The sequence below is a fragment of the Ascaphus truei genome, chromosome 12 (assembly GCF_040206685.1).
Source record: "Ascaphus truei isolate aAscTru1 chromosome 12, aAscTru1.hap1, whole genome shotgun sequence".
Classification (NCBI taxonomy): domain Eukaryota; kingdom Metazoa; phylum Chordata; class Amphibia; order Anura; family Ascaphidae; genus Ascaphus; species Ascaphus truei.
This window is the reverse complement of record NC_134494.1, coordinates 7,651,225-7,723,313: the sequence shown is the minus strand read 5'-3', so window position 1 is coordinate 7,723,313 and position 72,089 is coordinate 7,651,225. Positions and strand designations below refer to the sequence as shown.

At 44.0% G+C, this 72,089-nt stretch overlaps 1 protein-coding gene across 5 annotated transcripts; it reads right to left on the bottom strand.

Moving 5' to 3' along the window:
* Positions 1-11,809: 11,809 nt before the first annotated feature.
* On the bottom strand, positions 11,810-63,095 carry LOC142464326 (uncharacterized). Of its 5 annotated transcripts, XM_075567820.1 has the most exons (5): positions 63,000-63,093; positions 58,860-58,925; positions 50,431-50,575; positions 33,815-33,854; positions 11,810-13,058 (listed from the first exon to the last, which is right to left on the bottom strand). In XM_075567820.1, the coding sequence occupies exon 5, from the start codon at positions 12,812-12,814 to the stop codon at positions 11,918-11,920; it is 897 nt and encodes a 298-aa protein (XP_075423935.1). In that variant the 5' UTR covers positions 12,815-13,058; positions 33,815-33,854; positions 50,431-50,575; positions 58,860-58,925; positions 63,000-63,093; the 3' UTR covers positions 11,810-11,917. The 5 variants fall into 5 exon arrangements, with proteins under 5 accessions (XP_075423935.1, XP_075423934.1, XP_075423936.1 ...); XM_075567819.1 differs by lacking the exon at positions 50,431-50,575; XM_075567821.1 differs by lacking the exons at positions 58,860-58,925; positions 63,000-63,093 and adding an exon at positions 14,728-14,917 and having other exon boundaries at positions 50,431-50,840.
* Between the last annotated feature and the right edge of the window lie 8,994 nt (positions 63,096-72,089).

Genomic DNA, 72,089 nt, shown 5'->3' with positions numbered 1-72,089 from the left:
GTATTGTAATCACCGTTTTGTATGCGCCAGGTATTGTAATTCCACATTTGTATCAATATATTGTTTTTAGGGTTCACATGAGATTGTACCCTTAGTAGAATCACCAGGCAGCTTTAGCACACGCTTTAATGCACTGCACATATACACATTTGGTCTAGCGCTAGTTTAGTAATTTTTGTTAACACAATATCAGCAGACGCGACACTCTGTGCGGCTTCAATGTAACTTGTATTAGGCAAAAATATGCTATTTAACAGAAGATATGTTCCATGTTCCATGGTAACTTTAAATGATGCAACCTGCCAGCAGCCGTATCGTTCAGCTTTACGATGAGGGACACGCTCAAAACATTCATTTGCGGCTAAAGTGAAACGTAAAATTTCTTTGATTGGCTGATTCTTGGTAGTATAGATATTTGTTTTGGATCAAGTCATATATTTCCCCCACTGTTGCCTTTTTTTCTGCCGTTGACTCGATTGCTTCAGAAATCAAAAATTTGTATGATTTACGTGGATGGCTGTGCAATGTGGAAGCTCCTGCCATTTCTTCTCTCTTCAAGTGTACAGTGTCTAAGTTGAACGCATACGGATGTCTGCTGAATGTGTGAATAGTTACATGTTATCTTCGCGGTTTGTTCCAAGGTTATAATACAACCTAATAGTTATACGCCTAGGTTTTCTCCCACAAGAAATTGGTTACAATAATTGGCTGAAATTCTTTGTCTAAGATACCCTCTTCACAGGAATCGAAACTTTAATTTCGGCTTATGCAATTAAAATGTGCAAAACAAGTTTACTCTTTTAATTACTATAACAATGTGTGTGAAATCATCAACAGTGCTATGATAAAGAGATTTCTACTTACACTTAGCTAAAATTAAGCATACACACACATCTCTCTATTTGTCTCTCTCTCTGTTTTTCTCTCTCTCTGTTTGTCTCTCTCTATGTTTGTCTCTCGCTCTCTGTTTGTCTCTCTCTCTGTTTGTCTCTCTCTCTGTTTGTCTCTCCTGATATATAGAATTATATATAAATAAATATATATATATAATTATTTATATATATATTTACTGAGTTAAGTTATGGTGAGTAAAAAAAGTGACAAACACCCTCCACAGCGGTTCTTGAAGCAAAAAGTGGCACTGTGTGCTCATTTGCATGTCATTTCCCAGAATCCCTTGCTGCAGTGGAAGTGCTGTGTGCTGGGTGATAATGGTGAAAGGCGGGGCTGCAGACCTGCCTAAGACATGCAGATGAGCATACCGTTGTATTTACATTTATATATATTTATATATCTATATATCTTAAACTATATATTGTGTCTGTATATATATGTGTGTGTGTGTATACAGTATATAAGACATGCAAATGAACATACAGTAATATTTACACTTGCTATATATATATATATATATATATATATATATATATATATAGATAGATAGATAGATATTATGACATAGTCCAAAGATGTTAGGCAGCTTTCTGCCCCGTTTTAGGGCAGAAAGTACAGGAATAGTTAAAAATGATCCATTCCACAGCTTCACATTAACTCAGGCTGGTGGATGGAAAATCCAAACCACAGATTACAATGGGTCTAGTTCTCCCTCACCTGCTCTCCTAATCACTAGCACAGGTATTTAGAGCAGAGAGGTTTGCATTTCACTCTCTCTCCTTAGAGCCTGGGGGTGGGGGCGTCGCTGCTCCCGTGCATCCAGTTCAGGGTGGATGGCCCCTTCAAGTATCACAGTACCAGAGGATTTGCCTGGACACTTGGGACCGAGTTCCCACCACAAACAGATAAGACAAACAAATATGTATTGCCGTTTCTAAAAGACTATGCTTTATCTGGTGACCCTAAATAAGAGGGCATTGTTTTAAACTGGGGAACCAGGTTAGTTGGCCCAGCAGCAGTTAGAGGCTGATTCTGTTGTGTAGTTAGATCCCTGAAAGGGATAGGATTTTGTTTATATAATTTGGTTTCTTGTTACTTGAAATAAGTGTGGGAAATACTATAACACTGATATGAGTAAACCGCTGAATGTAAATATCTGAGTGCCTCTTGCCTATGTTAAAGCTGCAGTCCCTTACTTGGATGAAAATAAAGCAGGCAGAAGCCTGAGTTAAGCAACGTAATACTTTGCAAGATCCTGTTTTTGTATAAATAACCCTAGAAGACTGTCGGGAAGAACCCAAACAGACGTCAGCGCTACAAAAGAGGGGCGTTTGTCACAATATTTATATATAGATATATATATAGATATTGCTACATTGAAGGCCTTGTTGTGTGCAAACAGGCCTTGTTGTAAGTATATTAACAGTTCATTAAAGTTTATAACATTACTGGTTCAGTATGTTTGAGGGCCTAATTGAGTTAGCTGTGTAGAAGTTGTATTTAACAGCAAACAAGGCCTCTTTGCAGCCATGAAGGCCTGTACTGTTCATTCTGATTAGATATATATTATATATAGACTGCAAAACTAAAGACATTGATGTGTGTACGCAGGCCTTGTTGTAATCATATTCAAAGTTAAATACAGCTGAGTGAATTAGGGGCTCACTCATACTGATACCATAATTGTAACAAGTGACCTAACATTTATATCTCATTAACACAAGGCCTATTTGCTGACAACACTGGCATATATATATACACACACACACACACACACACACACACACACACACACACACACACACACACACACACACACACACACACACACACACACACACACACACACACACACACACACATATAGAGAGAGAGATACAGAGAGACTACAGATATATTCATACACACTAACAGATCTGTTATTGTAACCAGAAATCATACATGATCACATGCCAACATTATGAAGTATGAAAGAAGATTAAGGTAAGTAATGTCTTACAGAGTTAAGACACAAGAAAACATAACATTAAAATGTATGCTGTTATATGGGTACTTACTTAAATCTGTATGTCAATAATATTAGCATGAAATGACTATCTACCTTTAAAAAAAAGCCACATACATCTCATCTTGAACAAGAGGTAAGTGAATGTCATCTTCCATAAACATGCCAAGTGTGTAATAATGTTATACCATGAATCAAGTGATGATTAGTAGATATTCATATGTTATAAAATATGCATTCATTCAGTCAGTGAGCATTTATAAACATTCATGTGTACAAGGACATAATTGAATGTTATCAAGCATATGTACATGATCATACATACACTATGCATGAAATAGTCTGCAGTAAACAACACCAGTACAACAAAAAATTTAGTGAATGTGATTATTTATTTTTGTTTAGACTTTTGAGAGCGAGTCACAGGCCTGCTTGTTGGCTGTTGTGTTTGCCTTTTCCCTCTGCCAAGTACGCTGGCCTTAAGTGTACCACTTGTACTGGCCTATGGCAGTTCTGTGGCACTGGGTGTGGCCTGTGGCACTTCAGTGGCAGTAAGTGTGGGCTGTGGCACTTCAGGGGCACTGGGTGTGGGCTCTAGCAGTTCACTGGCAGTAATTGTGGGCTGTCGCACTTCAGGGGCACTGGGTGTGGGCTGTGGCAGTTGTGAAATACTTGAGAAACATTGCAAGAGTGATGGTGGAGCACTTTCTTGTTTTTGTGTTTTAATCTTCTTCCAAAAGCTGGTTATTAGCATTTGTTACTATAACTTTCTTTTGCGTGTCTCATTTGTAGGTGTTTGTTCCATATTTTGGACACATGTAAGCAGTTGGATGTTGACAGGGACCTGCACAGAACTTGCACATACTGTACTGGTATCATCCAGAACTGGGGAATGAAGAACTGATGACTCTGGAGAAAAAATAGCACCATGTAAAGATCCATCCTCTGATGGGGTAAAGTGGAATTGTTGTTCCCTTGCTGTACTGCGCAGCTGATTTGCTTGGCTTACATTCAGAACTAGTGCTTGTAACAGTACCGACACACTTTATTCTCGCTCGGCTAGTCCCGCGAATTCGGGTATACCCGGGTGTATTCAGGTTTCTGATTATTTTCTGCCGGAGTGTATTGCATTATTTTCCAGGCAGGGATTTAAGCATTTTATTCCGGCTGGTTGCAATACTGCAATGCCGTGTAAATACACATGGGGGCGCTTGCGAGCTGTTCTCTTTGAAGCCGTCCCCTATAATGAATTGTAATGCAGTATATATACTGTATATATATATATACTGTATAACAACCCCTATAAGCCCTAACATACAGTACTGTACACATACAGTACTGTACACATACAGTACTGTACACATACAGTACTGTATATGCACATACATAAATGATACTACTGTATGGGCGGCGGGGGCGAGATGTGTTTGCAGCAGAGAGATCCGCTGCTCTCTCTCTGCGCAAACATCGGCACATTAAAAATTATTTTAAATACATTTTTATTGATAGTGTAGATGTGCAGGGGGTCTCCTTAGGTGAACCGCGTTGGTTTCAGGTCTGGGGACCCCCTGCTCCCCGAGATACAGCCCCTTTATGAGGTGCCGGTATCCCTCTGCTTGGTTTAAAGGTCCCGATCACGTGATCGCGGCCTGTAAACCAAGCAGAGCAGAGGGATACATACATACATTTCAATACTTGTCTATTGGGTTCGGTGAGTTCATTACAATGTATAGCCATTGAGCATATTCCTTTACCTCCTCGTGGAGGAGATCGGAAGAAAATCTTGTATCAACGAGAGGCTCATTGGATTTTTGTCTTGAACACACTGCAACCCAATGGACTTAATCTTGAATGGGATTTACGGTGTTTTTTATAACCAAAAAATATACGCATCTTACTGTCTCAAAAGGTTATTATGATATACCATGTGTCTTCCTTTTTTTCTATATATTTTAATAGTATATAAGAAATTCATAATTTGCTCCATCAGCTTTTCTCCGCATCTGTCTTTTTTCCCCACTTCCTCATTCCCTTCTCCTCCCCCCCCCCCTCTCCAGCTTTTTCTTCCCCTTTCATTTCCATTCCCTATATCTATAATATGACACTAATAGCAATCTAGCCTTATTGTTAAATTCTTGAATTTTTAGGATTAATGCATCTAAATATGCTTTACCTATATTAACAAAATATAGATTGCATGGTTAACAATAGAGTCATAAGAACAGGGTTGGTAATCTCTCTAAATGTTGCAAGCAGGTTTTTAAGCTTTTTTAAGTCTCTTTCAATCTTTTTTTTTTTTTCCCCTCCATGTGCAATTAGTAGTTACAACTATAGCTAATAATAGTGAACCAGGGTTATTGTATCTTTAACCATATGTATACTGATTACTATGTGAAGAAGATTATTATGTTTATCTGAATTACAACATTAGCTAATTATAGTGATTTAGGGTTACACTACTTTTAACCTTATGTGTTTAGATTACTATAAAAGGAACATTAGTATACTTACCTACATCGAAATTGCATTCTTGCATGAAGGGGTTAATGATTGTAACCCGTTTTTCGCTGGCTTTTTTACTTTAAATGTTCAGGCAGCACCACGTCTCCCCACTCCATGACGAAGCCCTATTCAAGAGGGTGAAACGCGTAGAGGGGGAGATCGTGGTGTAGCCCTAGTGTGATTCTGTGCCAATAAAGTTTTTTTGTATCATCCGGGACCTTGTGGAGTTCTGTCATGCGCAGTGGCGCCTTTACTACACACTATCCATCGGTCCCAGATCGTTGCCCAAAAGAACATCGGCATCCAAACCGGGTAAAACCCCCACCTCTCGCACACCCTTGCCCTCCCCCCAATCTAAAAAGATTCTGGCCACTTGCAGGAAACGTGGCTCTCCGTCGGCCACAGTGATCTACATCCCAGGGCCTGGGAGCAATTCCTCTGGCCGGACCATATCAGGTCGGACCAGGGTCACTGCAGCTCCTGAATCCAGCAAACCGACTGTTTGCCGGTCACCGACTGTGACCGGGGTGAGATGTCTGCTCCGGCCGTCCGCCTGCTGCAGGTCCGCGCTGAGATGTCCTCCGCTCCTGGCTGTAGGCACCGATGAAACCGGGATAGGGGTGACATGGGACGTCTCACTGGGATTTGTTTCCATGACCGGTCCTGGTTCTTTGGTGGAAGCCACCCGCACGCGGGCTACCGGCTTCGCAGCTGGGGTGCGTTGCCCCCGATGGGGTCCGCTGGAACGCAGGGGTTCCGTGCAGTCAGTGCTGTTACAGTTGTAGCACCGGCACTCGTGCCGGAGCTCCCCCGCCTTCTGTGAAATGCTGTCCGCAGGCGGCCTCTGTGTCCATTGGGGGGTATTAGCAGATTTCTTGGCCGGCGCCGGTGCTGCTGCCGCCGCTTTGGCTAGTGCCTTTGTGGGCATCAGGGACCGGCTGGCCACATAATCATCTGCCAGCCTCGCCGCCTCCGTGTAAGTCTTGGGCTTTTTGTCATACACCCAAGCCCTCACCACCGGCGGGCACTGCTGTATGAGCTGCTCCTGAAAGATGAGGTCCAGCAGGCATTGGTAAGTCCTGGCCTCATAGCCCTCCACCCAGCGGATCCCGTATAAAGCCATGCGGGTCACATAGGTGACGTAGGACTCCTGAGGCTGCCTCTCCTCCAGCCCGGTAAGCTTCAGGGGTAAAACCGTGCTGAAATAGCAATAGTTCTTTCAGGTGGTCATAATCATCAGCATACTCCTCTGGAAGCGCCATCATCGTCTGCTTAGCCAAGCCGGAGAGTAACGGATCCAAGCGTGCAACACTATGCTGGGGAAGCACCTGGTAGCGCTGGCACTGCGTTTAAAAGTTCTTTAAAAAACTGTCGATCTGATCAGTGCCTTCCACGTACTTAGTGAGACTGTGTTTGTCCAGTTGGAGTTCATCTTTGCGGGGTTGGACCGGGGGGCAATAAGCGGGTCTGTTCACTGCCAGAGATAAACTGTAGCCGCTCCTCCGGTGTCCCTCGGTCTCCCCATGCTGTAATCAGCGCCAACATTTCAGGGGTAAACGGACTGGTAGCTGCAGCCACCAGTGCCCTTCCTGTTGCACTGGTCCCGGGAGGGCCACCCCAGGACTGGGTTGGTTCCCTGATCTCCGGCCGGCTGTACAAGGGCAAGCTGAGCCGTATCCTGAGGCTCTGCAAGCTGGGCTTCATGGTCCATGATTGCTGCTATCATGTCTGCAACCGCCTGGTTCTCATATTCCAGTCCATATGCACGGCACTTGTCCTTCAGCTGAGTTCTAGTCCACAGGAGGTATGAGCCTTCCTCTTCACTCATGGTTCTGGGTTGCAGCAGGGAGGTGGTGTCACAACTTGTGTTACTTGTTGCACTACCGTGTGTTCAATATCTTTAGTCCCAGGAACTCGCAATTACCATCGTGTCCCCACTATATTACAGTATCCCTTAGTACACTGTAATACAGGTCCAGTTCAATCCCGCCGCTGCCACCAGTTAATTACAAGCCTGTCACGATAGCTTATGATAGGTTGTTAGTTACACCAAATAACTGGGTTTGAACTGAACGAGGCTTAGATATAATAAAGTATATTTATTCCTTTGGATAGGTGAACACACAATATAGTACAGTAACAGGCAAGAAGTACACTTACTTTGGGGATGGGGGATGAGAAGTATGTTGCATAGCAATTCTCCAGCAATCAGGTACAATCAAGATGGTATCAGAAGACAATGGGTATAGGGATTACCAGTTTATATATCTTTTGTAACCCTATCCTTAACATTAAGTACAGGTGATTGGATCACAATTACCTGTGGCCAATCTTTAATGTGGGAATACATTTTAATCCATGCCCCCTGCTAGTTAGGACATGCGCACTAGGACCCTGGGGGTCTCATTTCTGTAGCCCCACATTTACATCAGGAATGCCAGCCAGTCTACCAAATGGGATTTCAGGCAGGATACTCTTTGTTGTAAGGTGTTAAATGGGACACTTACAGACTGCTCTGGTTTGAGTCGTCTCCGCCCTCAGGTAAACAGGGAGGGTGACCAAATCCTTTGAACAATACTTAAGTCCTAGACATTGGGTCGCCTCTCTGACCATATGCTACCCTGGTATGCAAAGGAATTTCCTCTGGGTTTTATCCCTGCCTTGGGATACAGTGTTACAAGTTAAACACAAACATATTAAAAGGTCCGGTTCTGTTGGGCTCAGCGGGTCCAAACTTCCCAGTTCTCAATGCCGGAACTGGGACACCATATGGTCCAATTTGCGACCCGCTAAGACCTATGCTCGTGAGAAAGAAATGCCCAACACTTAATAATTATCGATATATATGTATTATTCATCCACATCACAATTAGTATAATTTAGTTGATCACTCCCTATCCCTCCCCCCCTTTCTTTGCTAAGTGACTACAGGTACCCCAAACCCTGGCCCTCTGGACCCTCCGGAACCGAAGATATGGATTCATGGTTTTCAGCTTTTCACACTTAGTCATTTTCCTGAGCGCTTCCTGCAGCCGCCATTGGAACCTATGGCGCGACCCGCTCTCTCGGCACGACCCTTCTCAGGGGTCCAGGATTCGGGGACCCGGTGGTGGTCGAGTGGGGGGAGGTCTAGGATCTAGGGGCAAAAGAATTTTATTCCTTGGTGCCCTAGAACTGTAGATTCCCACGCCACTTAACGTTGAACTTGACTAACAGTGATCAAAGCTCTCTTTTAGAAAAAGTATCCGCTTTGCGGTTTGGACGGCAGCCAACTCGTTCCTGGAAAGCGCCGTCGAGGAATCTCCATTGAAGTCAATGAGCCCATTGACTTACAATGGGAAACCACCGCTCCTCCTCTCGGTCGCCATCTACTGGTCTTCACGGGAAACAGGACCAAAACAGCAAGATTCGCCATTGAAACGCATGGAGCTCCAATGGCGGCCTATGGGACCCTGCAAAATGGTGCCTGAAAAGGCGGGAAAATTACACAAAGGGCTATAATCACTAATGAATTATTAACCCTTGCACTCCCGGATGGATCCCAGTGTGTGTGTGATGCAGACACTGATTAAACCAGATATTACAATAAAGCATGGGAACAGGGGGATATACATTTACATGTTATAACAAGGGTTAAATCACATTTCTGGGCCTCAGCCCAGTTAACCCCTTGTCTCCCTGGTGAGGTCAGGGGATGGCCAAATGGGGTGCAATCCCTTTAATACCGGGCCACCCCCTTTCTCCCTCTACAATCATCACCATACTTTCACATCATCTGGTGTGTGTGAGTGAGTGTGAGTGAGGTAATTGAAGAGTTGTACTATTTTATTAAATTATGTTGCTTTTACACTAGGATTGTGCGCTCTCTCTTTTTTTCTCTTTTAGGTGCATCATAGGAAGTGGTTTATCCTTGGAGGAAGCAGCCTGGTTCTCCGGAGGACACGCTTTGTGGTTTTTATACCCGTTGAAATTTGTTATATATCGATGGACATTATTTTATTTTACATTTTTATAACTATTATCCACCGCAATATCACCTAATTCCCATCTTAGTTTATGGGTATTTAGGTCACTTATACTATAGTGTTCACCACACATAAGCACATTGACACATTTATCCCACCTTGATTGTTAGTTTTATATTGACATTTGTTATACTTTAGGGATCACTACAGAAGTCTCAATAGTGTGTATCAGGCGCTGTCTTTTCTCTCTTGCTTTATATATAAATATATATCACAGAGGAAAATAACATTGTACGGTATAATAAAATTTGAATTGTGCACCCAATCACACCATCTCTCTTCAATCACTATTTATTATTATCATTTTAAAAGGCATACAGAAAATAAACAGAATTAAGGCAGTGAGAATACAGATGGGTTTCCACACACTTAATAAAAATGACCTATAACCAAGAAACATTAAATATTACAGCTGTAAAAAGATTAAAAACAAGAAAAAGGAATGATCTATTTTTTTTTTATCATAAACGTCCTGAATCAGCGGATTCCAAAACAATGTTTGAAAAGGAATAACTACCAGGAGTGAATACAGAAGGAGGAAGAAGTTATTAATCAGTCTTCAGGCTGTGAAACAAGTCCAAACCTGCCTTACAATTCTGATACAGCTAAAGAAAAATGTAACATTGCACTCAACTGGTGGTCTATTTTGCTAATTTTAGTGCTAGTTTTGAATCTGGTAAAGTTGAAAAAATAATCTTCCACATAATCTTCCAACCAATGAAAAACATATACCTATTTTTCCTGTAATAATTAGAATGTATGTATTTAAAACTTTAAATGACCAGTAATTTTACATGCAAATGTAATATACTGTATGTTGCTAATGTATGTTCACTTCAAAGCAATATCTTCATTAAAAGTATAAAGTTAACAGAACCATATGGGTGTAAAATGTAGTTGATTTTTGCTAATATATATATATATATATATATATATACATGTAGAGGTATCAGTACCGTGTTAGCTGAGCTTCAATAATCAAAAAAATAAATAGATGATACCGTTCTGTGGCTAACGAAATGCTTTTATTTGTGCGAGCTTTCGAGATACACTGATCTCTTCTTCCAGCGATGTTACAATCAACAACAATTGTAACAATCAATTGTAACATCGACGGAAGACGAGATCAGTGTATCTCGAAAGCTCGCACAAATAAAAGCATTTCGTTAGCCACAGAACGGTATCATTTATTTTTTTGATTTTATATATATATATATATATATATATATATATATATATATATATATATATATATATATATATATATAATATATATATATATATATATATATAAAACACATAGATGTTCCGGGCACTCTAATTGGGTAAAGGTAATATCTATATTAGGAGCTGAGGGCTGTTTCTGAGATGTGTTCCCCTCTTGTTGTTCTTTAGGTGATGCTCATATCGGTGGCTATGGTTAGGGGACTCCACAGAGATCTGTGATTAGGAGTGTTCTTCTCATGTGTTTACCTTCAACTGAGTCTTTTGCTCGTTATTACTACTTTTTCTGTACCACTGTTTTTCCCCCCTCCCTTCCCCCCCCTGTGTTCCCCCTCTCATCCCTCCTGATCTGTTGTCTTATGGTTGGAGGGGCAGTGAGGGCTACGGGTGGAAGAGTTATGAAGAAAACATGTTATCGGGCTGTGTGTGGTTTCCCAGGTAACGAGAGATTATGAACTCATGCACATTTTGATATAAACAAACATATACAAAATGCGCAGCACACAATCGTAGATAAGAGGTAGGGGGAACCAAGGGGTAGAAAGTTATGGGCTCTGTCCTCTATCTGCAAGGACATAAGATTTGCAGTAGCATGCCATGATCTACGGTTTCCCTCTGCACCTAATATCAATCAGCAGGATAGGAATTTGCATTTTTAGACAGAGAGGATACTTATTCTCCCTCTGGAGCCATCGTAGGAGGGTCAGCAGTGTTTTGGCGCCGAATTGAAATGTTTGATGCACTATATATAGACCCAGTGTGATGCACACTGATGTAGGGGCTTGATAAAGGACCAGGAGGTCCGAAACTTTTGTTCCACTTTTCCTGTACTTCACCCCTGATGCTTGATTGATTAAATATACCTTTTTTTAATTTGAAATCTACCAGAGAGTGATGCAGATCTTTTTTTCTATGTATATATATATATATATATATATATATATATATATATATATATATATATATATATATATAAAAAACATACATACACACACACACACACACACACACACCTTGTTCTCTTGATTGGCAATATCACAGTAAATAACCCCATTAAAGTACAACGCATGCCTCTATATACCAGTTTGAAATCTATGCAGTCAGTGTTGCTGCAAAAAAACTGCATATCAGTGCGAGCTTTTGGCAATTGTCATTTCCCTAAAATATTTTTTTTCTATTTATTTTGTGTTTTTTTTTTTTAGTGGTATTATGTATATTTTACCATTAACCGTTAGAGAGAGATGTCACTAAGTTATTTATCTTGTGTTTAAAAAGATTTGTTTTTGACTAAAGCTTTTCTCATATTCAGAGCAGTTATAGGGTTCACCCCGGTGTGGATTCTGTGGTGTCTAACAAGACTAGATTTATTCCTGAAGCTTTTCTCACATTCAGAGCACTTATAAGGTGTCTCCCCTGTGTGGATTCTTTGATGTTTAACAAGATTAGATTTGGAAATGAAGCTTTTCTCACATTCAGAGCAGATATAGGGTCTCACCCCTGTGTGGATTCTTTGGTGTCTAACAAGATCTGTTTTCTCATTGAAGCCTTTCCCACATTCAGAGCAGTTATAGGGTTTCACCCCTGTGTGGATTCTTTGGTGTCTAACAAGATCTGATTTCTGAATGAAGCTTTTCTCACATTCAGAGCAGTTATAGGGTCTCAACCCTGTGTGGAATCTTTGGTGCTTAACAAGATCTGCTTTGTCCCTGAAGCTTTTCTCACATTCAGAGCAGTTATAGGGTCTCACCCTGGTGTGGATTTGTGTGTGGATTTGTGTGTGGATCCTTTGGTGCCTAACAAGAGCTGATTTCTCATTAAACATTTTCCCACATTCAGAGCAGTTATAGGGTCTAATCCCTGTGTGGATTCTTTGGTGTTTAACAAGATCTCCTTTCTCATTGAAGCTTTTCTCACATTCAGAGCAGTTATAGGGTCTAATCCCTGTGTGGATTCTTTGGTGTACAACAAGACTTGATTTAGCATTGAAGCTTTTCTCACATTCAGAGCAGTTATAGGGTCTAATCCCAGTGTGGATTCTTGTGTGTGTAACAAGATGCGATTTCTGATTGAAGTTTTTCCCACATTCAGAGCAGTTATAGGATTTCTTCCCTGTATGGATTATTGGCTGTATACCATTACCATATTTCCCACTGTAGGTTTTCATATCTCTGCTCTTTAAACCCTCTCTTTGTCTTGTCTGGTATTGTGGTGTCTGTAAATTTAGTAAAATGTTGATGTATGGGAATGCTCTGCCGAGTTTCTTGTAATCTTCTTCCAGTTCTCATACAGACTTATGCAATGTTGAAGTCCTTAAAACATATTTTCATTAACACCTCTGTAATTTATGATGTTTGGGACATTTCTTATATTGCTTCTTGTTCACAGATCAGTCATGTGCTGCAGATAATCTGTGGTGAGAAAATGTATTAATGTAACATTGCAATGCAACAAAGAATATTTGGATGAGAAAGACAAATATTCACTGAGTTTGACCCTTATAAAATTCTACTTGTGCCAGATACTGAATCATATAATTAAAGTTACATTGTTATATTAGAGTTACATTTACAATCACCCAGAGGAAGGCAAAGAAACACCCAAACGAATCATTTTACATTTATGTCTCATAAGTGGAAATAAATATTTCCTCTAGTGTTGCATCGAGTCCCAAAAATGACCGGGTAACCGTAAAAAAAAAAATATCCGGCCTAGTAGTTGTGACTTACCTGCAGACAGCGGCGGAGGGTGTGGGGACTGCGTCGGAGGGTAGGGAAGACCTTGCAAAATCCTGGTGGCAGTGGGAGCAGCGGAAGATATCAGGTGATGGCAGCAGAGGATGATACTGCTCCCGCAGCTGAAGACATCCTTCGCAGCCGGTGCTAGCAAGTGACCGGAGCATGAGCGTTACTATTGGACAGCCGGGGAGGAGCGCTTCGACTTCCCTGTGCTGCTCCTCACCAATTGTCCTATAGTAACGCTCCTGCTCTGGTCACATATTCCTCTGTTCCCACCGGCACATGCTGTGAATGATGTCTTCAGCTGCTCCCACCAGCTGAAGAGTGACGGCCTCTGCTGCCATCGCCTGACGGATGTTGTCTGCTGCTCCCACTGCCACCAGGATGTCACTGTGGTCTTCCTCACCCTCCGTCGCAGTCCACCTCACACTCAGTCGTCGGCTGCAGGTAAGTCTTCTGCTGCTCTACTCCTGTCGTTCTCCAAGAGGAGGACCGAGGGAGCAGAGCAGAACGGAAATTACCCAGAACTGGGTTCCAGCCCCATGGCGCGGGGTCTGGCTAATTTCCAGGTACTGAAAATATGACCAGGTATGCCAGGTACCGGGTAATATCATAATTTATAAGTAAAGTGCCAACATATTCTGCAGCGCGGTACATTGGGGTACATGGTGTTACAGTTAGGTGGGGAAATAATTGGACACAACAGTGGTGGATGATCGTAGGATCCTTTCCATGGTAAAGAAAAACCCCTTCACAACATCCAGCCAGGTGAAGAACTCTCTCCAGGAGGTAGGCATATCATTATCCAAGTCTACCATAAAGAGAAGACTTCACGAGAGCAAATACAGAGGGTTCACCACAACGTGCAAACCATTCATAAGCCTCAAGAATAGAAAGGTCAGATTAGACTTTGCCAAACAATATTTTAAAAAGCCAGCCCAGTTCTGGAACAGCATTCTTTGGACAGATGAAACTAAGATCAACCTGTACCAGAATGATGGGAAGAAAAAAGTATGGAAAAGGCTTGGAACGGCTCATGATCCGAAGCATACCACATCATCTGTAAAACACGGTGGAGGCAGTGTGATGGCATGGGCATGCATAGCTTACAATGGCACTGGGTCACTAGTGTATATTGATGATGTGACAGAAGACAAAAGCAGCTGGTTGAATTCTGAAGTGTATAGGGATATATTGTCTGCTCAAATTCAGCAAAATTCAGCAAAGTTGATTGGATGGCGCTTCACTTTACAGATGGACAATGACCCAAAACATACTGCGAAAGCAACCCAGGAGTTTAAGGCAAAGAAGTGGAATATTCTGTAATGGCCGAGTCAATTACCTGATCTCAACCCGATCGAGCATGCAATTCACTTGCTGAAGACAAAACTTAAGGCAGAAAGACCCACGAACAAACAACAACTGAAGACAGCTGCAGTAAAGGCCTGGCAAAGCATCACAAAGGAGGAAACCCAGCGTTTGGTGATGTCCATGCGTTCCAGACTTCAAGCAGTCATTGCCTGCAAAGGATTCTTGACAAAGTATTAAAAATGAACATTTTATTTATGATTGTGTTAATTTGTCAAAATACATTTGAGCCCCTGAAATAAGGGGACTGTGTATGAAAATGGTTGCAATTCCTAAACGTTTCATACAATATTTTTGTTCAACCCCTTGAATTAAAGCTGAAAGTCTGCACTTCTATTGCATCTCGATTGTTTCATTTCAAATCCATTGTGGTGGCGTACAGAGCCAAAATGATGAAAATTGTGTTAGTGTCCAATTATTTCCGGACCTAACTGTATGTATATTACATAATCAGATACATACAAGATAGGACAAACATGCACAAACAAATACAAAGAAGTAATGAGGGCCCTGCTCATGAGAGCTTACAATCTAGAGGGAATGAGGGACAATGTTCAAACAAGAGGTATCTGGCTGAAACTGAAACCTGAGGTCTGAGTCTACGCCCCAACTGACTTAGGTCTCTGTGGCATCCATGCTCTCATTAGTTGGCAGTCCTCCTCCATAGCTTCCGGTGGAGACCGAGATCTATGTAAAGAGCTTACTATTTCCTGATCCTGACGTGGAGGTGAACTAAGCAGTGTGCTCCAAGGTTGTACCGGAGACACCTGAAAACGAGACTGGGAGCCTAACCAACCGGGAGATTTGAAAGTGCTCTCTCGCGAATTGCACCAGAGAGGTCTGGGCAGTCTCAATCCCCACAGCAGTGGAAGCAAAACCCGGGTAAACATTGAAATTGGCGCCTGGCACCTAGGTAGCTAGGATTCCCCCCTGTATTCCCTGATTTTGTGAGTAAAAGATCTGTTTGTGATTTTGTGCAGTGCTTGCTGAATCCGACTGGAATAAATACTCTTTATTTAAATGCTTTGTCCTGTCTGGTGCCTTGATCCGGGTGTTAAGTTCTGGTCTCCTGTCACAACTAGGGTTTTACATTTAATTCTAGAAGCTATGGAAAGCAAGGAGGAGATGGAGGAGGAGGAGGAGGAGAAGGGGCGACTTCCATTTTAGTAGTGTCACCAGTTGTATATATCTCCTCAAATCTTTCTCCAATTAAATTCGGGAGAAATGCCTGTGCTGCAAATGGAGCACACCTAAGGTTGCTTGGTAGACATGCTAATAGATGTGTAAAGTATGTTTAAATAAGTCCCACCCCACAATTCCTAAAATGATTTCCATGCAAACTATATAAAATTGATGAGCCTAAAGCACCATAATGACTGGAATGGTGTCAGACCCAAAAGGACTAGAATCCACAACCACTGCTTTTCTTGGCAGCTCGGGTTCGGCACATTGCTGATCGGGTAGACAGATTGTTGGGGGGGGGGGGGGCTGGGATTGACCCGACGGTCTTGGTACACATTGGCACCAATGACAAAGTTAGAGAAAGCTGGAGGGTCCTAAAAAATGATTACAGGGATCTAGGCCAAAAGCTTAAGGCAAGGACCTCCAAGGTAGTATTTTCTGAAATACTACCAGTGCATTGCGCTACCGCAGGGAGACAGTCAGAGATCAGGGAGGTTAATGCATGGTTAAGAAAGTGGTGCAGGAAGGAGGGGTTTGGGTTTTTAGAGCACTGGGACTCCTTTTCTGAAAGGTGCCATCTATATTCTAGGGACGGATTGCACCTCAATGTAGAGGGATCTTCTGTGCTAGGGGGGAGAATGCTAAAAAGGTTGGAGGAGATTTTAAACTAGGATGGAGGGGGGAGGGGAATGAAACAGATAATGAACTAAATGGAATAGATGAGGATACAAGGTGGTATGGAGGTAGAATGGGGGCAAGTGCAAGTTTGACAAGCAGTGAGACACCCATAGTAAATACAGATAATACTAGAAAACTTCTAAAGACTAAACCAAGTGGGAGCAGAAAGGAAGGAGCAGATAAGATTATAGTACAGGCTAAAAAAAAGTTAAATGCATGCTTGCTAATGCAAGAAGCCTGACAGATAAAATGGGGGAGCTTGAATTAATAGCTGCAAGGGAGCAGTATGATATCATAGGCATTACTGAAACATGGTGGGATGAAACTCATGACTAGACAGTTAATTTAGAGGGTTATTCTCTTTTTCGGAAGAATCGAACAAATAGAAGGGGAGGTGGAGTATGTTTATATGTTGAACCGGATCTAAAACCTATTATAAGGGATGATGTCTATGAAGGGAATGATAAAAATGTAGAGACTTTGTGGATAGAAATTAGCACTGGAGGTAAAAGTATAAAGAAAATGTTTGTGGGAATATGCTATAAACCACCAAATATCTGTGAGATTGAGGAAGCTAAAATACTTTTGCAAATGGAGAAAGCATCAAAACTAGGTCATGTTTGCATAATGGGTGATTTTAATTATCCAGACAGACTGGGGCAATGAGATTAGCGTTACAACAAAAGGAAACAGGTTTTTGGGGTTGCTTAAAGACAATTATATGACCCAAATTATTGAGGAACCAACCAGGAGAGGGGCAGTTCTGGATTTGGTCATATCAAACAATGTAGAAGTAATAACAAATATTCAAGTCCTGGAATATTTGGGTGACAGTGATCATAACATGGTCTCATTTGAAATAAATTATCAAAAAACAGATAACTTGGGTTCAACAAAGACTTTAAACTTCAGAAAGGCAGATTTTTAATAAACTGAGGTTTAATCTAGTAGTAATACAATGGGATGATGTTTTTGCGGGGAAAAATGTAGAAGATAAATGGGCGGTCTTTAAAACATTGTTAGAAAAGCACACTTATCATTGTATACCCTTGGGTAATAAGTATAAAAGAAATAAGTCAAAACCAATGTGGCTAAATAAACAGGTAGGGGAGGAAATGGACAAGAAGAGGAAGGCGTTTAGATTCTTTAAGTCAGAAGGGACGGAGACATCGTATCAGAATTATAAGGAATGTAACAAAAATTGCAAAAGGGCAATCAAATTAGCAAAAATGGATAATGAAAAAAGGATTGCAATAGAAAGTAAGGTCAACCCCAAAAAGTTCTTTAAGTACCTTAATAACAAAAAAATGAGAAAAGAAAATATAGGACCCTTTCAGTGTGAGATGGGTAGGCAGATTATTGGAGATAAGGAAAAAGCTGAGGTATTAAACAAATTCTTTGCCTCTGTGTTTACCAGGGAAGAATCAAGTTCAATAGTAGTGTCGCAGGAGGAAGCCACAACCTCCATATTAATGAACAATTGGTTAACTGAGGAAGAAGTTCATAAGCGACTTGAAAAAATTAAAGTAAATAAGGCACCTGGCCCCGATGGCATACATCCAAGAGTTCTCAAGGAGTTAAGCTCAGTAATAGCAAAACCATTATATTTAATATTCAAGGACTCCATTTCCACAGGCTCAGTACCACAAGATTGGCGTAAAGCAGATGTGGTGCCTATATTTAAAAAGGGAGCTAGATCACAACCGGGAAATTACAGACCTTTAAGCCTGACTTCAATAGTAGGGAAACTACTTGAAGGTTTAATACGGGATAATATTCAGGAATACCTAATGGAAAACAAAATTATTAGTAATAGTCAGCATGGATTTATGAAGGATAGATCTTGCCAAACTAACCTTATTTGTTTCTTTGAGGAGGTAAGTAGGAATTTAGGTGGGTATTCTGCTGGAGGCAGTGTGTCAGAGCACAGCCATAAATGATCAGGAAAGCAGCTTGTGGTTAAAAGATATTCTTTATTCGGACATCATGGTGCAGTCAGGAAAATGGAGGGAGCTCTTACGCGTTTCACGCCTCGTTGGCGCTTCGTCAGAGAGTGAAAAAGTAATGCTGGGACCCCCTTGATATAGTGCCTCTCATTGCGTTTCAAATTGCTCACAGCCGCGGCTCGATTGGCCGGAAGTGACGACACCGGAAGTCAGGAACCGGATGTGACGCGACGGGCTCCATGCATGGATGGTTTGTTTACAAGCTATGCTTGTAGTCATGGAGATCGCAGCGTCATCACTCCGTAGCAATGGGGAAATCTTAATTACAAACGGGACGTTTGTAATTAAGATTTCCCCATTGCTACGGAGTGATGATGCTGCGATCTCCATGACTACAAGCATAGCTTGTAAACAAACCATCCATGCATGGAGCCCGTCGCGTCACATCCGGTTCCTGACTTCCGGTGTCGTCACTTCCGGCCAATCGAGCCGCGGCTGTGAGCAATTTGAAACGCAATGAGAGGCACTATATCAAGGGGGTCCCAGCATTACTTTTTCACTCTCTGACGAAGCGCCAACGAGGCGTGAAACGCGTAAGAGCTCCCTCCATTTTCCTGACTGCACCATGATGTCCGAATAAAGAATATCTTTTAACCACAAGCTGCTTTCCTGATCATTTATGGCTGTGCTCTGACACACTGCCTCCAGCAGAATACCCACCTATCTACCACTTTTCCGGATGCACGCCACCAACAAGAAGAAACCAGGCTTTTTTCATGTGAGTTTATCCTTTATTCTATTTTGGAGGTATACACTAGGGTGGTTCAAGCGTGTGTGACATTGTCCTCATTAGGAGTGATGTGATGGAGCTTAACACTCTTCATTCACAACACCTCTAGGACTTCAATATATATGTCCTCTACACAGCGCTCACCTACATACCCAATACTCACCTGTATATTAATAGCCTGCATCAAGACATCTTCTATCAAGAATATCTGTATTGACATTGTTATTTTCATTATCCATAGTCATTTAGAGCACTATTGATGAACTCTGTTCTTCTACTGCTGTAAGTAGGAATTTAGACCAGGGTAATGCAGTTGATGTGGTCTACTTAGATTTTGCAAAGGCTTTTGATACAGTTTCACACAAGAGGTTGGTGAGCAAAATAAAGAAAATTGGACCCAGTAATAATATATGCACCTGGATTGAAAACTGCTAATAGATGTGTAAAGTATGTTTAAATAAGTCCCACCCCACAATTCCTAAAATGATTTCCATGCAAACTATATAAAATTTATGAGCCTAAAGCACCATAATGACTGGAATAGTGTCAGACCCAAAAGGACTAGAATCCACAACCACTGCTTTTCTTGGCAGCAGATCTAGCAGTGTGAGATAAACCAGCTAATGGGTAGGACTACTGTAACAGCATACTTAGTTTTGAGCTATACATCTAATTTAGTGCTCACTCATATGTATAAAGCACTTTTCTCCTCTGTCCCAGAGGGATAGAAATGTGTGTGTGTGTGTGTGTGTGTAAGAAAAAATATACACGCCCCCATAGCGTAATAAAAAGAAGGGGGAGGGAAACAAGTGCACTCATAAGGGAAGGAATTTAAAAGGAGTTTGAAATAACTCCTCTCATGAGGGATAGTAGAGAAGGTCCACTGAGGACTGAATCTAGCAAAGTCCTGAATGAAAGGAAAGTCCTTGATTAGAGGAGATTCAAAATCTAGCGGGCAAAAACCATAAAGAGCATCTTCATAGAAAATGGTTAAATAATGTCCCTCTCGGCCAATTTCACGGCATCAGGAGAAATTGTTCTTGTGAGAGGGACTTTCTTTCACAATCTAAAGCTTTGAGTAAGAAGTTTACAGATAAGGGTTATGATGGACAATTGGTCCTGGACTCCCTGAGTAAGGGCCAAGATATGGACCGATCTGCCTTATTGGACGATTCCAGGGCCAAAAGAGTTAGGAAGCAAAATTCTGATTATAACCAGTCAAGGGAGTAAAAGATTTGGGGCTCCAAAGTTTATTACTACATTTAATCAATCATACAGTATAAGTCCATTCAGAAGATTCTAAACAAGCACTGGAATATTCTTGTGTGTGTGACGGGAGGAGGTTAATAATAAAGGTTAAGCCCTCTGGTTACCCCTGAACCCGTGGGTCCCTGGTAGTTACATAAGCACCATAAGGCCTTGCCCTCGCTGCCTAATACAGCGTACGCTGTGGCGGACGCTGCGCGCACGAGAGCCCTCCCCGCAATGGCGCCGGGCCCGCTGCGAGGGGGGGCCGCAGCGCTCGCGCGAGAGCTATTCCTGCTCTCAATAGAATTGAGAGCAGGACTCGCGTCGAGCGATTATGCACGCCCCCCGGCGGTTCAGCCAATGAGGACGAACCTGCCGGGTGACGTCATGGCCGCGCCCCCGTCACTCCTCCGCCACGCCCCCCCCCCCGGTCTCTCCTCCTGCAGTGAGCTGCAGACCGGGGAATCGGCTGAACGCGCCGCCAAAAGCGCGGGAGCGCGTTACAGCGGAGAGACCGGGGCCTTAGCCTAAGCCAGGGATAATACATGTGGAAAATAATGTGACCCCTGCTTTTTCTATTTTCATGTTCCCTTGGCCCCAGAACTGTGAGATTTCTTGGGCATCAGTGTGATGTTAAGGGGGTAACCAGGCTCTCAATAAAGGTCAAGCCCATTCATGGTTACCCCTGATCCGTACATATATAAGGTTTCAAGAAAGTTAGCTCTTGGACCATGTATCATTGTATCTTTCAATGCATGACTTGTAATAAAAGATATTTTTTGTGTTTTTATCATTCAGGGCATGTTAGCGAGCAGGGACTGCTAGGGCACGAGTGTGGCGGTAACGGAGTTAACCAGGCTTATAGTAAAGGTCAAGCCCGCTTGGTTACCCCTAATCCGTGTTTTGGGGTCCTAGAGTGTCAGGTCTGGGGCCCGGCCATTGTGTATCCATTACTGTGACTGTGTGCAAAATATGAGACAATTGACATTTTTGTGTTTTTACCTTTTCCAGAGGTGCTGGGACCGAGAGATTTTAAGGAGGTAAGTTTCAGGCTGGGTTTGCCGGAGAAAGTTGTTACAGATTGTGGCTAGGTATCGGGGTTCTCAAGTTATGAGTTACCCCAGAAATATATCTGGGAATCAAGTGAGATTCTCAGATACATGGAAGCCCAGTGCCCAAGGCAGACCCCCACCGTGAAACCATTCTTGCGACTCACCACTAGGATGTCCTGCTTCAGCACAGAGCAGGAAAAGGTAAAAATGGGGCACAGAGTTTCCTAATATAGAGGAAGTTTGTTTTATTAACATGGGGACACAAGAGGTTAATGAATCCCCACACTCTGAATCCAGGATAGGGGTTCAGGGGGGAAATCATATCATGTGTTAAAGGTATGAATTATGGTAGCCTCGCTCAGGACAAAGCGGAGAGTTTATTGGGGGGCAAGGAAAATGTTTAATTCATGTTAGAATAAAAGAGTGTACGTTAGGTTTTAAAGTATAGCAGGGATGGGCTAATAAGTGTAGCAACAGTTAAGATTTTCACTCTCTCTCACCCCAACAGACTTAGTACATGTTAATACAGAATTGTGGAAAAGTATATGTTATGGAAACCAGTATATTTGTTAAGCAGCAGTGTTTTAAGATATGGTTAACCTTTATGCATTAAATTAGACAGGATCTTTAGTCTGCAAAGACCCAGTGGGGGGCTGAGGGCTAATCGTTCAAAGGGACATTTGGCCCAGAGGTGCGATCTGTTTGTCAGCAGGAAAAGGCTAAATAAGCACTCAATATTCGCAGCTTCAAAGAGTCCATTTAAAACGCAAGGAACTAGAGGTGTGAATAGTTGTTAGTCCTTCCATGCTAATTGAGGCCCGTATCCTCAGATCAAAGAAGCGATGTGGCCAAGGCCAGACTTAGGGGGTTTTGAATAGTGAGTGGGCAAAATGGTGGTTCGGGCACATGTTCTTTCACTACTCTGAAGCCAGGTGACAGGTGGGGGAAGTTTTTAAAAATCGGTGCAGTGAGTGAGGAAAGTTAGTTCTAAGAGTTTCATACAGTATAAGAGTTTCATCAGTTCCATCTTGTGTGATTCACCTGAGATTCAGTCCCATTTGAGAAGTTCCAGCTCTGAGTAAATCGTCTAAATTTCTCAGAGGATAAGTGATCAGAATTCAACAACAAGAGGCTACAGGAAGGGGAAGTAGCCTGGAATATTTTGCTGTGTGTTTGCAATTAGGGAAGATTCGTTTTGTTATCCCAGTTTCCAAAGTGTGTCTTTTTACTGTATTTTTGTGTAACATAGTTGTGTACGTTCGTTATGTGAATAAACGCAATTTATTTTTATCTCTCTGCTTGCTCAATCAATGATCCCGGTAATTAAAAGTCTCAATAAGCTTGGTCTACCGTGACAACGAGTTTCAAGGTGGATTTTGCGGAGGAATTGTTGTAAGAATGTGCCTAGGTAGTTGGGGAGTTGTTGGTTCCCCTAAAAATGTACCCGGGAATCATGCCTAACTCCTGGATACATGTAGGCACATTGTCCCGGCAATATCGCCCCTTGAAAACGCTTGCGCATCTCACTGCTAGGGTTCCCTGCTTTAGCATAGCCCATAAAGGTAAATGAGGCACAGAGATGAAAAGTGTCCCTGTAGCTGAGGGGATCCCTAGGTAACATAGGAGTACCCCAGTTAGCCCAGAACCAGTATTGTCTTCATGGGTATCCCCAACCGTAGATAAGGTTGTGGGGGGGCTCTCAGAGTCCCATCTATGTCCAAAAGATAGCGTGTGGGAAATAAAGGCTGATAGAAATAAAAGTATACCTTTCTATTCTGTTCCCCATACCCAGTGACTTAGGGATCTATTAAAGTATATTTTATTAATACATTGCAATGTACTGTTGTGTACTGTAAGGTAGTGGGGCTTTCGGAACCGGTGTCCCATAGACTGCCAGGGCTACCAAGTTTGTGCCAGTAAGTTCTAGTGGACATCAGAGTTAAAAGCAGCAAGAGGATGCCAGAGGTGTGAAAAGCAAATGTGCAACAGAAAAAGGCTGAGTACCTGTGACGAGGGGAGGATTAATCAGGCCTAAAATAAAGGTTATACCCGGCTGATTAATCCTGACCCACAGTGGGAAGGAAGGGGTTAAACCGATTTGCTATGCATTACTGTGTTTGCCTTGTCCCAGACGTTTTTATTCCCCATTTGCAAGCCATTCCCTGCTTGCTATGTTAAAAGTCAAAATGCATTGCTTGCTATACCTTCTAACCAACACATGATGGCGTAGGAGAGCCCAACACTAGCCCTGATTGGAAAAGCGTGGCAAAAGCTTAAAGGGCTGTGTATGAGATAGCGCCGGCATTTCAATTAGAAATGCTAACTCTAGAACGAAAGCACCAAGAAACCTGCTTTTTGAGGTGCAAGTACAGTAAAACACCACATGCATATACATATAAAATTACAGTTATAACACAAACACAACATGAAGTTTTAATAAAGTGTGTAGAAACTGCAGATTTTAAATATAAGGCAGGATTTATTCTGTAAGTCCGAGGAGGAATTCCTCGGACATCCAACTGTTATATGGGTGAATGAGCTGGGGGTATTTTCATGGCTGAGCTTCAAAGGAGGGTCAGGGATGAAAAGACCCAGAAACCCATAATATATACACGCCCAGCATTCTGAGGTAAAACAGATGCCAGGCTATTGACACCTCTGGGTCAAAAATCAGACTCAGCGGCACCAAGGTATGGGAGTATCCCAGGTATGCTAAGTGGCATGGGTGTCAACCGGACCCATGCGCTCTGCCCACCGGACAGCTTTTTTGGCCGGTCTTATGAACTGTGGGCAACCCGGCTATTGGTGGGTTAAATTGTTCCCACAAGGAGATTGGATCCACATGTTAAAGATAGCTTTGGCCAGTCTATAACCGTAGCTCCCGAAGTATCCCCAGTGTGATTCCTAAATTTTGATTCATGATGTAAAGACGCAAGACTTTGTTCCAGCACAGCGGCAACCGGTCCCGGAGAGAAGGGGTTAATAACAGCGCAACCAAGGATTTGCCCCAAACTTCGGAATTCGTTAGCCCTGGTGACTCTGGAACGAATTCTAACGAATTTGAACAAAATTCCTTGAGGTGGCTGGGATATTAGATTGGCTACTTGCGATCTGGCCACAGGACCTTTAAATTTAGACTGCATTTCTTGCGCTTACAAGCAAAGGAAAATTTATTTTGTTCCCTTATTACAGTAAGTGTTGTTTTAATTGTATTCTGCAGATGTTGTGTGTTTGTCTATAAAGGAAATTTTATTTTGCAACTTGTTCTGTTCAATCGAGTACCCATTAATATAAATGTGTTGGTAAAAGTTGGTGTCCATAGTGACAGTACCCAAGTCTGGTAATCAATGGCAGTCGTCCAGGGCTGCCAATTGTCCTGCCAGACTTGGAGGAGCCTGTCACCACAGGTGGCATTGAGGGAACCAGGGACGGAGGTGCCAACATGCACATGTCCCTTGGTTCATTCAGATTTCCTGCTAACCCGGCTTTTTCTACCAGCTTGTCTCTGATTGGCTGCTTGAGAAAGTTCCCGTGCTCTGATTGGCTGTAGTATTTTGTGAATGGAGCTCCAAATACTATAAGGAGCGATGCACCAATCAGATTCGTGTCTCCAGTAAGAAAGGGCGTGGACGTGATTTTCAAAAGTGCTCTTGCGTGAATAGCAGAGCACCGGCTTCAGTTTTCAACCTGAAAAGCCTGCCCGAAAATATTCTAAGTCCAGCTTTTTGCAACCAAGTTCTCAGAAAGAACATAGCGGTCACAGTTGGGATTTCAAGCCGACTTTAGTTCTAGGAAGTTTGGTACTAAGTCCCAGTCAAGAAAAACCAAGTCCTCCGGAGAGAAGGGAGCGGTGGTGTGTGGAACTTCACGCCGATTTGGGTACCAGGAGATTCCGGGCTATGTCTCCGTCAGGGGAATACTCTTATTTAGGGTTCCCTGAACCTAAGAGAGTCTAGTTTTTGACCCCAGACTCCCAGGAGGTGTGTCTTTTCGTCTGTATTTTGTGTTCCACTGTGTATGTGAATTTATGCAAATAAATTTACAATTTATTTCACTATCTTGTTTTGCTCAATGAATGATCCTGGTAAAAAGGTGTAAATTGCCTGATCTCCCGTGACAGGCTTATTTACTGGTGGCAGAGTGGGATCATTGAGCTTTATGTTTTAAAATCCTCAAAATAAGTTGTGACTTAAACATGTTACACAAAGCAGAAAAAACACAGGTTCTCTCTGTCACTTAGTTTAGTGCCACCAGGCGAAGATGGACAAAAGGTCAGGTCGCTATCAGACCCGGGACCGTCCACGAATTATAACCTGGTGTGAGGGATATTGACTACCAACCGCTGGTCAGGCAAAGACTTTGCTGGAGAAGGACCTTGAGAGACATGAAACGAGTATAGCTTCACCTGAGGCGTGCATAGCCTCACCTGTGGATACAGGGGCATCAACTTCGGCCAGGGAAGAGGAAGATTGTCCACCCCTGGAGGAGTCGGAAGAGGAAGGCAGAGAGGAAAAGGAAGCGGATGGTGAGCATGATCCAGGGAGTGCAGCCGTAGTAGCCCTGGTGGCTACCAGTCTCCCTGCGACAGGGCTTACCGCTCTCCTCGCCACCTGGGTAGAGTGGGTCACCTTCGAGCAAAGGCTACAGATACTTGCAGTTTTTCAAAGTGTGCAGCCCACAAGACCTTGGCGGAATCCTGACGAGCCTCCCCTATCTAAGGTGTCACACTAGAGTTTCAGCAAATTTGTCGATGGCACGGATAAAATTGACAGATTCCTAAAAATATTTGAGAATCAGTGTAGAGGGAGAGGGGGATTGGCCTGGTATTAAAGGGGTTGCACCCCTTTGTTACGGGTAGCTCACTCTATTCCTCTAGCGGGACATAAAAGGGTCAACAGAACGTGAGCCCAGCTATTGCAGCGTTACTACTGGCCGGGGGGCGTCCCAGGATGTGGGCACTTTCTGCCGCTCCTGTGACGCCTGCCAGCGGGTAGGTAATGTGGGCGACCGTGTGAAGGCACCCCTGAACCCACTACCGGTAATAGGGGAACCTTTCCAGAAGGTAGCGATGGACCTTGTAGGACCCCTTATGATTCCTAGTAGGTCAGGGAAGCGCTACATCCTCACAGTGGTAGATTTTGCCACCCGGTACCCTGAGGCGGTAGCGCTTGGCACCATAGATGCCAGGACAGTAGCGGCAGCGTTACTGAACATCTTTGCAAGGGTAGGTTTCCCTAGTGAGATCCTAACCGATCAGGGGTCGCAGTTCATGAGTGAACTGTTACAGTGTCTCTGGGATGCATGCGGTGTACAGCACCGGCGCACTACCTCTTACCATCCCCAGACAAATGGATTATGTGATAGGTTTAACGGTACCCTGAAGCAGATGCTTCGGACCTTTATAGGGACGGAGGGGAAAGACTGGGAGATTCATTTACAGCATTTGCTGTTTGCCTACCGAGAGGTACCGCAGGAATCTACAGGCTTCTCCCCCTTCGAGCTACTATATGGCCGCAGGGAACGTGGACCTCTGGACCTATTCCGGGAGGGATGGAGAGGCTACTGATACTGACGCTTCAGTGATCGAATATGTAGTAGATCTCCGAGACCGGTTAGAGATGCTCATGGGGGTGGCCCAGTACCACCTCAGGGCTGCTTAGACCAAGCAGAAGCAATGGTATGACCGGAATGCCTGTAGCAGGGAATTCATCCCAGGACAGCAGGTGCTTGTTATCAAACCCACTCGGGAGAACAAACTGATGGCTGCCTGGTCGGGACCGTACTCGGTTATCCGAAAGATGAATGAGTACAACTATGTTGTACAACTATGAGTACAACTATGCCAGAGAGGCATAAGACATACCACATTAATATGTTAAAGGAATACAGAGCACAGAGTATGGGAGCAGTGATGGCGATTTGTAGCCCACTGCTGGAGGATCCGGCGAGCAATGCTCTGCCTGATCTTCTAGGGGAGGCTAGGCAGGGAAACACGGTGGAACAGGTGGAGATAGGGGGGCAGTTAAGTGCTAGGCAGAAGAGAGAAGCCAGGGACATGCTAGCTAAATATAGGGCTTTCTTCACTGACATGCCAGGGAAAACACACCTCACAGAACTCCCAGTGGACACAGGGGACCTGCGACCTCTGCATAAGCACGCTTATAGAGTGTCAGCAGAGGTCAAGACGAGTATAGAGAGGGAGATAGAGGAGATGTTGACCCTAGGGGTAATTACACCGTCCCAGAGCCCTTGGGCCAGTCCGGTAGTTCTAGTTCCTAAGAAGGACAAGACCACCCGGTTTTGTGTGGACTACCGCTTGCTCAACGCCGGGACGGTCTCAGATGCCTATCCCATGCCCCGCATGGATGAGTTATTAGATGAACTTGCGGGGGCAAGGTATTTGACCACCATGGATTTCAGCAAAGGCTATTGGCAAATCCCACTGACCCTGGAGGCTAGGGAGAAGTCAGCATTTATCACCCCAAGTGGCCTCTATGAATTCTTGGTGATGCCATTTGGAATGAAAAATGCCCCGGCTACCTTCCAACGCCTGGTCAACCGCTTACTGGAAGGGATGAAGAGTTTTGCAAGGGCTTATCTAGATGACATTGCTGTCTTTAGTAACTCCTGGGAATCCCATTTAGGACATGTAGCTGCAGTGTTGGCTAGGATTAGGGAGGCTGGGCTTACCTTGAAACCTACAAAGTGTATGGTAGGGATGGCAGAGGTTCTGTACCTAGGGCACAGGGTGGGTGGAGGGCACCTCAAACCAGAGCCAGCCAAGGTAGAAGCCATAGTCCAGTGGCCTGTTCTAAAAACCAAGGAACAGGTCATGGCATTTTTGGGCACCGCAGGGTACAATAAGAAGTTTGTCCCACAGTACAGCGCCGTGGCCAAATCCCTGACTGATCTGACCAGAAAGCAACGGTCTGTGCTTATTACCTGGTCTCCTGTCTGTGAAACTGCATTTAAGGCACTGAAAACTGCCCTTGCTAGGGCCCACATACTGGCTTCCCTGGACTACACCAAACACTTTCTCATACAAACTGATGCCTCGGACTTTAGCATTGGGGCTGTGTTGAGCCAGGTGGGGGAAGACTGCAGAGAACACCCCATGGTGTACCTCAGCAGTAAACTGCTCCTCAGGGAGGTGGCATATGCCACCATCAAAAAAGAGTGCTTGGCCATTGTGTGGGCACACAGAAAGCTTCAACCTTATGTGTATGGGCGGGCTTTCACGGACATTACTGACCACAACCCCCTGAGTTGGCTGCAGAGGGCATCAGGGGTGAATGACAAGCTATTAAGGTGGAGCTTGGCTCTTCAAGAATTCGAGCTCACTATCCAACACAAGAAGGGTAGTGAAAACAGCAAAGCTGATGGACTCTCTCGTCAAGACTATCCATCTGAGCCTGAGTTCATTAATGGTGCCAACGGTGACCCACTCCCCGTTAGGGCCAGTGGGCCACAGGTCACCCATTAAGAAGGGGAGGTGTAGAGGGAGAGGGGGATTGGCCCGGTATTAAAGGGGTTGCACCCCATATGGCCATCCACTGACCTCACTGGGGAGGCAAGGGGTTAACTGGACTGCGGTCCAGTAATGTGTTTTTACCTTGCTTCAGTACCCAAATGTGCATTTCCCTGTAACAATATATTCCCCCCATTCCAGTGTCTGCACCAACACTCACACTGGGATCCATTCGGGAGGAGAAGGGTTAATAGTTAGGAAGTGATTATAGCCCTTTGTTCCATGTTCCCGCCTTTACAGGCTCCATTTTGCAGCTCCCCATAGGTCGCCATTGCAGCTCCATGCAATCCAATGACGAATCCGGCGGTTTGAGCCCGTTTCCGTAGAAACTGGATAATAGAATTTATCCTATCAGGTGCATCAGAGTCTTTTGTATAGTAACCGCTGCAAGTAACAAGTCTATGTGTAACCTTTAGCCATAAGAAAAGCAACTGGCCCAGCTCAGGGCACCAAGTGTTGCATGCACTCACGGTTTGGGGAGTAATAATGCCTTGATGAGGTCCTCAGTGACTGTGTGGTTGCACCGCCAACCCTGTTGTGACTGGACGTCATGTGGGGCGGTCGCGCGACCGGCAGTGTTCTTCTCTGATGTCAGTAGGTGGGGACCGGTAGGCTCCCTGGCTCAGCTGAGCTGCTGGTCTCTGGTCTCTGTAGTAGAACCGCTACCTCTGGCGTGTCAGCCGTATGATGCGAGGCGGTCACGTGACCCGCGGGACTCCCCTCCGTGTGCAGCGGCTACCGGTGTGCAATCCAGCAAACGGCAATATGTGGGCTCCTCCAGCAGCAGCGGGAGAAATGGTGGAGCACAACCGAGGAATGAAGCAGAGTAAACGTGGTGTGGTGACTTCAAAATTTTTTATTCAAACAGACAGGTGTAGCTGGTGGATCATCTGACGCGTTTCAGCCCTAGGGCCTTTGTCAAAGAATGATCCATCAGCATAAGGGACACATAGATAAAGGCAGAATTAACACAGAACACCTGCACCAGATAGAAATCAGGTGAGGTGGGTAATCAACCTAATAACCATGTATTAGGAACATAAAAACCGTTTAAAAACAGTGCCAGCAATGCATCATGCATTCCATGATTACATAGGTATAACAATAGTAAAGCAATGTAAGCCTTTTGACAATTAACATGAATAAACATGAATAAATATCAACGTTGTGTGTACATGTGGTAATTGCATGGCAACAATAAAATACAAAATGGATTAAAATAAACAGCAGTCTGTTTTGGAACAATGTAATTCAGTGTATTATGTATGATGTATAGAGATCTCTGTTCAACATGATAATAAATGGACAAGGACAAGATAACAACAACTTGTTGAGAACTTATTTATAATAAAGAAGGATATCTGAGCAATGGGGGTCTCATTTCTTTAGCCCCACACAAAACTCAGGGCGCCGACATGTCTACTAGACCTGGATCTGATCAGGAAACTCTTTGTCTGTAGGTGTGAGTTATAGCACTTACAGACCACTCAAGCCCTTCTTTTCTCCGCCCTAATGTATACAGCTAGGGTGGCTGAGCCTTTGATCAGGGGGTCTGTTGTAGACAATAGGTCGCCCCCCTGAGCATTTATTCCACAGATTCAGAAATCTTCGCGGGCTTTAATCCCCGCTTTGAAATACAATCTAGTTTTTAATATCAAGACATATTCAAATAATCCGTTCTGTCGGGCCGAGCGGGCTGAAATTTGCCAGTCCCTCATGCCGGAGGTGACTCTCCACGGTGGCCAAGTTTCAGCTCGCTGCGACCTTCCAGACCGGAGATACACAAATACAGTTTAAAACTCATTACTTTAATACAGGATTCTCCGCTCTAAAAATGAATCTCTGCTTTTCACTCCTTCCCATTGAAATCAACGGGCACCGCCGCTATAGGCTTCCAATGGAGCAACTCCGCCGTTGAGGTCAATGGGCTCCGCCACTATAGTCTTTCAATGGGGAAACTCCGCCATTGAAGTCTATAGGGCTTCTCCGCCATAGTCTTTCAATGGGGTAACGCTGCCATTGAAGTCTATGGGGAAAATCACACTTCTTTACAGTGGCTCAACAGAAAACAAAATCACTCAAGTTTGGTTTATCCTAAAAATTATGTGTGGAATCTGATCTGACCTCGCCTACAGGCCGCTCCGTTAACTCCCTCCCCTCCCCAGACAAACAGACTGTCTGAGCGGTTCAATGGTGCTCTGAAGCAGATGCTGCAAACCTATATAGAAGCTGAACAAGGAGACTCATTTATAGCATTTGCTGTTTGCATACCAAGAGGTACCGCAAGAGTCCACTGGGTTCTCCCCCATTGAGCTCCTATACAGGGTTCGTCGACTGCTTGACCTGTTCTATGAGGGATGGGAAGGGGAGACTACTACTACTGATGCTCTGTGCTACAGTATGTAGTAACTCTCAGAGACCGGCTAGACCGACTCATGGGGTTGGCACAGGCTAACCTAGGGGATGCTCAGATCAAGCAGAAGACTTGGTATGATCAAAATTCCCGTAATAGACAGTTGATCCCTGGGCAGCAACTGCTTGTTCTGAAGCGCACTCTGCAAAAAAACTCATGGCTGCCTGGGCTGGCCTATATACGGTTATCTGCAGGATGAACGAGTGCAACTATGTTGTACAGTTCGATGGAGAGACAGGAAAACACAGGACTTATATTAATATGCTTAAGGAGTACTTCCAGAGTGTGGCATCAGTGATGGCTATCTGTAGCCCACCGATGGGGGACCCGGCGAGCCAAGCTCTGCCCGACCTCCTAGAGGAAGCCAGGCAGGGGGGCAAAGTGGAGCAGGTAGGGATAGGTCCCCAGCTCGAGGCACCCCAGCGGGTGTAGGCACGAGCTATGCTAGACCAGTACCAGGATCTGTTCACGGATAAGCCGGGCAGGACCCATATCACTGATCACCCAAGTCCATATCGGGGATCAGAGACCTCTGCATAAGAATCCCTATAGGGTATCAGCAGAGGTGAAACATAATATAGAGGAGGAAGAAGAGATGCTGGCCCAAGGGGTAATTGTACCATTTCAGAGTCCTTGGGTTCCTTGTGGACTACCGGCCGCTCAAGACTCAATCGGTGTCAGATGCCTTTCCCATGCCCCACATGTATGAGCTTGTAGATGGGCTCGCGGGGGCAAGGTATCAGACTACCATGGGTTTTTCATGGGGGTACTGGCAAATCCCAGTGACCCAGGAGGCACAGGAGAATTCAGCTTTCATCACTCCAAGTGGCTTATATGAATTTCTAGTTATGGCAATCGGGAAGAAGAATGCCCCGGCTACCTTCCAACGCCTGGTCAATAGGTTACTGGAAGGGATGCAAGGTTTCGCAAAGGCATACCTGGACGACATAGTTGTATTTAGCAATTCCTGGGAATCCCATTTAGTGCATGTAGCTGCGGCGCTGAAAAGGATAGGAGAAGCAGGGCTGACACTCAAACCATCCAAGTGTCTATTTGGGATGCAGAGGTACTGTACCTCGGGCACAGAGTAGGAGGGGGCATCTCAAGCCATAGCCGACTAAGGTAGAGGTAATTCTCGAATGGTCAGTGCCCCTACATAAGCACCATAAGCTAGGGACCAGGAATAATACATGTGGAAAATAAAGTGACCCTTGCTTTTTTCTGTTTTCATGTTCCCTTGGCCCTAGAACTATGAGATTTCTTGTGAAATGAGGTTACAGTAAGAATTTATTAAAACAGGCATATCAAAGAGCCCTGGGCACAGACAGAAACTCTTTCTTCGCAACGAATACAAATGACAAAACTGATGATGGTAGAGTCATCAGATACGTTAGCACATATAATACCAAATGGAGAGAAATGAAGACCAGTTTTCAAAAGCACTGGCATATCCTTTTAAATGATGAGGACCTAGTGGAGACTTAAAAAAATAAACCATCCATGGTATGGAAAAGAGCCCAAAATATCGTTCATAGACATTTTCAGAAGAAGGGAAAAAGTAGGAGTAATTGGCTAACTGATCACAATAAAGGATCTTAGAAATGTGGCACTAGCAAGGCCTGCCAATTCATGATGACAAATGAGAAATTCACGAATAACGATGATACTAAAAATTTTGCTCAAAAAAATTTCATTAATTATTAAACCGGCTGTTTTATCTTTATGATTACATGTAAATGTGGCCTCAAATATGTGGGCAAAACCCGCACACAGCTGCGAAGGAGGGTGCTGGAACACATAGGATCCATCAAAAACTCCCATGATACATCAATCTCAAGACATGTGAGAGAACAACATGCAGGCAATACAGGGGTGCTCCCTTTCCAGGGCATAGATCGCCTATTACCAACATACGTACAGGTGATTGGGACAAAAAATTACATCAAAAGGAAGCAAAATGGATCTTTAATTTAAACACTGTCACCAAAAGGACTAAAAGGATTCATGTTTGCCCCATTTATAGAATAGACGGTTGGATGTTTAATTCATGATTGACAATAAGGACCCTCCCTCAAGTCTTTGTTTCTACATATGAGACACATATATGCAGAGTTCTTGTGTTATTATATACAATGTTATCTTTAATATCAAAGAAGCCTCTCTGTGTTTAGCACATGATCACAGAACATGTTTGAGCATTTTTTTATTATTTTAAAGTACTCACTGTGTCTATATGGCGCGGTGAAATCCGTTTTTTTTTCACTCTGAAAGCAAAAAGAGAAGTGTCAGCTGTCACCACAGCAACGGGGACGCTATAAAACAACGTCTCCCAGCGTGGTTACGTATCCCCAGAAGAAGCCGTGGTTACGGTGAAACAGCTGTAGGGAACGCTGCCTCAAGCATTTCACGATACATTGGAAACAGGGAGGACACACTACGCGTACCTGCAGGTTATGGTATATGTATTTTTTTCAATCAAATCTTATGCATTGTATGAACAGTGAGGCTGTGATCAACTGCAAACTATTTATAAAGGACAGTGTCAATAAGCGCAATACAGTGCTGCTATAATGAGTGCTACATTGGATGGGGGTATTAGCTTCTGTGTTTTTCTACTGAAAGGCGTTCTAGTTGATTGGATCCCAAAAAGGATGGTGTGTGCTTATATTTCACATTAATTTAACTACCAGTGGATTTCTAGAACAAAATGCTAATATTTATTTAGCATAACTTTCATTACCTACCAACACTGTTAAAGGAAATTAGAAAGTTATATACTTTCCCCACAAAAACAAAGATAATAACCCTATAGTGATGCTTTCAAATTGAAAATCATAATGGCCAATGTCCATTATCAAGAGTTACTACCAGGTTATACTATTTGAAGTGATTCTGACCCTGTAATTGAACCTAAAGTTCATAAGTATTGTGCGCTTAACAAAGTAATTCGTTTATTTTCAGACACTATCTAATAGTCTTACTACAGTCTCCTCTTTCACTGGCAATGTAATCCCCACACCCGCCCCCCTTCAGAGCTTAGCGGCGGTGGCTCAACTTTGGTTAGTCATTTCCTCTCCTCCCCTTCCCCCCCACTTCAGAGCTCGGCAGCAGCCGCTCACTGGGGGGGCGGGAGGGTTGTGATCCCGCGCCCCCTTCAGAGCTATCTGGTGGCGGATCACTAGGGGGGCAGGCGGGAAGGTTGTGCAGTGGCGGCTCACTGCGGGTGGGTTAGTGACGGGGTGCGGCGGAACGCTGCGGGTATCTCTGGGGCGGCTGACTTTGGGTGCGGTGTGTGACAGGGGGGGGGGGTGGCAGCTGACTTACTGTGGGACAGGGTGTCCGCTGCGGTGGCAGGCGGGAGCAGGGTCGTCAACAGAAAGCATGGGGCCCAGGACAAATGAAAAGAGCAGGCCCTCCCCCCCCAACCCATAGCGCACCTACCAGGGTAAAATATTTTTTAGCGCGCAACTTTAACTTAACTGTTTTCTTATTGTCATACAGAAAAAAAGATTACAATGTAACATGTTTATTTTTATATTTTCCACAAAAGACAGGTGACTGAGTGGGTGACAGTGACTTGACAGTGGGTGGGTGGATGACAGTGACTGAGTGGGTGACAGACTGGGTGGGTCACAGAGTGACTTTGACAGTGACCGGGTGGGTGACTGAGTGACTGAGTGGGTGGGTGACTGAGTGAGTGGGTGACTGTGACGGAGAGGAAAGGGTTAATACCTGATTTGCTATGCATTACTGTTGTTGCCATGTCCCCGCATTTTTATTCCCCATTTGCAGGCCATTCCCTGTTTGCGAGGGTAAAAGACAAGATGCATTGCTTGCAATACTCTCTAACCGAAACATGATGGCAGATCTTAAATGTAAGGCAGGAGGTATTTTTTTGTAAGTCCAAGCAGGAATTACTTGGACATCCAGCTGTGATATGGGTGAATGAGCTGGGGCTATTTTTATGACCAAGCATCAAAGGGCTGTAGTTATTTTTATGACGGAGCCTCAAAAGGCTCTCACAGATTTAGAGTCCCCCTGTCTAAAAGAGTGTCAATTATGAAAAGACCCAGAGACCCATAATGTATACAATACTGGCATACTGATGCAGAGCAGATGTCAGGCTAGTGACACCTTTGAGTCAGAAACCAGACACAGTGGCACCAAATTATGGGTGTAGCCCAGGTATGCTAAGTGGCATGGGTGTCAACCTGACCCATGCGCCCTGCTAACCGGACAGCCCATTTGACCGGTCTTATGAACTGTGGGCAACTTGGCTATTCGTGGGTTTTTTTGTTCCGAGGGGATCGGATCCACATGTTAAAGATAGCTTTGGGCAGTCTATAAATGTGGCCCCCCCAGGTATCCCCAGTATGATTCCAGAATTTTAATCCATGATGTAAAGATGCAAGACTATGTTCCAGTACAGCAGCAACCAGTCCAGGAGTGAAGGGGTTAATAACCACATAACCACAGGACTTTTAAAACCAAGGCTGCATTTCTTGTGCTTGCAAGCACAGGACAATTTCTTTTGTTTCAAAGGACAATTTCTTTCATTCCCTTATTCCAGTAAGTGTTGTTTTCAAGTGTATTCTGCAGATGTCGTGTGTTTGTCTATTAAGGAAATAAATCACAATTTATTTTGCAACTTGTTCTGTTCAATCAAGTACCAGAAATATAAATGTGTTGATAAAAGTTGGTGTCATCGTGACAGGCTTTTAAAAAACTGGTGGCAGCTGGTGGGATACTGATTGAACCTATATTGCAGTTTCCTGTGGGCTCTGTAATATAGTGAGGACCTTGTAGCTTGCGAGCTCCTCAGACAAGTAGCAACTGACACACACTTCTAAAGAGCACGAGAGACTTCACTGTTCCCTTCACCCGTACCCCGAAGGCACCATGAGCGATCACTCAGGAAGGTTCAGGTCGTGGACCAGAGAGAAAGTCGTGGAGAAATGTGCGGGGTATGGCTTACCGACAGATGGGCGGTCGAAGGCACAACTGGAGGAGGATTTGGAGCATCATGAGGACCGCAGGGTCCTACCAGAGGAGCAAGTCCCCGTAGCTGCTGTATTGGCTGACGCTATTCAGCCCGGAATGCAGGAGGTCCCTCCAGCTCCGGGGCTGCAAGGACATGAGGAGAGTGCTAGTGACCCCCCGGTCGTGGGTGGCTTGGCGCCAGGGGTGCGGATGAGGTAGCAGCTGCGGCTGTCGAGCGTGCCGTCCCTGGGCTCACTGCACTTCTGGCTACATGGGGAACGGGTGTTAGCACTGCGGAGCGGGTACATCTCCTGACAGCAGTGCTCAGAAGAACCCACAACTCCTACCTTGCAAACGGGGAACAAGGTCTTTCCCGGGCGGATCATCACAGCTTCAGCAAGTTCGTGGATGGCACAGATGACCTCGATGCGTTCCTGAATGTCTTCGAGACGCAGTGTTCCCGGTTCCGAATTCCAAGAAGGGACTGGGTGGTCAGACTGCGACCACTGTTATCTGGCAAAGCCAAACGGACTGTGATGGGTATTCCACGTGTGGATGCCGATGACTACGGTCATGTGAAAAGCAAGCTGCTAACCCAGTATGCCCTGACCCCAGAATCTTACAGGGGCAAGTTCCGGACGGGGGTAGTACTCCCCGGAGAGTCATACAGCACCTATGCCAGTAGGATGGCTTTGCACGGGACTCAGTGGGTGGAGGGGAATGGGATTACAACATTCCATACCCTGCTGGACTTATTCTTTCAAGAGCAGCTGCTGCAGCAGCTTCCCACAGGTGTGAGGGGATGGGTCTATGACCATAAACCTCAGACCTATGAGGATGCAGCGAGAATGGCAGATGAGTATGTGGCCAGCCGAGTTGCAATGAAGGACCCTGTAGCACCCAAAGGAGCGGGCCGTGCGGCCCAGGGCGCTAAGACTACCCCTCCGTGGACACACCAGCCTGCGGCAGCAAACAGCGCACCCAAGGCTGCAGAGTTCAAGCATGAGAGGCGGTGTTATTCATGCAATAAAGTTGGACATCCCAGGCTAGATTGTCCGGACCGGGACCGGTCCAAAGGGACCCCATCAGGGGCAACGCTCACCAGCTGCGAGGCCGGTTTCCCATGTGCGACTGGCACACACAGAGGAGCCAAGTACAGCCGTGGAACCAGCCCACAGAGGGATGCCCAGCGGAGAGACTGCACTTGCCACCTCAGGACCAGCAGCGGAGAGCGGGGGACTTCAGGTTGCTCCAGTCGGGATGCAGCCCAACGATGTCCGGCAGAAGCATCTGCAGAAGGTGACCATCGAAGACCGGCAGGCGGACGGCTTGCTAGATTCCGGTGCCACCGTGACTCTGGTTCGCCCTGATATGGTGCGGCCAGAGGATTTGCTCCCGGGCACCGGGATGCAAGTGACCATGCCAGACGGAGGACCGCGGTCACTCCAGGTTGCCCGGGTCTTTTTGGACTGGGTGCCGGACGTGGCATGAGGGAGGTGGGGGTTTTGCCTGGGTTAGATGCTGAGGTCTTGCTGGGTAACGACCTAGGACACGTTACCTGTGTTTTTACCACTGAGCTGGCACCTGTTGCAGGGATCACCAGGAGCCAGTCAGCAAGGATCGCAGCAGAACCAGCCCCTGTCCCCCTGCATTTGGGAACTACAGTTCCAGTAGTCTCTGCAGAGACCAGACAGGTAAGCCAGACTCAGTCGCTTTCTGACACTGACTTACTATTCCCTGTACCTGTTCCCTGTCCCCCTGACTCAGATGTGACCGGGGGGTGGCCAGAGTTAGGTGCCCAGTTTAGGGATGCGGTGCGATCTGATCCTAGCTTGGAGGGCATGAGACTGCGGGCATCTGAGTCTAAGCCAAGCAAGGGATCTGATAACTTCTTGTGGCACCGTGTGCTCCTATACAGAGAGCAAGGGACCACCGGGTTAGATGAGGTATGGACGGGGAAGAGACAGCTAGTGGTACCCCGGGATTATAGGCAGCAGTTGTTGCAGGTAGCCCACTCCATTCCACTAGCGGGGCATCAGGGGGTCGCTAGGACGCGAGCTGGCTGTTGCGTTACTACTGGCCGGGGGCATCCAGTGAGGCGGCAGACTTCTGCCGATCCTGTGATGCCTGCCAGCCGGTGACCGTGTGAAGGAACCCCCTGAACCCGTTACCGGGAATAGGGGAACCCTTTCAGCGGATATCTATGGACCTCGTGGGACCCCTCATGGTTCCCAGCTGGTCAGGAAAGCGCTACATTCTCACGGTGGTGGATTTTGCCACTCGGTACCCTGAGGCGGTAGCGCTTGCCAGTATTGATGCTAGGGCAGTAGCTAAAGCTCTGTTAGCCATTTTTTCTAGGGTAGGTTTCCCTAGTGAGATCCTAACCGATCAGGGATCGCAGTTCATGAGTGAATTGCTCCAGTGTCTCTGGGAGACGTGCGGGGTGAAGCACCAGCACACGACCCCTTACCACCCCCAAACCAACGGACTATGTGAGAGGTTCAATGGTACCCTGAAGCAGATGCTGCGAACATTTATAGAGGCAGAGGGAAAAGACTGGGAGATTCACCTGCAGCATTTGCTGTTTGCGTACCGAGAGGTGCCGTAAGAATCTACAGGCTTCTCTCCCTTTGAGCTGCTATATCGTTGCAGGGTACGGGGACCTCTGGACCTATTCCGTGAGGGATGGGAAGGGGAGACTGTCACGAGAGAACAGCACATATCTACAATAACCGGGCCAGATTGAAAAAGACTAGGATATAGTAAACTGAATGAGTTTATTTCCTATGAGCAGAACAGACAATACATCAAGCAAATAACATTACAGAAATATTTACACTTACTGGGGTTGGACAAGGAGATATTCAGCCGAATAGCAGCTCCTTAGTTGTTATAGGTCACAACAAGCACGGCAAGCACGATAAGAACAACAAGCAACCCAGGAATAAGGGGTGCATGCAACTATATAGATGCAGGCCTTCCATTCCTAACATGGCAGTTCAGTTATTGGTGAACAATTACCTTCTCCCAATCACAGGTTGCCAGGTAACGCAAAAAGCTGGGTTTACCCAGCCCCTCATTAATACAACCCTCCCCTGTAACTACTTGGCCAGCCCATTTCTAAAAAAAACTATGACATGATGCCTTCGCTGCCATCCTGTCTAGCAAAAATGCTTATTGGGCAGGGGTCTTTCATGTAGGGTGTCACTTTTGACAGGTGAAATGGTTATCACCTAGTTGTGAGACCTGGCTGCATATGCAATGAGGCTAGTCACCTCTGAGGAATTCCTCCACAACAAAGCCTTTCAAGTGGCCTCCTTTGATTGTACAATTACATATCAAAGGGGCCATTTGGCAAGCGTCCAAACTTATATCCAAAGTTATAGTAAAACCAGCGATAACATAACAATTTTTCCCATATTTTAAATCAGATTAACAATATGTACTGTATGCAACCTGTGTTCGTTGCATAGGAAAGCATATCCAAATTTCAGCCTTGTAGCACAAACACATACAGAGATATGGTTTTATGGGGTTTACATTATGACAAATACACAGTTAACCCCTCTCTCCATGTTAATACATAACATAGCAATTAATTCTACTGAAGCAGGGTGATGCAGATCAACATATACACAATATGGTTAACCCTTTCCCTCCCGACATGATTTCTACACATACAGGAATATAACACAGACTGCTGGGGAAATAAATCTAAGACCTGGGGCAATTCTGCTGACGCAGGGGGATGCAGATCAACATATACACAGATCCCATTAACTCCTCATACCCCGATCATGACAGAGACTACCACTACTGATGCTTCTGTGCTTCAGTATGTGATAGATCTCAGAAACCGGTTAGAGATGCTCATGGGGTTGGCACAGGACAACCTTAGGGCAGCTCAGACCAAGCAGAAGACTTGGTATGTTCAGAATGCCCGTAGCAGAGAGTTCATCCCAGGACAGCAGGTACTTGTTCTCAAGCCCATTCGGGAGAACAAATTAATGGCTGCCTGGTCGGGACCGTATCCGGTACTGTGAAAGATGAACGAGTGCAACTATGTTGTACAGGTAGATGCTGAGACAGGGAGAAATAAGACTTATCACATCAACATGTTGAAGGAGTACATAGCACCGAGTGTGGCGTCGGTGCTGGCCATTTGCAGCCCACCGATGGGGGATCCGGCGAGCAATGCTCTGCCTGATCTCCTGGGGGAGGCTAGGCAGGAAAGTACCATAGAGCAGGTGGAGATAGGGGCTCAGCTGAGTGTCAGGCAGAGAGCAGATGCCAGGGCTATGCTAGAGAAGTATAGGGCTCTGTTTTCAGGCAAGCCATGGAAGACACACATTGCAGAACACCCAGTGCTGAAAGGTGATCTGAGATCTCTGCATAAGCACGCTTATAGTGTCAGCAGAGGTGATGGGCAGTATAGAGAGGGAGGTAGAAGAGATGCTGGCCCTAGGAGTAATTGTACAGTCCCAGAGCCCTTGGGCTTGTCCGGTAGTCCTGGTGCCTAAGAAGGACGGAACCACCCGGTTCTGTGTGGACTACCGGCAGCTCAATGCGGGCACGGTGTCAGATGCCGACCCCATGCCCCGCATGGATGAGTTGTTAGATGAACTCGCGGGGCAAGGTATCTGACGACTATGGATCTCAGTAAAGGGTACTGGCAGATCCCTTTGACCCAGGAGGCTAGAGAGAAGTCTGCATTTATTACCCCAAGTGGCCTCTATGAATTTCTAGTGATGCCATTCGGGATGAAAAATGCACCGTCTACCTTTCAACGCCTGGTCAAACGCTTGCTGGAGTGTATGCAAGGGTTTGCAGGGGCATACCTGGACGACATTGCTGTCTTTAGTAATCCGTGGGACTCACACTTAGTGCATGTAGCTGCGGTGCTAGCCAGGATTAGGGAAGCGGGACTCACATTGAAACCCACCAAGTGCTTAGTAGTAATGCAGTGGAATTGTACCTAGGGCACAGAGTGGGTGGCGGGCATCTTAAGCCAGAACCAGCTAAGGTGGAAGCTATAGTGCAGTGGCCCGTTCCCAAAACCAAGAAACAAGTCATGGCTTTCCTAGGCACCGCAGGCTACTACAGAAAGTTTGTCCCTCAGTATAGCGCCATTGCCAAACCCCTGACTGACTTGACCCAAAAGCGACAGTCTGTGCTGGTAGTCTAGTCTCCTGCCTGTGAGGTCTCGTTTCAGGCATTAATGACTGCACTAGCCAGCGCTCCTATACTTGCTGCTCCAGACTATGCAAAAAAGTTCCTGGTGCAGACTGATGCCTCAGACTTTGGCATTTGGGCTGTACTCAGCCAAGTAGGGGGAGGAGGGCGATGAGCACCCGGTAGTATATCTAAGCCGCAAACTGCTGCCCAGAGAGCTGGCATATTCCACCATTGAGAAGGAGTGTCTGGCCATAGTGTGGGCTCTAAAGAAGTTACAGCCTTATTTGTATGGCAGACATTTCACAGTAATAACTGACCACAATCCTTTGAGTTGGTTAAAGATGGTGTCGGGGGAAAATGCTAAACTTTTGCGCTGGAGTCTTGCCTTACAGAGTGGAACTTCACCATCCAGCACAAGAAGGGAAGTGAGCATGGTAATGCTGATGGCCTTTCCCGCCAGGACTGCCCTCAGGACTTACTAACTTCAAGAGCTGGCAGGTCAGCCCAACCACCGGACGGGGTGGTCAGGGCAGTCCCTGCGTCTTGAGTGTGGGAGGTGTGACGGGGAGGAAAGGGTTAATACCTGATTTGCCATGCATTACTGTTGTTGCCCTGTCCCCGCCAGTTTTATTCCCCATTTGCAGGCCATTCCCTGTCTACGAGGGTAAAAGACAAGATGCATTGCTTGCCATACCCTCTAACCGACACATGATGGCAGATCTTAAATGTAAGGCAGGAGGTTTTTTTTTTTAAGTCCAAGCAGGAATTACTTGGACATCCAGCTGTGATATGGGTGAATGAGCTGGGGCGTTTTTTATGACCAAGCCTCAAAGGGCTGTAGTTATTTTTATGACGGAGCCTTAAAAGGCTCTCACATATTTAGAGTCCCCCTGTCTAAAAGAGTGTCAATTATGAAAAGACCCAGAGACCCATAATGTATACAATACTGGCATACTGATGCACAGCAGATGTCAGGCTAGTGACACCTTTGAGTCAGAAACCAGACACAGTGGCACCAAGTTATGGGTGTAGCCCAGGTATGCTAAGTGGCATGGGTGTCAACCTGACCCATGCGCCCTGCCCACCGGACAGCCCTTTTGACCGGTCTTGTGAACTGTGGGTAACTTGGCTATTCGTGGGGTTTTTTGTTCCCACGAGGGGACCGGATCCACATGTTAAAGATAGCTTTGGGCAGTCTATAACTGTGGCCCCCCCAGGTATCTCCAGTGTGATTCCTGTATTTTAATCCATGATGTAAAGATGCAAGACTTTGTTCCAGTACAGCAGCAACCAGTCCTGGAGTGAAGGGGTTAATAACCATATAACCACAGGACTTTTAAAACCAAGGCTGCATTTCTTGCGCTTGCAAGCACAGGACAATTTCTTTTGTTTCAAAGGACAATTTCTTTCATTCCCTTATTCCAGTAAGTGTTGTTTTCAAGTGTATTCTGCAGATGTCGTGTGTTTATCTATTAAGGAAATAAATCACAATTTATTTTGCAACTTCTTCTGTTCAATCAAGTACCCAGAAATATAAATGTGTTGATAAAAGTTGGTGTCATCGTGACAGTGACTGGGTGGCTTGGGTGGGTAAAAATCTCAACAAAAAATTGCTATAGAACACCAAATAAAATACCTGCAGAAGAATAGATAATCCTATGCAGATACAGAAAAATAACTAGTGCTCAAATACCAAGTAGAACCAATGCATATATAAATACTGCATCAAAAATTGAGTCCTTATTAGAAATATCCAATAAAAAATATATATAAAAACCAGTCCAATGTCAACCACCAATAGCAGGTAGGTGTTGCTGCTCCCTTCAATGGCTCCAACCCTTGGGTCCCGAACAAAACTACAGAAAAACAGAAGGAGAGAGCGCAAAACACATAGTATACCCTGTAATTTAATGACACAATACCAAAACGGTTAAAAACACTTACAGACATCCGCCATAAGTGCGCACGATAACAGAAATAAAGTGGTCTGTGTAATCCCACTCCAACAAACGCCGCAGTCGTGATTCTTTCTACCGGTCTGCACTGACAGCTCCAATGCTCCTCTCCACGGCCGAATCGACCCCACTTCCGCGACACATGGGTAGTGACGTAAGTCCATTGTGCGTCAGATCACGTCGCTTCGGGATTGTCTAGGAGCTCTGCAATGCTCCTGTCAGCTGAATACGATTTGCAACGAGTGTAGTTGCGGGGGGTTGCAGACTCAATGCCACTCGAGACACAGCTCAGCCCTACGCGTTTCCAGGAGTCTTCTCCTCTTCGTCAGGGGCGTTGTGTCTCAGTGGCAATGGACATTCTTTATATAGGGCTTATATTACCCTAATAATCAATCATTGGACAAAATTCATTAATTCATATATGGTGCTATTAGCAAACATATAGTAGCTCCTATTAGAGTGCTACATAAGTTACCATTAAGAATTGAAATAATAATTAGGTTGGCAATTAAAAACGTTACTTAAAAACACTTAGGGGCCTATGCAGAGAGCAGCGAATTTTAAAATTGGCGAATTTATTAAAAAGTAGCTTTTTTGGAGAGTTTTATTCTCCATATGCAGAAAAGTGCGAATTCTGCTATGTTTAACATGGATGCGTGTGGCGAGTTTAAATTGGCGAGATTCGCGCTTCAGAAACGTGTAAAAACAAATTCGCGCCTTTTTTTTCCCTTTGCAATGGCCGCGAGCGGTAGCTTCTTGCCAGTTTTTTCTGGCGAGGCAAAAAGGAGACAATCGCGCCATTTTATTGGCGCGAACAGCCGCTAGATGCCGTTCGCGCCTCTCTGCATACGGATATTTTTAAAACTGGCGAGATTGAGGTTCTCGCCAGCCGCGAGGCGAGTTTTACAAATAGAAAAGAAAAATTGGCGCGTTTTTCGGAACTCGCCATTTTCTGCTGCTTTCTGCGCGATTTTCTCCAAAAAATGGCGAATTTCGAAATAGCGCTGCTCTCTGCATAGGCCCCTATATTGTCTAATCAGCTAATTGTACATTCAAATTAGTACTAATATTTAAAATGAAAATGATGTCACAGTTAGATAATAATGAAAGATTAATAATTATTGAATATAGCATATTGTAGATATATAATTTAGATAATTGTTATTGGTGAGAATTGTTTATGAATAGCACCATACAATTATTACTGAAACCTGCATTAACATGGATATTGCCTAAGTTATAGTATACAGATATAGCAACCTTACATACTGTACCAAAACACAGTCAGATAAATAAAAAACATAAACGCATACTCAACGCAAGGTGGAGTGTGTAAGTTAGTCGGAACACAATGTTGCACTTTTATTGAAGACCAATCTAAAAGTATCCATCATGATATGGAACATTTAGCAGAAGTGCAGGCCCGATTAAGGCAAGATCCCCAAAGGTTTGATTGGACCTTTGGCTTTGGAAATTGGCTTGCTACACTGGGAATGACAATTCTTTACGGAATTATGATAATCGCAGGTTTATTACTCACTATTTATGTACTAGTGCAAATGGCTAAGTGTGTGATTAGCTCTATCTTCTCCAAGAAAACTGTCTCTGCTTCTGGCTCCACCCTTATGTATATGTCCCCCAACATGGTAGGGAGAGATGCCAACCTTTGCGGTTCTCTCAGACCACCCATATATTCATCTCTAATCGTCACACGAGATACCTAGTAAGAGATAGGTTTCTGCACGCCCATGGTCTCTTGGAGGTTTCTCCCCCGGAAGGTTTTCCTCTCCTGAGTGGTGAGCAGAAGAATAAATGGGGTTGGTCAAATGGTTGTTCTTTTAGAACAAAAGGAGGGCTGTGAAGGGGTTAAAATTATATGTCAGCTCTACAAGTCTCAGGGATTGAAAGGGTGAATATAATCTGCTAGCTTTATCTTTCTTATATGAGCTGTTCCAGTACTGAGAGAATTAACTCACTATGCTAATAGTAATCTTTATTTACTTCTGTTGTTCTCAGTTTGTCTTTTATACAATAGCACAAGAGCAGTAAAATGTCCCAAACAATACAGCTTCACGCTCTTGAGAAACATTCCCTGTATTTCTTTTTGTAATGTAGAAGTAGAAACTGCTGGCCAAACACAAGCAAGATGTAATAATTTACTAATGCTTTGTCCAAAGACACAGATACATAACCTCTACAGAAACTTGTTATTTCTCATTGTTAAACATGATATGTTATGTATTAACATGCCCTTAGTTTTTTGTATAAATGTCGGGGCACAACTGAATAAAACTTTGAACTGTGGAAGCAGCAGCCCTGTTGTCTGACTCCTCTCTTCCCGAGCTCGTATTTGTCTGTGTTTCGGAGACTGCTAAACCAGTGCTGTCCAAATCTCCCTAGGTTGAGTAAAGTGATTCCTACCAAAGTGAAAAAGTAACGCTTTCAAATACAAATAACAGAACATGGGAATAAGTGCTTCAGACATAACAATTAACATTTATGAAGAGGAGTCGCTGCCCCGAAGAGCTTACAATCAAATTGCAATATATACACAATACAGTATATAGCACTCAACCTCTACTAATATATTAATTTTATTCTAAGGAAACATAAGGAAAGTTAAAACCTAAACAACGCTGAAAGAAACCGGCAAGGAACCCTACTAGGTCCCAGTAAAAGGTATATAATATACCATCGAGTCACTGGGTAATGGTCAGATATAGGATAGAATAGTAGTGAGATATAGATCCTCTCCCAGATAGGAATCAGTAAGTGTGAATACTGAGGTGTTACAAATAATCCTCATACCTCAATATCCTAAATGGAATGACAGGATATATAAAGTACCAATAGAATAATATAGGTAAAAAGACCTAGAAGTGTATATCAGTGCTCCCCAGTGTTAAAGGAAGAGAAAGGGGAAAGTTTCCTGTGTGAAATGATTAAGACCTCAGTTGTACCTTGTGTACCCTACAGCTGAGGAATAAACCTCCAGTGATAGATGTGTATTGCAGTTCTGTTCATAACAGCTATACAGCTGCTGTACTAACTGTGACAGTAGGGGGTAGCCAGTCTTCATAATAAAGGTGAAGCCCGACTGGTTACCCCTGAAAACCATGGGTCCCTGGCAGCCAAGTAGCACCATAAGCCAGAGACACTATGTATATGTAAAACCTGTCCTGATGATGTGTTTTACCTGTTTCCCCTTATGCAATAAACGTGGGATTTCGGGAGTGTAAGTTTCAAGGGGGATATTTGGGTGAAAATGCATCCAGAACTTATGTAGGGGTTCAGGGGACAAAGTTACCGGTAGCCGCATAATTCTACCCGACATGCAGGCAGATTTTGCGGGTACGCGAGTAGAATTAAACCGAGGCTGCCCAGTGTCCCCCAGAATCCTGTTTTTCAGCCCCAAATATCCCGGTCCCATTTCTACCACAGATATATTATGTTTCCTAAAGTTGGTACGTTTAATAACAGAGTTTACGTTGTTTTATGAAACTGTATTAATGTCTATACAGTCAGCCCGGGCATCTACGTAGGTGCCGGGAAGTCTACACAGACAACTTGGATCAAAGGGGAGTAGGGATGTTGAGAGGTGTGAAGACTGTTTGGAGAGCGGGGAAAGGCGGAGTGCCAGGTCCGGAGAACAAGGGCACCACGCGGGGTCACCTTTTGGACTGCCAGATCCTTTAACATTGAGTGTTCCATGGTTGTGACTGGCTGTGGGATCTTGGCATATATGTTTGCAACGTGTGTTGTTGCACGGTTTTGTGCCAATATCAGTGTCTTTAAATTCGTTACGCGCGCACACGTGTCAACATGCCACTGTGCACATTACATTGTTTATTCAGTTCTCCCTTAACCAGCTACTTCACTGGTAGTATGGTTCCAGTTCTTATGTTTCTCATTATGTGCTCTTAAATGAGAGAGAGAGAGAGAGAGAGAGAGAGAGAGAGAATATATATATATATATATATATATATATATATATACACATATACATATATATATATACAGTTGTATTTACATTTATATATACATATATATATATATATATATATATATATATATATATATATATATATATGTATGTGTGCGCTAGCGTCCATGGATGCCATGCATGATTCTTCTGTGGTATAATGGCAACGATGCTCATTATGAGGGCAGGTCTTGCCGTGACGCACACGTGATGTCACAATCCGTAAGCACCGGGAATCAAGCTGACACGCAATGTCCTCCCGGCTATTGTGAGACATCCACACGCCTGGAACGGGGTCGGCTTAATGGCGTTTTGGCGCCAAGTGGGTGGGGGCGAATGTCATTGTTTACATGTTTTATGCTTGTGCACACTGAGGGGTGATCTGACGAAAGGGTTGCTGCCCTGAAACGTTATTTGTTCCTTTTTTGTCTTTAAATATACACTATGGCCGCGCTTATAGTGCCGCTGACGTCACGCTGCGGTCACTGGAAAAATCAAATTGAAGTGACTTCCAGCGATCGCAACAAATCCGTTGCGTCGTTCCTACTATAGGCGCACGCAACGGCTTCAACATTTGTTTTGACGCAACGTCGCTGCCACTATAAGAACGGCCTTAGTGATTAGTAAGATACTTTTTCAGCAGTACCTGCGCTGGCTCATGTGCTACATACAATTGCTTGCTGGATAGCTCAGTTGTGGTGTTAATAATGCCAAGGTCGTGGGTTTGATCCCCCTACTGGACATTTTGCAGGTTTCTTTGCATTTGTTCTGTGTTAAATAAAAGGTTGCAGAATTCCTCAAAGATTCAGGGGAGTGTGACGGGAGCATTGTGACAGGCTATGAATAATACACCACCAAGAATATAACTGGGTTGGACTGGACGAGACTTAGATATGATAAAATATAATTTATTCCTTGAAAAAGGTGAACACACGAGATATACAAATAACAGACAAAATATGGACACTTACTTAAAGGTTAGGACAAGAAAAGCCATCAGAATACAGGATGGGCCATTTGTTCCATAATTCAGTTTCAGATGAAGACATCACAGCAATATATGAAGATCATGAAGACACATGAAGATAATTTGAGTAAGGGCTGACTCTGGTTTAAATACCATTTCAAGCCCATCTCTTACAATCAAGGCGCCGAGCTATCTAGCAAAAATCTCTTTGAAGGAGATTTTGGCTTCCCTGTAAGTGTGAAGACCGACACTTAAAAACACTCAGCCCCTTTGTTCTTGCCCTTAGCATAAACAATCAGGACAGTTAGCTATTGATCACCAGGCTATGTTAATTCCTCAGGATGCCGTTCCTGCCTTATTTAACATAGCAGATGGAGTCTGCATTTTTCAGAGCAGATCCAAAATCCCATATACATTTTAATACCTACACATATTAAAATACCCGGTTATGGTAGGTCCAGCGGGTCCAAACTTTCCAGACCTTAATGCCGGAAGTGGTACACTATAGGGTCCAAGTTTCAGCCCACTACGACCTTCGGAACCGGAGTTATACAAATATCACATAAGCCGTTTCATATTTTATTATAAAAATCTCCGCTAAAACGAAATCTCAGTGTTTCACTAAATCCCCATTGAAAACAACGGGCTCCGCCGCCATGGGTTTCAATGGAGCAACTCCGCCGTTGTAGTCAATGAAGTTTCCCGCCATAGACTTTCAATGAAGGAACCGCCGCCATTGAAGTCTATGAGAAAATCCACAAATCTTTACCTTCGTCCACACTCCGTCTGGTTGGTCTGAGGGGGCTGGAAAGGGGCATGCATTAAAGCCGGAACCTTGGCTATATGCCACCCAAATCCCATCCCTCTGGTCATTCCAGAACCGGAGATATGGACTTACACATTTCAACATTTTACACTTAGTCGATTTTTCGCCATGTGGCTTTCCCCCATTGGAATCAATGGCCGGCGCCGCCATTGACAATGCATGGCGCCCGCCGCCATTAGATTCAATGGTGCGACCCTCCTTCTCCGCTCGACCCTTTACGGGGGTCCCTCATTCCCGGACCCGGTGTGGATCGTGTGTGGGGGTTCCTAGGGGTTAGGGACAAAAAGAACTTTATTCCCAGGGCCCTAGAACCCAAGATTCCCACGCCAATTGTCGTTGAACTTGACCGTAGTGATTAAACTCTTTCAAAAGACATTGTATCCGCTTTTGCGGTCTGCGGTTTGGATGGCTGCCAACCTGTTCCTCGAGGCCGGCATTTAGGAATCTCCATTGAAGTCAATGAGCCCATTGACTTACAATGGGAAACCGCCGCTCCTCCTCTCGGACGCCACCTGCTGGTCGTCGCTGGAAAACAGGTCCAAAACCGCTACTTCTGCCATTAGAAAGCATGAAGGCTCAATGGCGACCTATGGACGGCTGCAAAATGGAGCCTGAAAAGGCGGGAAAATTACACAAAGGGCTATAATCACTATTTTAACATTAACCCCTTCCCTCCCGCATCAACCCTAGTGTATGTGTGAGTGCAAACACCAGGATAACACAATACATTTACACAGGGGAATAAACATTTGGATACTGAAGCAAGGCAAAACACATTACTGGACCTCAGTCCAGTTAACCCCTTGTGACGATAGCTTCCACAGGCTTATTAATATTACACAAAAATAATTGGGTTTGAACTGAACGAGGCTTAAGATATAATAAATTGTATTTATTCCTTAGAATAAAGGTGAACACAACAGATAATACAGTAACAAACAAGAAGTACACTTACTTAGGGGTTGGGGAATGAGAAGTTAGATGTAGCATTACTCTCAGGAATCAGGAAATCATTCAGGTGATATCAGGTAACCATATCAGCAAACGAAGACAAAGGATATATGGGTGGACAGCAGTTTATAAACCTTTTGTCCCTCTATCTGTAACATTAAGCACCAGTGATTGGTTTTCAATTACCTCCAGCCAATCTTTAACATGGGAACACATTTCAACACATGCCCCCCTGCTAGCTGGCACAGGCGCAGTAGAACTCTGGGGTCTCATTTCTGTAGCCCCACATATGCAAAGGGAATGCCAGCCAGTCTACCCATTTGGCTTTCTGGCAGGAAAACCTTTGTTGGAAGGTGTTAAATGGAACACTTAAGGACTGCTCTGGTTTGAGCCTCGGATAAACAGTGAGGGTAACAAAACTCTTTGAACAATACTTAAGTCCTAGACATTCGGTCGCCTCTCCGGCCATCTGCTACATTATGGCCAAAGAAATTGCCTCTGGAATTTATCCATACCTTAGAAAACAGTATTAAGCATAAAACATAGACGTATTAAAATATCCGGTTCCGTTAGGTCTAGCAGGTCCAAACTTCCCAGTTTGCATTGCCAGAACTGGGACACCATATGGTCCAAAAAATGACTTGCTACGGCCTAAGGAGCCGGAGTTACACAAATGCACATTAAATCATTTTAATACAAAAATCTCCACTGAAAAAGAAATCTCAGCTTTTCACTAAATCCCCATTGAAAACAACGGGCAGCTCCGCCATAGACTTTCAATGGTAAATCGCCGCCATTGAAGTCAATGGGGCTTTTCTGCCATTGAAGTCTATGGGAAAAGTCCCGAACTTCAAGGGGGTCCATACTCCGTCGGGTTGGTCCAAGCGGGTCAAGGATGGTTCTGCAGCGATGCCGGAGCAGTGGCTACAGATACCCCAAACCCTGATCCGCTGGACCCTCCAGAACCGGAGCTATGGAATACCAAAATTCAGTTTTTTCCACTTAGTCATTTTTCAGAGCCGTTTTTGCCGCCGCCGGCAAAGCCTATGGCGCGACCCGCTCTATCTGGTTCGACCCTTAGCGGGGGTCCAGGATTCGGGGACCCGGTGGTGGTCGAGTGGGGGGAAGCCTCGGGACTAGGGGCAAAAAGAATTTTATTTCTAGGTGCCCTAGAACTGTTTATTCCCACAATTAACTTTGAACTTGACTCAAGTGATTGTAACTCTTTTTTAGACATTGTATCCGCTTTGCGGTTTGCGGTCTGGACGGCAGCCAACTTCTTCTTGGAAAGGTTACCTCGAGGCATCTCCATTGAAGTCAATGGGCCCATTGACTTTCAATGGGAAACCGCCGCTCTCCCTCTCGGACGCCACCTGCTGGTCTTTACAGGAAACAGGACTAAAACAGCACAATCTTCCATTGGAATGCATTGAGCCCTAATGGCGGCCAATGGGGACTTGCAAAATGGTGCCTGAAAAGGCGGGAAAACTACACAAAGAGCTATAATCATTAAAGGACTATTAACCCTTGTGCTCACGGATGGATTCTAGTGTGTGTGTGATGCAGACACTGATTAACACAGACATTACAATGGAACAGGGGAACAGGGGAAAATACATTTACAGGTCATAACAAGGGTTAAATCACATTTCTGGACCTCTGTCCAGTTAACCCCTTGTCTCCCTGGTGCGGTCAGGGGTGGCCAAATGGGGTGCAACCCCTTTAATACCGGGCCACCCCCTTTCTCCCCCTACACCCCTTGCTTCCCAGGTGAGAGTAGAGGGTGACTAAATGGGGTGTAACCCCTTTAATCCCGGTCCAAACCCTCTCTATCTTGACAGGGAGCGCCAGTGTTCACGTAGTCATATGTAAGAGAATAATAAAAGCAACATAGTATGGTATAGTTTCAACTCTGTGTGACTTTCTTTCAAGTGTAAAGGTAATCCACTCACAATTTTCTTCTCATTAGTAAGGCATTACAGAGACACTCCTCTCTCTGATTAGAGCAATGACACTGGATATCCACAGGTACAGACCCCTTTCACTTCCTCTCCACCATTACACAAATACCCAGGAATAATAAGAAACACCAAATAGCGCAATAACGTTTTAAAATGTATTGGAGATCATCATAAATAAAACATATGGATATGCACTCACATAAGGTCTATAAGTACAGTCATTGTACGAAATCCCGATAAGGTAAGCATAATTCACCGGTACACAATGTGTTGTTCCCCTCCGCGTCTCTGCTCCCATCAACATCACTTCCGGTTGACACAGGGTTAAGGGCAGAAGTGCTGTAGGGAGGATCTCCGGCTGACAGGAATTCGCGTCAAAGACTTGCACAGGCTGAATACTGAACAAAGATTCTACGCGTTTCGTCGGTACGACTTCTTCAGGAATCTAAATGCCCTATCATTTCTTAGCATAGTTATAGGCACAGAATTTGTGAATTAATCACTTAATTGCAGTCCATATGGTAATTAAATAATAAAATTGGTAATTATTATGCATCTACTCATTACATAGTAGTGCTCCAAAGATGTAACATATAATAATATAAAAAATGATAATCAATTTAATAAACATTATACTGTATATAAAAAATTTTTTTAAAAGAAAATACACATTACTATTGATCCAATTGGATTAATCTAATAATGACAAACATTGCTAAACTAACCTAATAATTTGATCCTAGGGGGGAGACAGGAAAAAAACAAAATGAGTGACTTGCAATAATAATGCAAACAATCTATTATAATTCAATGTAGTATAAGAAAGAAAGAGATGCTTATCACAAGAAGGATCCTATATCAATACTGACATTTAACCCCTCTGGAACCAGCGTTTGAAGTTTGTGAATCCAGTATGTTTACGCTGGGCCAGAAGGGTTAATCTGTCACCACCTCTCCAGTGAACAGGGACATGTTCAATTCCTTTATATGTTACCAATGTGGGATCTGAATGATGGTAAATACCAAAATATTTAGAAACACAATGGGTTAATAAATTTTTCTTAATGTTCCCCATGTGTTCTAATATACGTACTCTTAGGGGTTGTGACGTTCTCCCCACATATTGGAGGCCACAAGGGTACTCCAATATATACACCACATAGGAATATTTACAATTTATAAACTGTTTAATTTTGAACATTTCATTCGTTACATTTGATTTGAAGGAAAATTTCTGCACACTTTTTTGGACACAGGCCTTGCATGAAATGCAACCATAAAAACCACTGGGTTTGTTTAACCATGAACTACGGTCAGTTTTTCTTTTCATGGCAGTTGGGGCAAGCAGACTTTTCAGATTAGGCGCTTTTTTTAAAAATGATGCTAGGTTTTTCTGGAATATGACCATGCAATATAGGGTCGTTCATAAGTACATGCCAATGTTTGGATATTATTTTTTAATCTGTGCTGACTCTCGATTAAATTCCGTAATAAAGGACATACCATATTTCATATTGTTGGTTCCATTTTTTCTCTTATTTGTCACAAGTTTGGGCTGAATGATATCACCTCTTGGTACCAGATCTAATTTCTGTACAGCTCTACTAATAATATTTTCTCCATATTTCCGTTCTCTAAATTTTTCAATTAATATTTCTGATTGTTCCAGATATGTATTTTAATTGGGACAGTTCTGTTTAATATGTCTCAGCTGATCATATGGGATATTATGTATCCAGTTCTTATCGTGACAGCTTGTTTCCAAAATAAAATTGTTTGCATCAACCGGTTTAAAGTGTGTTTTCGTATTTAGTCTCCGTTCTTCTACATATATTACCAAATCAAGAAACACAATTTCTTGGGAACTAGTGACTGAGGTAAATGTAATATTCAGATCATTTTCATTTAACCCAATAAGAAAGGAATCAAGGGATAGTTGGTCTCCCTGCCAGACAATAACCACATCATCAATAAAGCGCCGCCAGAGGACCAGATTTGCCCCGACCTCATGCTGGGGCCAAATGGAATTATGTTCCCAATGGCCCATAAATAAATTAGCATAGCTAGGGGCAAATCTGGTCCCCATGGCGGTCCCACACAACTGCAAATAGTTCATATCATTAAAGCTGAAATAATTTTTTTCCAAAATAAATCTAATGGACTTTAAAAGAAAGTCTACCTGCTCCGTCAATAAAGCATCACCATTCCTTAAATAAAATTCCACTGCACTACACCCATCATCATGTGATATTGAGGTGTAGAGAGAGGTGACATTAGCAGTGGCCAGTAAGAAATTCTCTTGCCACTCAATGGTATCCAAAACCCGAATTATGTCTGCTGAATCCCTAATATGGGATCTTAGATTTTTAACATATTTCTGTAAGAAATGATCTATGTATTCTGAAAGGTTGCTTGTCAGAGAGTCTATACCAGATAGTATTGGTCTTCCAGGTGGGCGGGAAATGCATTTATGCAGTTTGGGGAGGAAATAGAATAATGAAAGTTTGGGATTTTCTTTCATCAGCTATTTAAATTCATTTTTGTTAAGGACCTGAAGTTCTTTCCCCCTTTCTAACAAAGCCTTCAGTTCTCTTTGAAAATCATGTGTGAGATTTTTATCTAATATTTTATAAGTGTCCTTTTCTCCCAATAATCTATTTGCTTCCTCCATATAATAACTTTTAATTAAGATTACCACTCCCCCTCCCCCATTTGTCTGCCTGCTTGAGAACAATGTCTTCTCTATCCTGTAATTCTTTAAGTGCATCTCTTTCACTCAAATTATTTTTGAACTTTGTTTTGGAACTAGTATCCACAAGACTTTTAAAATCATTATTGATTAATTGATAATACACATTTAAAAAATCCCCTTTTCATGACTGGGGTAAAACTTAGACTTAGGTTTCAAATTTGTATGGATGTACTCCTGATTTCCACCAACAATTGATAGTATTGAATTTGACATATCAATATTTAATCTTTCAGATTCCAAACTCCAAAAATGTCTCTTCAATGTCATTTTTCTTATGAATTTATTCGCATCTATAAAGAGTTTAAAATTATTAGGTCCTATTGTTGGTGCAAATGTTAATCCCTTTTTAATCACATTATTCTCAAAATCAGTTAATACAATATCACTCAAATTAAAAATGTTATTTCTGTTACTCTCATTGACTGTTTTCTTTCGTGCCTTCTCCCTCGTTTCCCTCGTTTCCCTCTCTTAATTTTCTCCTTTTCAGTGCGGTGTGAGATTCTGACATTTCCAGGGGAAAGAGATGTACTTAAAGATTACAGAATAGAGAAGACATTGTTATCAAGCAGGCAGACAAAGGGGGGGGGGGGGGCGGAGTGGTAATCTTAAACAAAAAGTTATTATATGGAGGAAGCAAATAGATTATTGGGAGAAAACGACATTATAAAATATTAGATAAAAATCCCACACATGATTTTCAAAGAGAACTGAAGGCTTTGTTAGAAAGGGGGAAAGAACTTCAGGTCCTTAACAAAAATGAATTTAAATAGCTGATGAAAGAAAATCCCAAACTTCCATTATTCTATTTCCGCCCCAAACTGCATAAATGCATTTCCCGCACACCAGGAAGACCAATAATATCTGGTATAGACTCTCTGACAAGCAACCTTTCAGAATACATAGATCATTTCTTACAGAAATATGTTAAAAATCTAAGATCACATATTAGGGATTCAGCAGACATAATTCGGGTTTTGGATACCATTGAGTGGCAAGAGAATTTCTTACTGGCCACTGCTGATGTCACCTCTCTCTACACCTCAATATCACATGATGATGGGTGTAGTGCAGTGGAATTTTATTTAAGGAATGGTGATGCTTTATTGACGGAGCAGGTAGACGTTCTTTTAAAGTCCATTAGATTTATTTTGGAAAAAAATTATTTCAGCTTTAATGATATGAACTATTTGCAGTTGTGTGGGACCGCCAGGGGGACCAGATTTGCCCCTAGCTATGCTAATTTATTTATGGGCTATTGGGAACATAATTCCATTTGGCCCCAGCATGAGGTCGGGGCAAATATGGTCCTCTGGCGGCGCTTTATGATGATGTGGTTATTGTCTGGCAGGGAGACCAACTATCCCTTGATTCCTTTCTTATTGGGTTAAATGAAAATGATCTGAATATTACATTTACCTCAGTCACTAGTTCCCAAGAAATTGTGTTTCTTGATTTGGTAATATATGTAGAAGAACGGAGACTAAATACGAAAACACACTTTAAACCGGTTGATGCAAACAATTTTATTTTGGAAACAAGTTGTCACGACAAGAACTGGATACATAATATCCCATATGGTCAGCTGAGACATATTAAACAGAACTGTCCCGATGAAAATACATATCTGGCACAATCAGAAATATTAATTGAAAAATTTAGAGAACGGAAATATGGAGTAAATATTATTAGTAGAGCTGTACAGAAATTAGATCTGGTACCAAGAGATGATATCATTCAGCCCAAAATTGTGACAAATAAGAGAAAAAATGGAACCAACAATATGAAATATGGTATGTCCTTTATTACGGAATTTAAATCGAGAGTCAGCACAGATTAAAAAATAATATCCAAACATTGGCATGTACTTATGAATAACCCTATATTGAGTGGTCATATTACCGAAAAACCTAGCATAATTTTAAAAAAAAAGCGCCTAATCTGAAAAGTCTGCTTGCCCCAAATGCCATGAAAAGAAAAACTGACCGTAGTTCATGGTTAAACAAACCCAGTGGTTTTTATGGTTGCATTTCATGCAAAGCCTGTGTCCAAAAAAGTGTGGAGAAATTTTCCTTCAAATCAAATGTAACGAATGAAATGTTCAAAATTAAACAGTATATAAATTGTAAATATTCCTATGTGGTGTATATATTGGAGTACCCTTGTGGTCCCCAATATGTGGGGAGAACGTCACGACCCCTAAGAGTACGTATATTAGAACACATGGGAAACATTAAGAAAAATTTATTAACCCATTGTGTTTCTAAATATTTTGGTATTTACCATCATTCAGATCCCACATTGGTAACATATAAAGGAATTGAACATGTCCCTGTTCACTGGAGAGGTGGTGACAGATTAACTCTTCTGGCCCAGCGTGAAACATACTGGATTCACAAACTTCAAACGCTGGTTCCAGAGGGGTTAAATGTCAGTATTGATATAGGAGCCTTCTTGTGATAAGCATCTCTTTCTTTCTTATACTACATTGGATTATAATAGATTGTTTGCATTATTGTTGCAAGCCACTCATTTTGTTTTTTCCTGTCTCCCCCTAGGATCAAATTATTAGGTTAGTTTAGCAATGTATGTCATTATTAGATTAATCCAATTGGATCATTAGTAATGTGTATTTTCTATTAAATTTTTTTTTATATATAATGTTTATATGTTTATTAAATTGATTGTCATTTTTTATATTATTATATGTTACATCTTTGGAGCACTACTATGTAATGAGTAGATGCGTAATAATGACCAATTTTATTATTTAATTACCATATGGACTGCAATTAAGTGATTAATTAATTCACAAATTCTGTGCCTATAAATATGCTAAGAAATGATAGGGTATTTAGATTCCTGAAGAAGTCGTACCGACGAAACGCGTAGAATCTTTGTTCAGTATTCAGCCTGTGCAAGTCTTTGACGCGAAGTCCTGGCAGCCAGAGATCCTCCCTACAGCACTTCCGCCCTTAACCCTGTGTCAACCGGAAGTGACGTTGATGGGAGCAGAGACGCGGAGGGGAACAACACATTGTGTACCGGTGAATTGTGCTTACCTTATCGGGATTTCGTACAATGACTGTACTTATAGACCTTATGTGAGTGCATATCCATATGTTTTATTTATGATGATCTCCAATACATTTTAAGACGTTATTGCGCTATTTGGTGTTTCTTATTATTCCTGGGTATTCGTGTAATGGTGGAGAGGAAGTGAAAGGGGTCTGTACCTGTGGATATCCAGTGTCATTGCTCTAATCAGAGAGAGGAGTGTCTCTGTAATGCCTTACTAATGAGAAGAAAATTGTGAGTGGATTACCTTTACACTTGAAAGAAAGTCACACAGAGTTGAAACTATACCATACTATGTTGCTTTTATTATTCTCTTACATATGACTACGTGAACACTGGCGTTCCCCTGAATCTTTGAGGAATTCTGCAATCAAACAGACTAAGAGAACAGTCTATACAAGGGTTTTGAGTAGCTTTTCTATTAGCACCTTTGCACTGGGTGGTGGATTTTTCACTTCATTCACTAATAGATCACAGTTCAAGTTAACCACTTTTTTCTGAGATATTTTTTCTGTAATTAGCCTTAAATATATTGTTTCATATAGTTCACATATTTTAGGACATTGTCACAAGTTAGCGCCGTTGCAATCGTTTTATCTTTAACTTTTTATATAAAAGGTTGTAAGTTTAAATTGATAAACATACCATTAATCTTTCCCTAGGATTTTCTCAATCAACGGTGCTCCCTTCCTCCGTTAACAAACGAGAACACTGAAAAATGAAGGTGATGTTGCTTAGTATATTGAAATATTAGGAATATTTCGTATGGAGCAGAATAATCAGCACAGGGAAAGGAAAAGAAAAATAAAGTCAATCATAAGTGCAATTTTTCAAATATTTTATCTACATTCTTAGTCATTTTTTTCTCTCCCTCACTGTGCCCCTCTCCCCTTCTCTCACCTCCTGTCACTGTGCCTATCTCCACCGCCCCTTTCTCCCCCCTTCACTGTGCCTCTAATTCCCCCCCCCCTCACTTACCCTGACTGTGCCTCTCTCACTCCACCTCGCTGTGTATTTTTCTCTCCCTCACTGTGCCTGTCTGTGTCCCCCACACTGTGCCTATCTCCCCTAACTATGCCCCTCTCTTTTACCCTCTGTGCCTTTCTCTCTTACCCTCACTGCGCCTCTCTCTCCTCACTCTGCCACTCTCCCACCCCTCACTGTGCCTCTGGTTCCCCCCCCCCCCCCCACCCAACTCACTGTGACACTCTCAACCTCCTCACTGTGACACACGCTCTCCCCTCACAGTGCCTCTGGCTCTCCCACCTCACTGAGCCTCTGGCTCTCCCCCCTACCCTCACTGTGTCTTTCTCCCCCCTCCCCCCACACTGTGAAGTGAAAATAGTGTTATTAAATCGGCACATTAAACCAATAGTGAATGCTTTAAATAGTAATTCAATTATAAGAGGAACTATATGCAAGACAGTGAGAAAAAAAAGTGTAAGTAAATATACAATACTATATAAAGTGCAGCTTAAACCCCCCACAGAATTGCTTCTCCAATCCTCAGAAGATACGTTTGTGGGGAGCGCAGATATGTGAATAAAGATATAAAAACACAAAATAATGCAATATGTCTGATACAAATTCCAATAATTTTGCTGAGTGATAAGTAGAACATATATGCACTCACATGGTGTCAAACAATAACAGGCACATCAATGGTTAGCGAGACCGGAATAGACGCCGCCTGGGGTTCTCATCTTACAGCGTTCACCTCCCGCTAGCATCCACAGGTGTTTCCGTGTCTCTCCTCCCGGTAAGCTCGCAATCGGCTCGCCTCCGCACCTCCCGGATTGAATACCCGGATGTTGATTATTGGAAGCACCAGCGCCGTGATCTTCAATGTTTCACAGCTGCGGTCTGCAGTTTCTTCAGGCTCTCAACGCGTTTCACTGGATCGACTCCTGATGAAACTGGGCGATCCAGTGAAACGCGTTGAGTGCCTGAAGAAACTGCAATCCGGGAGATGCGGAGGCCAGCCAATTGCGAGCTTACCGGGAGGAGAGATACGGAAACACCTAAACACCTCTGGATGCTAGCAGGTGAACGCTGTAAGATGAGAACCCCAGGCGGCGTCTATTCCGGTCCTGATAACCATTGATGTGTTATTGTTTGACACCATGTGAGAGAATATATGTTTTACTTATCACCTTGATACATTTTATATCAGTCTACGCTATTGGGGCTTGTCTTGCTTTTACATTTGAAAGGTTCCCACACACCAAGAGGTAATGGCTGTTTGTCACCACTATTGGAATTTGAAATGCTTAAAAGAACAGATAGATAGTGAGTACGCAGTCTGTATATCACTCAGCAAAATTATTGGAATTTGTATTAGACATATTGCACTATTTTGTGTTTTTATATCTTTATTCACATATCTGCGCTTCCCACAGACTGGACAAACGTATCCCCCTCGCACTGTCTCTCTCCTCATCCCCCCACACTGTGTCTCTCTCCTCATCCCCCCGCACTGTGCCTCTCCCCTCCCCCCCACTGTGCCTCTGGCTCCCCCCCTTCCCCCCATTGTGCCTCTCTCCTCCCATCCCTGTGCTTCTCCCTCCTCCACTGTACCTCTCACCCCCCACTGTACCTCCCTCCGCACTGTGCCTCTCTCATCCCCACCCTCGCACTCTGCCTCTCCTACTCCAAACCCCCGCACTGTGCCGCTCTCCTCCCCAACCCTCCGCACTGTGCCTCTCCTACTCCCAACCCTCCGCACTGTGCCGCTCTCCTCCCCAACCCTCCGCACTGTGCTGCTCTCCTCCCCAACCCTCGCGCTGTGCCTCTCTCCTCCCCAACCCTCGCGCTGTGCCTCTCTCCTCCCCAACCCTCACGCTGTGCCTCTCTCCTCCCCAACCCTCGCGCTGTGCCTCTCTCCTCCCCAACCCTCGCGCTGTGCATCTCTCCTCCCCAACCCTCGCGCTGTGCCTCTCCCCCCGCCCTCCACTGTGCCACTCTCCCCCCCTCCACTGTGCCACTCTCCCCCCCCTCCACTGTGCCACTCTCCCCCCCCTCCACTGTGCCACTCTCCCCCCCCCTCCACTTTGCCACTCTCCCCCCCTCCACTGTGCCACTCTCCCCCCCTCCACTGTGCCACTCTCCCCCCCCTCCACTGTGCCACTCTCCCCCCCCTCCACTGTGCCACTCTCCCCCCCCTCCACTGTGCCACTCTCCCCCCCCTCCACTGTGCCACTCTACCCCCCCTCCACTGTGCCACTCTACCCCCCCCTCCACTGTGCCACTCTACCCCCCCCTCCACTGTGCCACTCTCCCCCCCCTCCACTGTGCCACTCTCCCCCCCCCTCCACTGTGCCACTCTCCCCCCCTCCACTGTGCCACTCTCCCCCCCCTCCACTGTGCCACTTTCCCCCCCTCCACTGTGCCACTCTCCCCCCCCTCCACTGTGCCACTCTCCCCCCCTCCACTGTGCCACTCTCCCCCCCCCTCCACTGTGCCACTCTCCCCCCCCCCTCCACTGTGCCACTCTCCCCCCCCTCCACTGTGCCACTCTCCCCCCCCCCTCCACTGTGCCACTCTCCCCCCCCCCTCCACTGTGCCACTCTCCCCCCCCCCCTCCACTGTGCCACTCTCCCCCCCCTCCACTGTGCCACTCTCCCCCCCTCCACTGTGCCACTCTCCCCCCCTCCACTGTGCCACTCTCCCCCCCTCCACTGTGCCACTCCCCCCCCCTCCACTGTGCCACTCTCCCCCCCCTCCACTGTGCCACTCTCCCCCCCCTCCACTGTGCCTCTCTCCCCCCCTCCACTGTGCCTCTCTCTCCCCCCCTCCACTGTGCCTCTCTCCCCCCCTCCACTGTGCCTCTCTCCCCCCCCTCCACTGTGCCTCTCTCCCCCCCCCACACTGTGCCTCTCTCCCCCCCCCACACTGTGCCTCTCTCCCCCCCCACACTGTGCCTCTCTCCCCCCGCACTGTGCCTCTCTCCCCCCCCGCACTGTGCCTCTCTCCCCCCCCCGCACTGTGCCTCTCTCCCCCCCCGCACTGTGCCTCTCCCCCCCCACACTTTGCCTCTCCCCCCCCGCACTGTGCCTCTCCCCCTTCACTGTGCCTCTCCCCCCGCACTGTGCCTCTCCCCCTTCACTGTGCCTCTCCCCCCCGCACTGTGCCTCTCCCCCTTCACTGTGCCTCTCCCCCCTTCACTGTGCCTCTCCCCCCTTAAATGTGCCTCTCTCCCCCCTCACTGTGCCTCTCTCCCCCTCACTGTGCCTCTCTCCCCCCCTCACTGTGCCTCTCCTCTCCCCCACTGCCTCTCTCCCCCTCACTGTGCCTCTCCTCTCCCCCACTGCCTTTCTCCCCCTCACTGTGCCTCTCCTTCTCTCCCCCCTCCCCCACTGTACCTCACTCCCTCCTCACTGTACCTCACTCCCCCCTCACTGTACCTCTCCCCCCTCCCCCATTGTACCTCTCCCCCCTCCCCCATTGTACCTCCCCCATTGTACCTCTCCCCCCTCCCCCACTGTACCTCACTCCCCCCTCCCCCACTGTACCTCACTCCCCCCTCCCCCACTGTACCTCACTCCCCCCTCCCCTACTGTACCTCACTCCCCCCTCCCCCTGTACCTCACCCCCCCTCCCCCTGTACCTCACCCCCCCCTCACTGTACCTCACTGTGCCTCTCTCTCCCCCTTTACTGTGCCTCTCTCTCCCCCTTTACTATGCCTCTCTCTGTCACTGTGCCCCTCTCTCTCCCTGTGCCCCTTATTGCACAGTTATAGGGAGGGGGGCACAATGATAAGAGGGGAATGGAATACGAGTAATCACCTTATCTGCTGCCGGGATCACAGACCTAGGTGTTGATCACGCATGCGCAGAAGCCTGCATGGTGCTACCAATGCCATGTCCAGTCAGGGCAATCCCTCTGTACGCGTCACATCCTGCTGTCACAGTCAATAGGAGCCTTGCTTGTGTACTGCACATGCTCACAAGCGCCACTGAAGCCAGAGCCGCCATCTTGGATAAGGGTTATGCCCATAATAAGTAGTACAGGCTGCTGAGAACCCAAATAGAAGATGTAATGGGGCCCAGTCTATATGAGCTAATATAAGGAAATGTTCAATAAGACTCATCAATGTCATATTTCCTCATGGATATTGAACATTATCAGTTCATCAAGTAATATGACATGTCATTATGGAAAAGGGAAAAGAGAAGAAAAAAGTGCAATGTCATTATGGACACTATATTGTACCTGTACATATCCAGCCTGATCTGATACAGTGATTGTACTATGTATTTAATTATTCAATATATTTTCTTTTTATAATTTCCAGCCTCAGTAGCATATATATATATATATATATATATATATATATATATATATATATATATATATATATATATAACTATATATATATATATATATATATATATATATATATATATATATATATAAAAAAACAAAGATTGTGGCGCCAAAATGATATTCTATTGCTATGTGTTATAAACTGTAGTGCTAGTATCTTGTAAACAAAAAATGTGTAAGATTCCTAAATGTGTTTAAAAATCAAGCTGTATATGTGTGATACAACTGTTAAATACTAAGCTAAATAAACAAATATGCTTAATACAACACTATAGAATAATACATCAAAGTGGGTGAAAAATAAAAAATAAAAAGTGTGCAAAAAGTGCTAAAAAAGTGAAAAAATGAAAAAATGTGATGAAAAATAACTGTAAAGTTATAATATAAAATCCAACCAGTCCTTCAATAATCAGTCCATAATAGGAGGTATAGGATATGTGCACGGGATCTTCTGCTGCTCTCACAAGGGATAAACCACCTCCACGGATATCTACAAACAGAAAAAGAGAGAGAGCGCACGCCCCATAGCATAATACTGCGTGATTTATTATAAAAATGGGGAAGGGATGGAAGGGGGGGGGGGGGGGAATCGCACTCACAGGATAAAAAGTTTTAAAATGCAGTTTGTGAATAAATTCACCACCATCCGGTACTGCTGGGCACGGTCACTTCCCGATAGCTGGTCCAGATCACCGCCAACCGGATAAGGACGCCGTTGTACCGTCTGTATGCTGTTCCAATTCAGCTCTCCACTCCGAATGGCCGCTGTAATCTTCCCGCGCTTGGTATGGCCTCATGCGCGTGCGCAGCGTCTTCGTGACGTAATCGCGCTTCTCAGTGTCCCTGACGCGTTTCGTCACCAATCGGCGACTTTCTCAAAGGGCTGATGGATCATGGGTAAACGTCCTGCCCCTTTATACAGCCAGTCCAGTGATTCATGATTGATCGCAGGGGGATGTTTAACCCTTAATTTGCTTTTAGGTTGCTGCTCAATTGAATGGATACTGCAGATGACTGACATCACAAGGGGCAAATATGGAACCTTTTTCTATGGAGATAATCACTTACTATGGGAGGATCTAAATTACTAAATACATATAAAAAAACACAATAAATTACATAATTAAAACTACATTACACTCTAAAAAATATAAATAAAATAAAAACAAATGTAATTCATATATTGGGATAAATTAACTGACAGACCGAATACATCTAACTCTAATAAAAATACCCAGATAGATTAAACAATTACTACATTTAAGAAAAATTGAATAACAATATATTCCTATTATGAAACATATAGATTAAAGTTAAGCATTGAATTGTACTAATAAACACATAACAAAAATGTTAATGGTTGACAATATGTTATTCCATCAAGGAACAGGGAGTCTAAGGGATGTGAATGGGAGAGAGAAAGAGTTATAGGATGGGTGCATGAGATACACCAAAACTGTTTGTGTGTATAATTTGGAATTATATTATATTGTATTGTTCTAGGAAAATCCATATATGCTAATATATGTATGTGTATTATTTTCAATAAATACTGTGTTGATGATGATGTCTAAATGTATTATAAATTTGATATATAATTAAATGTGCACTCAGTGATTTTTCTAAGAGCCGGGAATGGGGAATGATGTGATGATGAAATTAAATATTGTGAGGGAAAGGGAAAATGGACCAGATTGTGGGAAGGTGAGGGGTGGGGGGATGTGATGTGCATATATGGAACGGAGGGGAATTAGCAGGGAAAGCTGTTGGGGATGTGGGAGTGGGGGGGAAAAAAAGGAGTACCGAGGAGAGAGCTGTTAACTTACCTGCACAGTTAGAGCGACGAGAGTCCAAGCCGGCAGGAGATCAGACTAAAGTGCTAGCATCCAGACACTCATTGAGTCCACCAGGGGTAAGTGTCCCTAACTGGTGGATCCAATAAGTCTAATGTCTGCACAAGATCTTGAACCGATCGCCTCCTAGAGCACAGGGAGAAATGTATTCCAGGCCAATTATTGTCATACATTTCGGGTCCTGGTTATGGTGAATTTTGTAATGTCGGGAAATGCCATTCATAATTAATCCCTTTATAACACTCCTTCTGTGCTCCAGGAAACGAGTGCAGAGAGGCCTTGTGGTGCGTCCAATATAACGTAACCCGCATCCACACTGGATGCAGTACACCACAAAAGTACTGCGGCAGTTGATGAAGCTCCTAACCTGATATGTACTGTCTCTATGGGTGGAACTGAACTCTAATTCCTGTTCTAAGATGTTTAAAGGTGATGCACCTCCCTCGTCCACATTTATGGTTACCTTTAAGGCTATTCTCAACCAACTTTTTGGAAACTTTATCTGATTTTAATTTGGTGGGTGCTATCATGCTCTTCATGTTTCTAGCCTTTCTGTAAACTATCGATGCCCGATCAGGAAGAATGCCTTTTAAATGAGGATCACATCTAAGAATTCCCCAGTGATTACTCACTATCTTCTGGATAGCTTTATGTGACTGATTGTAAGTTGTGATGAATCTCAAACTGGATTTCACATTTTTCTCCGAGATCACTGGTGAATTATATCTCAATCAAGATGTGACCTGCTTATTCTTTGATGTAAGCAGCATTTTGGATCTATCAAGGGAATTGACTTTCCTAAAAGACTCAGAAACTAATCTGTTGTCATAACCTTTTTGTATAAATTTGAGGCTAAGTTGTTCAGACTGCTGGACAAAATCAATATCTCTGGAGCAGTTTCTCCTGATCCTATGAAACTGCCCCAGATGAATATTGTGTAGCCACTGTTTATGATGGTTGCTGGATGCATGAACATAATTATTTACAGAGACTTCTTTAAAGTGTGTAGATGTAATGATATTAAGATTTTCATCTGTGGTGAGTAGCAGATCCAAAAATACTATGGAGGTGGCGTCTACATTGAATGTAAATTTCAATCCCAAAGGATTGTCTTCCAATGATCTAAGAATATCTAATAATTGTGCCTCCTCTCCATCCCAGATGAAAATCATATCATCTATGAAACGGCCATAGTACACGAGGCCCGCTCCGAGATCTTCATTTTGCCACACAAATCTCTCCTCCCAATATCCCATGAAGAGATTCGCGTAGCTGGGAGCGAACCTCGTGCCCATAGCCGTTCCACAGATCTGTAAATGATAAACCTCCTCAAACAAAAAATAATTGTGATTTAAAATAAATCTAACACAATCCAGAATAAATGACTTATGTTTCCATGGGATGCACAAATCCCTGTCAAGCCAGTATTTTAATGCTTCAATTCCCATAGTATGGTCAATGCAGGTATATAATGAGGCCACATCACATGTGGCCCACAAGTAGGTGGATTTCCACTTGATGCCTGAGGTGGCCTCGATGACATGGAGCGTGTCCCTAATATGTGACCTGAGCTGAGCTACATAAGGTTGAAGGTGATAATCCACATACTGGGACAGGCTCGATGTCATCGACTCCACCCCAGACACAATGGGCCTGCCAGGGGGATTGACCAGGGATTTGTGCACCTTAGGCAAATGATAAAATATGGGAGTGCGGGGATGAGGATTAAATAAAAATTTAAACTCTGTTTTAGAAATGATATCCTGAATAAGTGCTGTAGAAAGAAGCTCTTTTAATTCAATTTGATAAACCTGTACCGGATCAGACTCAAGTGTAACATAGGAGGCGTGGTCACCCAGGAGTCTGCGTGCCTCTGAGAGATACGCAGAAATGTCCTGGGTGACCACCCCTCCTCCCTTGTCAGCCTGCCTGATGACAATAAGGGGATCTTCTTTAAATTGTTTCAATGCATCCTGTTCACCTTGACTCAGATTTTTATTTATCTTAGGTTTCTTACTGCATAATGCCTCAAAGTCCTGCAGTACTAAACTATAGAAGGCTTCAATGAATCCTCCCTTCGACTGGTAGGGGAAAAAGATCGATTTGGGTCTGAAAGGTGAATATATGATTTTTAAATCATCCTCCAAATCAAAATTGCTCTCAACAGGATGCATGGACAAATTCAAAGCGTCAATGCCTTCCTGCGAAGCATTTAAAATACCTTCTGATTCCCCCAACAGTGAAGAGAGGGCTTCTAAATAAACATGATCCTGTGTATTGTATGGATCCGCCTCTTTATTATTTTTAATATTAGTTTAAATTTTTATTTAATCCTCATCCCCGCACTCCCATATTTTATCATTTGCCTAAGGTGCACAAATCCCTGGTCAATCCCCCTGGCAGACCCATTGTGTCTGGGGTGGAGTCGATGACATCGAGCCTGTCCCAGTATGTGGATTATCACCTTCAACCTTATGTAGCTCAGCTCAGGTCACATATTAGGGACACGCTCCATGTCATCGAGGCCACCTCAGGCATCAAGTGGAAATCCACCTACTTGTGGGCCACATGTGATGTGGCCTCATTATATACCTGCATTGACCATACTATGGGAATTGAAGCATTAAAATACTGGCTTGACAGGGATTTGTGCATCCCAAGGAAACATAAGTCATTTATTCTGGATTGTGTTAGATTTATTTTAAATCACAATTATTTTTTGTTTGAGGAGGTTTATCATTTACAGATCTGTGGAACGGCTATGGGCACGAGGTTCGCTCCCAGCTACGCAAATCTCTTCATGGGATATTGGGAGGAGAGATTTGTGTGGCAAAATGAAGATCTCGGAGCGGGCCTCGTGTACTATGGCCGTTTCATAGATGATATGATTTTCATCTGGGATGGAGAGGAGGCACAATTATTAGATATTCTTAGATCATTGGAAGACAATCCTTTGGGATTGAAATTTACATTCAATGTAGACGCCACCTCCATAGTATTTTTGGATCTGCTACTCACCACAGATGAAAATCTTAATATCATTACATCTACACACTTTAAAGAAGTCTCTGTAAATAATTATGTTCATGCATCCAGCAACCATCGTAAACAGTGGCTACACAATATTCCTCTGGGGCAGTTTCATAGGATCAGGAGAAACTGCTCCAGAGATATTGATTTTGTCCAGCAGTCTGAACAACTTAGCCTCAAATTTATACAAAAAGGTTATGACAACAGATTAGTTTCTGAGTCTTTTAGGAAAGTCAATTCCCTTGATAGATCCAAAATGCTGCTTACATCAAAGAATAAGCAGGTCACATCTCGATTGAGATATAATTCACCAGTGATCTCGGAGAAAAATGTGAAATCCAGTTTGAGATTCATCACAACTTACAATCAGTCACATAAAGCTATCCAGAAGATAGTGAGTAATCACTGGGGAATTCTTAGATGTGATCCTCATTTAAAAGGCATTCTTCCTGATCGGGCATCGATAGTTTACAGAAAGGCTAGAAACATGAAGAGCATGATAGCACCCACCAAATTAAAATCAGATAAAGTTTCCAAAAAGTTGGTTGAGAATAGCCTTAAAGGTAACCATAAATGTGGACGAGGGAGGTGCATCACCTGTAAACATCTTAGAACAGGAATTGAGTTCAGTTCCACCCATAGAGACAGTACATATCAGGTTAGGAGCTTCATCAACTGCCGCAGTACTTTTGTGGTGTACTGCATCCAGTGTGGATGCGGGTTACGTTATATTGGACGCACCACAAGGCCTCTCTGCACTCGTTTCCTGGAGCACAGAAGGAGTGTTATAAAGGGATTAATTATGAATGGCATTTCCCGACATTACAAAATTCACCATAACCAGGACCCGAAATGTATGACAATAATGGGCCTGGAATACATTTCTCCCTGTGCTCTAGGAGGCGATCGGTTCAAGATCTTGTGCAGACAGGAGACTTATTGGATCCACAAGTTAGGGACACTTACCCCTGGTGGACTCAATGAGTGTCTGGATGCTAGCACTTTAGTCTGATCTCCTGCCGGCTTGGACTCTCGTCGCTCTAACTGTGGAGGTAAGTTAACAGCTCTCTCCTCGGTACTCCTTTTTTTTCCCCCCACTCCCACATCCCCAACAGCTTTCCCTGCTAATTCCCCTCCGTTCCATATATGCACATCACATCCCCCCACCCCTCACCTTCCCACAATCTGGTCCATTTTCCCTTTCCCTCACAATATTTAATTTCATCATCACATCATTCCCCATTCCCGGCTCTTAGAAAAATCACTGAGTGCACATTTAATTATATATCAAATTTATAATACATTTAGACATCATCATCAACACAGTATTTATTGAAAATAATACACATACATATATTAGCATATATGGATTTTCCTAGAACAATACAATATAATATAATTCCAAATTATACACACAAACAGTTTTGGTGTATCTCATGCACCCATCCTATAACTCTTTCTCTCTCCCATTCACATCCCTTAGACTCCCTGTTCCTTGATGGAATAACATATTGTCAACCATTAACATTTTTGTTATGTGTTTATTAGTACAATTCAATGCTTAACTTTAATCTATATGTTTCATAATAGGAATATATTGTTATTCAATTTTTCTTAAATGTAGTAATTGTTTAATCTATCTGGGTATTTTTATTAGAGTTAGATGTATTCGGTCTGTCAGTTAATTTATCCCAATATATGAATTACATTTGTTTTTATTTTATTTTATTTATATTTTTTAGAGTGTAATGTAGTTTTAATTATGTAATTTATTGTGTTTTTTTATATGTATTTAGTAATTTAGATCCTCCCATAGTAAGTGATTATCTCCATAGAAAAAGGTTCCATATTTGCCCCTTGTGATGTCAGTCATCTGCAGTATCCATTCAATTGAGCAGCAACCTAAAAGCAAATTAAGGGTTAAACATCCCCCTGCGATCAATCATGAATCACTGGACTGGCTGTATAAAGGGGCAGGACGTTTACCCATGATCCATCAGCCCTTTGAGAAAGTCGCCGATTGGTGACGAAACGCGTCAGGGACACTGAGAAGCGCGATTACGTCACGAAGACGCTGCGCACGCGCATGAGGCCATACCAAGCGCGGGAAGATTACAGCGGCCATTCGGAGTGGAGAGCTGAATTGGAACAGCATACAGACGGTACAACGGCGTCCTTATCCGGTTGGCGGTGATCTGGACCAGCTATCGGGAAGTGACCGTGCCCAGCAGTACCGGATGGTGGTGAATTTATTCACAAACTGCATTTTAAAACTTTTTATCCTGTGAGTGCGATTCCCCCCCCCCCCCGTTCCATCCCTTCCCCATTTTTACAATAAATCATGCAGTATTATGCTATGGGGCGTGCGCTCTCTCTCTTTTTCTGTTTATATATATATATATACTTAGTTAAGTTATGGTGAGTAAAAATCTTATATAGAGTATTTTTTCTTTTTTTTTCCCCAACAAATTTTTTTTTTATTAAGCGCTGGACACAGGCATATAGTAATCTGACAACACAGTGTCTTAAAAACAGTATCAACAGCACTCATTTTAGAAAACATCTGAGATAACTGGGAAGACGAACAGACGAACCTACTCACAACACCGGACTACATGTAATGGGAGTTTGGAAAGGGGGGGTGCAGTCTTGGGTTCCTTCAGCGAGGTGTCTTTATATTTGGTCCTATTTGTGAAGGGATTAAGTGGGTTTGCGCTTGCCTATTTTGTCAGTGAACCATTATGGTTCCAGTCCGCCCTACCTGTCTCCTGGTGTCACTTGTCAGTTCCGGCCTATCGAAGGAGAATGCATTTCCTATTATCATAGCAGTATTGTAATGGCATCCACCCCTGGGATATCTGACTGGGCTAACCATGGAGACCACACTTTTAGAAATTTGGCGCCGGTGTCATTGACCATGCTCGTCAGTTGTTCCATCCGGCAAATGTACCAAATTCTATTTCTAATTTTTGGGATAGGTGGTACATCTGGTTGCTTCCACAATGCTGCGATTTCGCACCGCAGGGCCGTGGCAAAATGCGCAATCAATTTATGCTCAGATCTGTTTAGTCCCCTGGTGCGCCTGCCCAACAGGAGCAACCAGGGGTCCAAAGGGATAAAGGTAAAATCTGCAGCCAGCTTCTAATGTCTTCCCATAACGGGGCCACCTTGGCGCAACCCCACAACATGTGCAGCAAGTCTGCCTGCTCCCCACATTGTTTTGAGCACAAAGGGGGGTAGTCTTTGACAAACTTAGCCAATCTTTTCGGGGTAAGATACCACCGCATGAGGACCTTATATGCATTCTCCTTCAATGTGGTGCATATAGAGCTCTTTGCCGCTGCCTGAACTATCGTGTCCCAGTCCTCGTCTTCTAAGGTCTCCCCTAAGTCGTCCTCCCACCGATTCCTGTAGTTTAGTTTGCTGTCAGCGTCTTTTGCAGGACAGACCACCTCCCTATAGATGCCAGAGATAAGTCCATTGGTACCTGTCCCTCTGGTACAGAGCTGCTCAAAATTAGTACGTCTGGGACGTTTGGGAATTTTACTATAGAACGCTCGGACCTGGAGGTATCTAAATAATTCTGAATTTGGTATGTCTTTTTCGGATTTAAGTTGGTCAAAGGATTTCATTGTGATTCTGCCCTCCAGATGTAGGAGCCTCGTG

Bases quoted from the DNA above. Each gene is read 5' to 3' on its own strand.
- LOC142464326 (XM_075567824.1), bottom strand. From the start codon at position 12,814: ATGAAAACCTACAGTGGGAAATATGGTAATGGTATACAGCCAATAATC.